The sequence below is a fragment of the Lithobates pipiens genome, unplaced genomic scaffold, assembly GCF_037356315.1.
Source record: "Lithobates pipiens isolate NorthernLeopardFrog02 unplaced genomic scaffold, aLitPip1_a1.2 Scaffold_16, whole genome shotgun sequence".
Lineage (NCBI taxonomy): Eukaryota > Metazoa > Chordata > Amphibia > Anura > Ranidae > Lithobates > Lithobates pipiens.
Window position 1 is genome coordinate 596,702,453 of NW_027507748.1, and position 72,089 is coordinate 596,774,541.

The window sequence follows — 72,089 nt, forward strand, 5'->3', positions numbered from 1 at the left end:
AGAGGGCGAACTGAAATCTTTGCTACACCACTATAAAAAAGTATGGGAGTTAGCCTTCACTAGACTCAATATACCAACATTTCAGGAATTCACCCCTCTGTGGCACAACAATACTTTGCCTGAATTTAATTCAATTCCAGACTGCAACACCTGGAGTTCCAAAGGCATATTTTATCTTTCACATATAGTCACTGATGGAACACTCAAATCCTTTGACAAGTTGAAGGCAGATTTTGACCTACCGAGCCAAATGTACTTTAGATACTTGCAAGTGCATCATGCGTAGCGTTACCAGTTCCCAGCCAACAGCACACCCCTTGCCAACAATCCCTTAATGGAGGCAATCAAATGCCCTGACCCTAGAAAACTGATCTCACAGTTCTACAGCATGTTGACACTCACACAGACTACTTTATCAGCTTTTGCATTAAAAACAAGATGGGAGGGAGAGCTGAGACATATGGAGGATGAGGAATGGAGTGAGGCCCTTGATGCAAATTGGTTTCCCCTAGGCTTTCGGATCGTCTCACCCAGATCTTTATAATACATAAATCATATCTAACACCCCTCAGGATAGCCAGGTACAGGCCCGACCAGTCCTCCAGTTGTCCAATGTATAACCAAGCTATGTGCTCATTCTACCATCTCCTCTGGCAATGCCCCAAAAGGAATATTGGACACAGGTTGTACGATTCTTACATGACACCATGGGCTCTCCAATAACAGTACAGCCTAAGGCCTGCCTGCCTATTGGGAATTTTTTCCAGAACCAGAATTGAACAAATTTACTAGAACATTCCTACATGAGAATCTTTTCTCAGCTATGAAGGTTATAGCTAGGACATGGATGAGACCTAACCCACCTGAGTTCTCCCACTGGATAGTGGAAGTGAACAACACGTTGCCATACAAGAAGATTGTCTATTCCCATAGGGGATGTCCCTCTAAATTTGACAAAATTTGGGAGAGGTGGTTGAAGGCCCCCGAAACGGTGGCAGGAAGCTAATATGTTGTAATATGAAGTTGTCCACATGTATAAATACACTACACCCACTGGGGAACATTCTGATTGTTTTGGTTGGTAACATGGATGCTTCTGTTTTGTCTATGTTTTGTGTAGGCATGTAACATACACGTGGTTGACACTGTAACTTTTGTCCTCTCGTCTACTTGTAGGATGTATTTTGTTCAATAAAACCTTTTTTTGAGGAGAAAAAAAAAAGCACAGCTAAAAATAGTGTGAAAGAGGCCTTAGGGATTCCCATCACCCAAGGTGAAACAGAAGAAGTAGCAGGTGCGAATAAGATTAGTTTCTTGCTGTTTGCAACAATAGGATGAATATAATGGTCATCAGAGTGCAGCTGTCAGACACCAAGAGGTAGATTTACTAAAACGTGCACACAGAATGGTGTAGCTGTGCATAGTTACCAATCCGCTTCTAATTTCAACTTGTTCAATTAAACTTTGACAATAAAACCTGTGTGCACCAGTTTTAGTAAATCTCTCCCCAAATGTGTTACTCGTAGAATGAATGGCTAGGCTTAACGTAGAGTTCCAGCCTAACATTAACTAGTCGTAACCAATTGACCTCCGTAAGATTTAACCCCTAAACGGAACTTGGTTATGTGACACTCTACCCAAATAAAATGTAAGTCCTTTTTTCTCCACAAATGGAGCTTTGTTTTGGTGGAATTTGATCATGAATGCGTTTTTTTTATTTTTTGCGCTATAAACAAAAAAAAGACCAACAATTAAATACATTTTTCTTACTTTCTGCTATAAAACATATGCAATAAAAAAAAAAAAAAAATGTAAAAAAAAAAAAATCAAAATTTCTTGATAAATTTGGGCCAATATGTATTCTGCTGCATTTGTTTGGGGAAAAAACACCCCAATAAGCGTATATTGATTGGTTTGCGCAAAAGTTATAGCGTCTACAAACTATGGGATATACAGTATACTGGGATTTGTATTTATTTTTTACTAGTAATGGCAGCGATCTGCAACTTATAGTGGGACTGCAATATTGCAGCGGACAACTGATCCGCAGGTGCAGAGCAGTTTACCTGCACTGAGCCATAGAATTCTATTATTAACTGCGAAATTGGTGAGCTTTCTGAAAGCGCACCAAGCCTGCAGAATATAATAGAAGTCTATTGCAAACTGCAGGAAAGCCAAAAGGTACACTGCATTGCACACGTGGTGTGGGTAAACCGCAGCGCATCAGTGTGAAAGCAGCTTTGGTCCCCTTTCACACGGTCAGTCCGACAGTCCGACCAATTGGACCCTTCATTCACCTCTAAGTAGTGGCAGACATAAACCGACTTGTGTTCTTACCTCCAATACGATCTGCTAAAAAGTATTGTGGGCTGCATCTGTGTCCACTCTGCAAATGCAGAGTGGACACGGACATGCCAACCACCCACTCCACTCATTGTGGCCCGCGACCAGTTACCAAGTCGCTTAAGTTGCCCTCGCTCTTCAAAAGGTTGGGCACCCCGACGTACTAGGTAGGTGATCTGGCGCAGCTGAGCCGCCTTGCATCTAGGTTATACGGTCAACAAGTGATTAAAAATGCTCCCTCCCCACACTTGCTACTTATCTTTCCCAACCTGTGTAAATAAAAAAAAAGGAGGTATGTATACTCCCTGTTAGTCAATGGCAGCTGCAGGGGAGAGGAGGGAGCACTGACAATGACTGGGTTTTGGGTGATAACACCACTTCCAGAATTCCTAGCCATTGTCGAGTGCTCCCTCTCATACAGCTTCCACTCCTTTACACAGGGGATCACATGACCAGACTGGAGTGGACTAATGCTGGGTACAACACAGGCCAAAAACTAGCTGAAAACAAATGGTTTGGGAGGAACTGGATGACTTTTGGCCTGTATGTACAGCTCCTCATCTGACAAAAGCTTCTGTTGAACGAGCATGCTGGAAACCAGCATACAATCAGCAATTGGCTGCTGATTGGAGGGGTGTTCGCGTGGGAGGCAGTCCCTCTGTCAATGGGGCAGATTGCAGCACCAACATCGCATGTGTTAGTATGATAATCTGATAATCTGTAATTTCGGGCTCAATGAAAAAAGTTATAGTGTGTACCAGGCTTAAGAATAGGTAACTATACACATCTTAGGCAGTATAAGTAGTTAAGTAACAGTAAGAGGGGTTTGGACATTTTTAACACTAGTTAGCCTTAGGCTGGAATTCAACTTTAAAGTAATTTAAAAACTGTTATTTAAACAAACAAAAAAAAAATAATACAAACATGTTATACTTACCTGCTCTGTGCAATTGTTTTGCACACAGCAGCCCAAATCCTCTTCTTCTGGGGTCCCCCGCTGGCACTCCTGGCTCCACCTCATCTGTAAGTGCCCCCATAGCAAACGGCTTGTACGGGAGTGATCCTGAGCCGTTTCCTGCATCTACAGACACATACAGCGTGGCTTGGCCTCGCCCCCCCCATGTCCTTGTCACAGGATTTAATTGACAGCAGCAGAAGCCAATGGCCCCCCGCTGCCATCAATCTGCTATTTGAGGATGGAGAGCTGCTGTTATCGGGCACAGCGCTTGATTGAGATTGGGCTCAGGTAAGTATAAGGGGGGGGGGGGGGCTACTCGGCACAGGTTTTTTTTTACCTTAATGCAGAGAATGATAATTAGAGACATAAAAATATTTATTATAAATTCATAAAAACAGTACATAGAGATCTGTACATTTGCAGCAGCAGCAGTTGACGGAGATACGGTCATATGAAATAGTACTGAATATTCTTCATATTTCTCAATATACACATTGTTATAGTTTTGGAAAACAGCAAAAACCGAGAGCATTGAGTGTTCATCATGAACAAATGTAACAGGTTTCCTTTATTTCCCAGGTTTCACTTCCTTGCCATTTAGTGCTGAGAGTTGAAGTGAATTTCTGGTACTTCTAGGTATGGAGGCAAATGAGACTCACTCCGTGCGAAGCCCTAGGCCAATCAGCACTGTGACAGCGGAGTTCATAGCCCTGTGTAACCTATGACTCTGGTGACTCTTCGCTTACCCAAAACTTTCAATTCACTCTCAGCAGCTAAACGGAGCAGAAGGGGAGACACAGGAAGGTAAGTATATATGGTAAGTAAGGTAAGTATATATGCATTTGTATAGGTCAGAATTAAAGTGTCACTCACGCAGGATGTAAAGAAACATTTGTTTAATCTAGGGCCAAACTGAAGACTAAAGCTGGCCAAAAACCGATCTAAGTTTGGACAATTCCTGCTGGATCCATTGAAATGTGTTCATTTGGGGCCCAGTCAACACCACCTGGCTCAACAAAAGTTGATCAGTCAGTCAATTGACTTTTGACAAAGGAGTCGGGTGAAAATACAGTAGACAGCACTGCAGGTTCATCTATCTGTGCTGTTTAGCATGGTTTGGGGAAGTCAAGCTATTTCTCTTGCTTAGCCTGTGGGGCAGAAGGATAGAAATCTTATGGTGTATGGCCAACTTTTGACACCGTCACAACGCATTGAGTGTGCATTCTTTTATTAGTACCCTTGGCGTTTCTTTTGCTGAATAAAAAAAGGAGTACAACAGTTGTGTTGTCAGTTAACCTCCAATTAAGACATTGATTCATAGGACGTACATGTGTCATTTTACATTACATTGCAATATAAATTATCTCTGTAGCTACCGCTTCTGGTACAAGAGCATTGTGAAAAGAAGCAAGAGCAAAACAGTAAAAACTTCATGGCAGATTTGAAAAAGTGATATCTATGAGGCGGGATGGGGTCAAGGTAGGTTATGAGCAGTACCCACTACCCTGTCTGCATTCCATTGATTAAAAGCAGGGGTCTCAAACTGGCAGCCCTCCAGCTGTTGCAAAACTACAAGTCCCATGAGGCGTTGCAAGACTGACGGTTACAAGCATGACTCCCACGGGCAGAGGCATGATGGGACTTGTAGTTTCGCAAACAGCTGGAGGGCTGCCAGTTTGAGACCCCCAATTTAAAGCATATTTAAACCCAAAAACAAAAACAGTAAAATATTGCAGCTTAGCCAGTCCTTAGGTGGCTACATTTGTTTTTCTAACCTTCTAGATCTTTGAGTAAAGGCCGTGTTTTTGTAAAATTACAAACATGTTATACTTACCTGGTCTCTATAACTGTCTTGCACCAAGCAGCCTTGATCCCCTTCTTTTTGGGTCCCCTGCCGGTGGCCTTGACTCCCTGCCCTGTCAAGTGCCCCCAATAGCAAGCCTCTTGCTATGGGGACACTCGAGCAGGCTCACTCCCACAATTGTACATCCATTCACAGAGGATGGCTCGGCCCCGCCCTCCTGCACACTCATTGGCTCACTGGCTGTAATTGACAACAATGCCTCCAGCTGCTGCTATAAAACACAGCGAGGTGTGGTTCTGTAGTCCTCGGAGAACAAGGTAACAGCACAGGCCACCAACACAGAAAGCAGCTCTCAAGATTTTTGGCACTATCAAGATATTTTTAACAGCTAAAACAAAACACTTTCAAATGGTATATTTAACAGACCAAAAACATTTTTGTTTTTGGGTTTTGTTATGCTTTAATGTTCCATTTTGTTACATACTGTATTATGGGAAACCTGGAAATTATTTCTAAGTGATAGATAAAGAAATGTTTGGAGTCCTGCGCTTAGCAATAGTACCTCTTTTGTAACAGCCCACTTTCATACATTCTTGTCAATGGCTGCCGACATGGAGTCCTGCAGATACTCCCTATATCAAGGAAACCTTCATATTTTTTTTGTAAGCACCCGCCGCTCTCCGTCATAAAGATAAGTAATAGCAGAAGTGGGTAAAAGACAAAATACAGTCATTTAAGAAAAATGATAACAATGGTGTACCGCAACGTGTATCAGCCAGCCACAGATCACCCATCAGATAAGGGCTGTGAGCTGGCTGGTTGCTATGGCTTTGATCATATCATTGCTCTTGGCTCAGTTTATATAATCATGGCTCAGTGTATGACATCCTGCTGGAATGAACACTGTTACATGGAATTTTTATTAAAAAATCATATTAGAAGAGTCCTTCTGTACTGCATGGGAGTTGTGTAAACCTCAAAGATTGTGTAATGCCCATCTCTGGCCACAGCAGTACCGCTTACAGTATACAAGCAGGCCATTCAAAGTGACACTTTGGAGACAACCAATGTTATTTTCTGGAACTCGGGATCCCATTGGTGTACTACAACTCATCCTTGCTTTTCTTCTTTATATGGCATTTACAGGTAGTAGTATCATCTGGCTGAGGAACAAGTTCCATTTTATCGCGGACTTCTGGATGGCTTGTTTGACGCTTTGCATACGTCTGAAAAACAAAGATATTAAATAATTTATCTAAATCAACATTTTCAGTGAAGTAGAATACTTTTATTAGTTTTGAATAGAGCAGGGAAAGGTTAGATCTTCTGTCTGGTCATTCCTGTTAGGGAGATGTTCCCTCATTTCCTGTCTTGATATACAGATTTTCTGGTTTCCTCATTCTGAAGTGTATTTTCTTACACACTAGTCTTTCCTCAACCAGTGTGCGGCGGCACACTAGGGTACCGCCAGAGGTCCTCAGGTGTGCGGGAGGATAAGGGGAGAGAAAGGCTGTCAGATGAGCCCGATCTCCCGATCCCCTGCCGAACTGTCCATCAGCACTTTGAGGGAGCTCCGTCAGTTTTAGCAAAGTGAGCATAAAGGGAAAGGGGGTGTGCTGTGCTCTCTGCTTCCCCCTACAGTGCAGTACATGGGTGTGTGATGGAAATGTACTGTGTTAGAACTTTTAAAAGGGCTTTAGATGTGTGTGTGTACACGTGTGTGTATGTACACATGTGTGTACATGTTTATGTACATATGTGTGCATGTTACATTTAATCCTGACCTCCCCATTCCTGTACTGTCAGAACTGCTGTTTCTAGGGCTCGTTTGTGATAGCAATAAGGGCAGCTGCTCCTCTGAAAAGCAACCCATGTGCAGATCACTTTCCAGAGGCATTTGGCAGGCAGTAAAGAGGCAAAATGTTGCCTCCTCACCACCTGTTTTAAACCCGTAAATGCAGCATCACCGCACTGTAACCATGTGCAAAGCACACAGTAGTGGGGTAGTTGCAGTGCAGCCCCATTCACCCTGGGTATACCTCCAGCTGCAGCCAGAGCATGTGTACACCCCCAGCTGCTGCCTCTGCAGCTAAAGGGGGAGCAGTTGGGGGTGGTAAAGACAGCTCAACCTTATAGTTTTAACGCCCCTCCAACCTGACATGTGAACGAGCCCTTGGCTCACACATGTGTGGATGCGTGCTGCGTGTAGGGCAATTTAATGGGCTTCCTTACTCGCAAAAATGCAGGGAAAGAAGTTTCCGACCCTTTTTTAAAATTGAACCGCACCAAAAGTTTGCCAAGGTGCGGAGTTTTACTAAGAATTAATGGCACCCCTAAAGAGTAGAACATTTGTCCGCATGTCAGAAACAAGCGCGATTTTGCACATGTTCCGCGATACACAGAAACATGAACCAAGTCTTGGACAGGGGTGTCTCAACACTAAAAATACTTTTCAAGGGCGCCTCGACTTGAAAAAGGTTGAGACACACTGTCTTATACAATACTTTAGAGAATTCACTAGGATCTGCAGACTCCAAAAAGGGACATATGAAAATGCACAACAGAGATGGAGTAGGAATGTTGCACTAGGCAGGGACACATGGGTTAATTTACTAAAACCGGAGAGTGTAAAATCTGGGGCAGGTCTGCATAAAAACCAATCAGCTTCCAGGTTTTTCGAATCAAAGCTTAATTAAATAACCTTAAGTTAGAAGCCGATTGGCTACCATGCACAGCTGCGCCAGAGTCTGGCGCGAGGTTGAAGACATATTTAGACAAAACTGAAAAGTGAATGACAATTTTTAGTGACTCCAAAAATAAATGATGACATAATTTATAATGATGATTCATGATTTCCCTTTGGAATTAATAAGGTATTCTGTATCTAAATGATGGTTTCAGATCAATCACCTGGAAGACTTTATAATAATAGCAGTAGAGGCGGTGAGGCTGCAGCAGCTCCCTAGCAAGAGTCTGGCCCTCTTTGGCAATCTTTTTGACTTCTTCATCATTGTCCTGGAAAAAAAAAGGAGACAAGAACATAACAGCGGACGTTTCAGTTAAATCACCAAATAGGAAGAAGATAAGTGTGCAAATTCTTACATGAAGATTCATAATCTAGATTATAAGGTATCCCTACAGTGTGGAATGTAATAAAAAAACAAAAACTGTTAATTATGCTATTAACAGGAGAATTTCAGTTTGTTTCCGATTTCTAAAATGAATGCACTGGATAAACGTGGATGCACTGTGATTTTCTCTTAGATAGGATTTGGAGAAACTTCTACAAGCATCAATAGACACAAACCACAGGTTTATGCAGACTGTCTATTAATAAATTAACAAAACTGACTGAATTGAGATGTAAATGTATTCTAACCTAGAAAGGATTACATCCTGGGCAGAACTACAGGCTGCCATTTACATCCCAGGAGTGCACAATTGGTAGGCAGACTCCCTCAGCTGTCAAAGCCTGGATCTGGGAGAAGGGGCTCAACACTTGGAAGTGTTCCACAACCTGTGATATAAGGCCCCTTTCACACTGGGGTGGTGCAAGCGCCAGTGGTAAACCGGCACTATTTTTAGTGCCGCTTTACGGTCATTTTAGCAGCGGTATTTGGCCGCTAGCGGAGCGGTTTTACCCCTCTGCTAGCAGCAGAGAAAGGGTTAAAACCACCACAAAGCGCTGCTGCAGCGGCGCTTTGCCAGAAGTATAGCCGTGCTGCCCTATTCACTTCAATGGGCAGGAGTGGTGGAGGAGCAGTATACACACCGCTCCAAAGATGCTGCTAGCAGGACCTTTTTACCATCCTGCCAGCGCAACGCTCCAGTGTGAAAGCCCTCAGGCTACAACACTGGAGTGTGAGGAGCGGCTCTTTAAAGGCACTATTTTTAGCACTGCAGCGCCTGCAAATCCCCCCAGTGTGAAAGGGGTCTAAGTGGGAGAATGCCATCTGTTTCCCTCTTGGCCTCCAGCTTCAACAACAAACTGGACAGGTTTGTCTCCAGGTACAGAGATCCTCTGGCAGAAGCAGAGAATGCTCTGGTGGATCAGTACAGTCTTATGTATGCCTTTGTCGTCTGCTCCACAGGATGGAAATGGAGGGCATTTCAGTATTATTTATAGCTCTGGATCTGCTCAAGCAGATGTGGCCTTATGACCTATTCAGACTCCTGGCAGATGCTCTGTGGGCTCTCCCAGCCTATCAAGACCTTCTGTTTCAAAGACGTCACAGTCCCTGGCTTTAATGGCAAGGCTGTTTAAGGCCAGGTTTTGAGGGACAAGGGCCTCTGAGTCGGCGGTTCCTACCTGGATAAAAGATAGGAAGTCTACCTCCTGCAAGATATACCATCACACGTGGAAGGCATATTTCACTTGAAGCAAGGAAAGAAGCTTTCATTCCTGGAAATACTCAGTTTGATGAAACCTGACCTTTTTTTGTAATCAGGCCTTCATCATCATTTTGCACTATCAAGAGTCATTTTGCACAGAGTACTATCAATAGTCAAATGTCAGCACTTGATATCTGGTTTCAAATACCACCAATTTCCTATTCTTTGGTTAGAACCTTTGTACCTGTGTCTTTGTGGGATCTCGATTTGGCTCGCTTGGTACTCCTAATGAACCATTTTGGGATATCCTCCTTTCCACTCTTACTCAGAAGGTGGCCTTCATAGTTGTCAATCACCTCTGTGAGGTATCTGTCTGACAGCTTTGCTCTGTAAAGCATCTTTCTACACAGGGACAAGGAGGTGTTGAGGCCCAGAGCCTCTGTTTTTCTCAAAGGTATTTTCGGCCTTTCACCTCAACCAGGGCATGGTTCTTTGTATTCCATGCTGTGCGGGTTTACCTCACAGCCACAGCTTCCATTAGAAATTCTGACTCTATGGGGTTGATTTACTAAAACTGAAGAATGCAAAATCTGGTGCAGCTCTGCATAGAAACCAATCAGCTTCAAGGGTTTATTGTCAAAACTTAATTGAACAAGCTGAAGTTAGAAGCCGTTTGGCTACCATGCACAGCTGCACCAGATTTTGCACGCTCAAGTTTTTCTAAATAAACCCTAATTTTTCATTCCTGATGGTCTCTGCAGGTGAAGGTCTTCATGACTTAGTCAAATTACTATTCAATTTTACAGTCTTATGTATGGCGTTTCTTCCTCTTCTTTCAAGCCACACTCTACAAGGCCTGTCATTGCCTCTTGAGCTTTTTGACTTTAGGCAACTTTTTCCTAATTTTGTGAAAAATGTGACTTTCCGCACCAGTGGTGAACTAAACGAAAGCTGCAGACATGAAAGTGAAACATCAGTTTGTGTATATTTTTGAGCACTTACCGTATCCCTTTCATGACTAAGCCTATTTTTGGAATTTCGTGTTTACAAGTTAAAATCCATATTTTTTGCTAGAAAATTACTTGGAACCCCCAAACATTATATATATTTTTTTAGCAGAGGCTCTAGAGAATAAAACGGCGATTGTTGCAATATTTTATGTCACACGGTATTTGCGCAGTGGTGTTTTAAACGCAACTTTTTGGGAAAAGGGACATTTTCATAAATAATAAAAAAACAAAACAGTAAAATTAGCCCAATTTTTTTGCGTAATGTGAAAGATAATGTTACGCCGAGTAAATAGATACCAAACATGTCACACTTTATAATTGCGCGCACTTGTAGATTGACGACAAAGTACGGTACCTAAAAATCTCAATAGGCGACGCTTTAAATTTTTTTTACGGTTACCAGGTTAGCGTTACAGAGGAGGTCTACTGCTAGAATTATTGCTCTCGCTCTGACGATCGCGGCGATACCTCACATGTGTGATTTGAACACCGTTTACATACGCGGGCGCCACTTCCGTATGCGTTTTCTTTGCTTTGCGAGCTCGCGGGGACGGCGGGTGCTTTGAATTTTTTTTTTTTTTTTTTATTTATTTTAAAATGACTAAATTGTTTTAAAAAAAAAAAAAAAATTTGATCACTTTTATTGCTGTCACAAGGAATGTAAACATCCCTTGTGACAGTAATAGGTGGTGACAGGTACTCTTTATGGAGGGATCGGGGGTCTAAAAGACCCCCCCACCCCTCCTTTACACTTCAATGTATTCAGATCGCCGAAAACGGCGATTCTGAATACCGGATATTTTTTTAAAACCGGCGCCATTGGCAGCCGAGTAAACGGGAAGTGACGTCATGACGTCGCTTCCATGTTTACGATGAGGAGACTGGAACGAAGCCGATTACGGCTTCGTTCCAGTTCCTCCCCAGCAGCCAGAGCCGACGGATCGCTAATCGGTGCTCCCGATCGAGCGGGAGCACCGGTAACAGCGGCGAGAGGTGGCGGGAGGGGGGGACGTCCCCTCCCGCTCCTCCGGCATAACAGCCGAGCGGCTTTTAGCCGCATCGGTTGTTATGGCTGGAAAGCCAATCGCCCGCTGTAAAAAACGGTACCGGGATGATGCCTGCAGGTGCGGGCATTATCCCGGAATACCCCCCGGAAGCCGAGTACGCAGATCTGCGTACGCTCGGCGGGAAGGGGTTATACATGATTTATCACCTGAGTGGAGATCATTGCTGGATTTACAGAGTGAGAGTTCTGGGGTGGATTTCCTTAGCCCTGAGAGAGTTGCTTAGCTTTGTTTCCACATCCTTCTCACAAAAACATATGAACTGGGGTGCAGAAAAGTGGCAGCAGGTGCTCTGGAGAGTCAAAATTTGAAATAGCTAAATGTAGCAGGACAACTGATTTTGGATGTCCCGGTGGTCTCTGAATCCTGTGTCCCTCAAGAAAATTGGATGTTTGTACACATCATAAAATCTATTTCTAATGCCCTGTACACACGATCGGAAATTCTGCCAGAAAAAGTCCGATGTGAGCTTTTGGTCGGAAATTTGACACATGCTCTGAAGCATTGAACTTCATTTTCTCGGCTTGTCGTAGTGTTGTACGTCACCGCATTCTTGACGGTTGAAAGTTCAGAGAACTTTTGTGTGACCGTGTGTATGCAAGCCAAGCTTGAGCGGAATTCCGTTGGAAAAACCATCCAAGTTTTTTCCGACAGAAAATTCGCTCATGTGTTCGGTGTAAATGCTCATTTAAACTTGCTTCAACTTCAACACACATTAAAGCGCCTTCCACTTCAACATGCTTTTTTGATGTGTTTTTGATTCTTCAGTAGTGCTTTGTGATGCTTTTTTGAAGCATTAATGAAGCTTGGCAGATGCCCTGTGTGTATGTGTCTGTTGATATCTCATATCTGCAATACATCCAAAACAAAAGGAAGCTAAAGCTGGACAAAAGCCTCTCAAAAGCTGCAGGTGCTTCAAAGCGAGCTTAGTCATAGACTTCTATGGAGGCTTTGGAGATGCTTTGAAGCATCAAAGTGACATGGGGTATATTTTTTTGAAGCAATGGAAACACAAGGACTGTAAGCTAACCGTTTAGTGACAGGAGCTTTGACTGGCATTCAGAGAGCTTTAAAAGAGTGTGTCCAATGCCATGTTTTGAATCAAGTGTAAACGAGCCCTAAGGCTGGATTCACACCTATGCATTTTTAGTGCTTTTTGCATTTTGCAGGATTTGCACTACAGTCCATTTAACATGGTTTCCTATGGAACAAGTTCTGTAGAGCAAAATACAAAAAGCACTAAAAATGCATAGGTGTGAATCCAGCCTTAGGCCTGTTTCACGCTAGCTTGAGCCTGTATAAGAGCAGTGTGAACAGCAAGCTTTGACAAAGCATTTTCAGAGCTTTCAGCAAGATTTGTTGAAGCTTTTATAGCCGGTTCACACTAGATGCAATGCAAATTCACAGTGAATTTGCTGCAAATGCGCACCGCATCTAAAGCGTGATTTTCAGAATCAGATTAGATGGTTGTGACCACCCATGCAATCCAATTTCAGTGTGGACAAAAAAATGTCTTGCATGAGTTTGGTACGAATGCAATGTAGATTTAGCCATACAGTTTGTGTGGCTGAATTTGTATTGCACAGATATGAACGTGCCCCTGCGAGACAGCCAGCTGTCTCCCAGGGGAACCTGGCTGTCTCCCAGGGGCACGTTCATTTTGTCCAACTTCCATGTAGTGCATGCTAATTTGGGCTATATCATAGGCCACTAGCTTTACCTGCAAGGTTTGCATTTTCTTCTTTAAATCCTGGTTATTCTAGCATTGTTTTGGTGGTCACTTTTACCATTGAACAGAAGCTGCACTTCTGCCCCTGTTGCACAGGAGGCCTAGTCCCTTGAAGATAGTGAGATTTTCTTGTATATGTTACGTTTTTGAACCTTGCTCGTGTCTTGAATAAGCCTCACGGTGAAACGCGTAGATGCACAGGGGCTCACTGTACAAAATCATTTTCGCATGATTTTAACTTTGTTAAAAATTGTGTTATTATGTTTTTTTTTTTTCAATAAATATGTAAAATATTTCTTTCTTTTGGGAGCTTCTCCATTGTTTCCATGCCTTAAAAGTCCCATTTTGGTTACTTAATTAGTACTCTTTCCTATTTGCCTGATTTTGTGGATGTGGCATCAGGAGTGCTTCCCCTTCATATTCTAGGCTTAGGGAGCGTCTACTCGGTGCAGTGTGATCACAATCCGATATATCTCAGCAATGCATGGAGGTTTCTGATCAGCTGTCTGGGAGGTTGACTACAGTGGCTCGTGAGTCAATACAGGGCATGTTTATCCAAGCAGAAAGATGGCGGTGCAGGGAAATCACGAACATTAGCTGGGGCGCATGGTAGAGCGTGGGGCTGGTCTGGCGTTACCTATTTCAATGCTTTTCGCACACGCGCCCGTGGGCTTCTTCAGGACCTTCTTTTATAATAGGGTATGTTGGGGAATAATTCCACATCAATGTCACTGTTTTACATTTAGTGTTTTTCTAACCTACTATTAATACGTTAATAAAGCTAATTTCATTTTCTATATACTGTATACCATGGCTGATCCTCCTGATTGCTTTCTTGGGGCATCTCTTTGCCCCACTCCCCAAATTTTCCTTAGTGACCATTAAGCTTTGGAGGTATCTGGTCCAATTGGACGAACCGGTAACCCTCCTTATAGAGTGGCTGAGTTGACTCATCACTAAGTAAACTGGATTCATGTTTGATATATATATATATATATATTTTGATGACAGTATAACCCAACTGTCTCTGAATCCTGTGTTTATTGATGAACTACAAGAAATGGACTTTAGGGCAAGTAAAAACTCAAATTTTAAGCTTTATTTACTGAATAGCAGGACAATTGTGTGGAGTAGGATTTTCACACCTGCCTGTAGTACTTTGTGGGGGGGAATCTCCTTCAAATTAAAGGCATAATGTGCTAGTATGCATTGCATACTAGCACATTATGAAAGATATACCTTGAAACAAAGCCCTCCAGCGGCACACTGTCACTGCTGCAGCGGCTTCCATCTTCATCCAGTCTTCCTTCTGGGTTCGCAGGCTGCAGCCGCTTGAATGGCCAAGCTGCGATGATGTTATGGCTGCGGTACATAGCTCAGAGCGGGATGTCTCTGGCTGCTGCTTACTAGAATATCTCCTAAATGATGCATGTTTAGGAGATTTTCATTTTACCTACGGGAAAGCTTTATTATAAGCTTACCTGTAGGTAAAAATAAAAAAAAGTTTACTACCGCTTTAAGTTATAAAATGATGGTCTCACCTTTGCCCATCGTATCTTTTCTATGAGATCCCCCAGGCTGCGTTTGATGGGAATGTAGTGCTTCCCTGACTTTAGCGCACTGTAGAAGTGTTCATAGTAGGGAGAAGATTGTTTAAGCACCAGGCTGTCACCCAGCAAGAGATAGGGGAATCGATATGCTGCCACTGTCCCATCCACATTCACCTGGTACTTGTACTGTGGAAACACAAGAATCAGATATGATCAACAAAACAATATTTATGTCTCTGCCTTAAACCTAAAATTGGTCAATACCTTACCCTACTCTGGCTTCTGGCCTTGAGAATGATGTCACCACCCTACTGGCAAGATACTGGGGAAATGTCAAGTACCCAAAATCTCAAGAGAAGACACCTTTGCGCTGTGCTTGGCTTGTGATATTTCATGTACTTGGCTTTCCATGGGACTTCACTGGACGGATAATGACATCACCCCTTCAGTAGAGAAGCCAGTGGTAAGGCAATTATATGTAGGTTTTTTTCCTTACATGTGTTATTTTTTTTTACATTAATGCTATTTACAGTGGGGGAAGGTCCATTAAAGTGGTTGTAAACCCTTACCTATACCAAGTGAAGTAACTGGCCTCGGGTGATACACAAAAATGAAACAAATCATTGTACATATGTTGTACCAGTTTATCTACAACCATTTGTCCTTTATATCCTTGTAAGGCCCCTTTCACACGGACGATCGGTTCAGGTCTGCCTGTCAGTTTTTCAGGCGGACCTGAACGGATGCTCCATAGAGCTCTATGGAGCGTCGGATGTCAGCAGTGACATGTCCACTGACATCCGATCCCAAAAAGTGTGACGGAGGAAAAAGCTATTTTTCCATCCGTCATCGGATCGGATGATGACGGACACTGCGGTCCATCCTCACCCGATCTCCCATAGGGGAGAGTGGCGCTGTGACAGGTCCATTCCTGAGCAGTGTGCAGAAACAGACCTGTCATCTTCCTGCTCAACGGAGATCGCTCCAGCGATCCCCGCTGAGTAAGCGGATATCCACGGGGTGGATCAGCACTGATCCGCCCCGTGTAAAAGGACCCTAAAGCTCAGGAATGAAAAGGATTTTTCACAGACTCAAAGCAGGGGGTGCAGAGCTGCAGTTGCACACTGTACAAGAGCTCTGAGAGCTGATTGGAGGGAAGCGACACACACCTCCCTTAACAAAGCACACAGGAACAGAGCCGAGGCTGTCAATCAGCTGGAGCCCCTCCTCTGTCACATTTTTTCTCTTGGTGTCAGGAAAACTTGTCAGAAGGGACTCATGCTGATAGCAGAGGAATTAGACAGCGCAGACAAATGACACTTGGTGCTTTGGAGAGAGGCAAGTAAACACTGTAGAAATATGTGATTTGCTCAGATTTCATGTCTGAGGTTTACAACCACTTTAATATTAAGCAGACCTTGCTTTTTACTTCAGGTTTAGTTTGAAGTATAAGATAGTATCACTAAGATTGGATAAAATGGGGCACTAAAATGCTCTGTCTTTTTACATTATAGTTTTGTACCAGAAATTGAAGCCTGCACAAGTCTCACTAGTGGCAACTGGTAACATCTGAAACAAGGAAGGAACATGCTATTACCCACAGCAGCCAATAAAATATGAAAATCAAACAGATGGTGTTGCGCTACCTGAACTAGATATAAATATAAATATAAAGAGCCTAGTACTGGAAAAATTGAAATCTAACTATAAATCAACTAGCCTATCTAAAATAAAAATTAAGGTGTCTTGTGCTAGTGTATTCTAAAACTTGAATTCCAGAAATCATGTGTTTATATATCAACATAAGTAACTAAGCAAAAGGAAAAAATATTCCATAAAGTGCAAATGTTAAAACGTGCAATTCATAATGCATGAAAAAATGATAAAATACAGTCTATAGTGAAATTAAATAAAGTGCCAGTGATGGTTAGTTCCGTAATCTTCTTAAACATAAAAAGGTTATTAAATATATATATAAGACAGTCTATATAAAAGCTGAAATAGGTGCTCAGTGACTTGTTCAGTGCTTCTCAAAAAGAAAAACAGGTGCCAGCAATCGTGTTGTAATTTCTGTGTCTCCAGTATACACGGCACACTAGGTGAAATGGCCCCTTACCTTACTGCTGTAAGGTAAACAGCAAATCAAGCAGCAAAAACAAGGGTCCAGGGATTCTATCCCAATTCCTAGCAGGTGGATATTGGTCCCCTCAGGTAGGTATTTTTCCTCTCAGATAGTTTCCATATAGATCTTTGGCTTCAGTATAGCTCCCAGAGGTCTCATAGGAAAGATAGAGGTACACTCGGATGGTGAAGTACGTTCGTAAAATTTATTGTAACGATATATAAAAAGAGGTACTCACAAACATACGATAAAATACAGCATTAAAAACGGACGAGCAATCCGCTCGTGTATGCGAACGTCACTTCCGGTATCCTCGTTCCGACGCGTATCGTCACTAGTCACGTGACTTCATCAGGGAAATGATGAAGTCACGTGACTAGTGACGATACGCGTCGGAACGAGGATACCGGAAGTGACGTTCGCATACACGAGCGGATTGCTCGTCCGTTTTTAATGCTGTATTTTATCGTATGTTTGTGAGTACCTCTTTTTATATATCGTTACAATAAATTTTACGAACGTACTTCACCATCCGAGTGTACCTCTATCTTTCCTATGAGACCTCTGGGAGCTATACTGAAGCCAAAGATCTATATGGAAACTATCTGAGAGGAAAAATACCTACCTGAGGGGACCAATATCCACCTGCTAGGAATTGGGATAGAATCCCTGGACCCTTGTTTTTGCTGCTTGATTTGCTGTTTACCTTACAGCAGTAAGGTAAGGGGCCATTTCACCTAGTGTGCCGTGTATACTGGAGACACAGAAATTACAACACGATTGCTGGCACCTGTTTTTCTTTTTGAGAAGCACTGAACAAGTCACTGAGCACCTATTTCAGCTTTTATATAGACTGTCTTATATATATATTTAATAACCTTTTTATGTTTAAGAAGATTACGGAACTAACCATCACTGGCACTTTATTTAATTTCACTATAGACTGTATTTTATCATTTTTTCATGCATTATGAATTGCACGTTTTAACATTTGCACTTTATGGAATATTTTTTCCTTTTGCTTAGTTACTTATGTTGATATATAAACACATGATTTCTGGAATTCAAGTTTTAGAATACACTAGCACAAGACACCTTAATTTTTATTTTAGATAGGCTAGTTGATTTATAGTTAGATTTCAATTTTTCCAGTACTAGGCTCTTTATATTTATATTTATATCTAGTTCAGGTAGCGCAACACCATCTGTTTGATTTTCACTTTTATTATCTGGGGGTTAGGGTTCATACCCCTGTCGGTAGTTTGCTGCAACCTATCCTTTTAAATAGTTTAGGCCCTTGACGACAGCGCGGGGATACCCTAAACCAAGCCAATAAAATATATCATCACATTCCTGCTCTAGAAAACGAACATCTGGCATTTATATAGCAGAATGGAGGTGCAGACAAAACACACAAAAAATATCTGCTCAATTAACATATTAAAACATGGCTGTAACCCATGTTGTTCCTCCGCTGTAATCCGTGATCTCCATCTTGTCTGATTAGTTATATAATAACTGATCCAACTACCTTGCCAGGAAAGAGAGTTCAGACTTGGACCTTGAGACAGTCTGCCATAAGACTCACTTTAAAGAAATCAAAGAATCCAACTAGTGGAGCTTTCCCCAGCTGCTTCTCCATCTCACGGAAGAAGAAATATCCAGTGATACCAGCATCCAGAATATCGGGGTATTTTTTAGACATTCGGACAAGTTGGAGACGTTCCTCACGGCTGTCCCGTCCTCTGAAGAAGGCCTGCTCGGTTTTGTTATCCCAGGATGGACCTTTAGCATCAAGAGGGAAAATTAAGTATTTATGATTAGAAGTACAGAGAAATTCCAACTTTAGCAGTCAACAGTGCTTTATCAGTGTCTGTGCCAAAAAGCAGGTGAAAAAAAAAAAAAAACAATGTATCCTGGAGTAAATGATTCATTTGTAGCCTACATCCACATTCCTGATCCTTAATACAAAGATGCTAGTTTAGGTTCTCAAAATAACTACCTGCACTTTTGCAAGCATTTCTAATGCATAAAATGTAAAATAAAAAAAGTTTTTTAAAAAAAAGTCTGTATTATTTAACTCTAATTAACGCCTTGTTATTAGTCATTTCTAATAATTAATTCCTTCCTTTTTGCTCCTCACTAGTTATGTTTTCCCTAATTATGAAAAAATGTGAGACTTTTTGTGTTATTGTTCAATTCCCCTATTCGTTTTTTGTAGCATAAGCATTAAAGAAGTACATAAAATTATTACAGTACTTGTACCTTAGGCATGCTAGGTATACCCTAAAAAATTTCACCAAAGAACACAGAGCATAGGGAGCAAGCCCTGTATCACCCCCCACCCACTGCGGCTTGCCCCTGACAATTTTCCCTGCAGTTCCCGGCTGTCAGAATGACAGCCAAAATTTAGGATGGGTGCACAACACTCTGGCATTCCCTGTGTGTCGCATTTGCACAGGCACGGCGGCCCATTCATTTAAATACTATAATTATATATATATATATATATATATATATATATATATATATATATGTATATGTATATATATATATATATATATATAATATATATATATATATATATATATATATATATAATATGGCCAAAATCTCACCACCAATATATCAGTCTCACACTTGGGTTTAGGGTTCCTGTTGACTTCAGGGTATAGGGAAAACTAGAGGAGAGCAGCAAAACAGAGTTGTTCAGCTGTGAACCCCTCAAAACACTAACTCATAGCCCTTGTACACACGGTCGGAGATTCCGACGGAATGTGTCCGATCGGACCGTTTTGTAGGATATTCCGACTGTGTGTGGTCTATATCGGACTGTTTCCGTCGGAGTATCTGACGGACCAAGTTTTCCAACTTGTTGGTAAAATTTTCCAACAAAGTGCTCCGATCGGACATACTCCGATCATGTGTAGAGAATTCCGATCGGACAAAGTGCCACGCATGCTCAGATCAAATTCCTACACCAAAGCTATTGGCTACTAGCGTGAACGTAGTCCCGTCGTAACGAAATAACGTAATCACATCTGATTTTCTGACAACTTTGTCCGACCGTGTGTATGCAACAGTTTCGGACAAAATCCGTCGGACAAAATCCGACGGATTTGTTTGTCGGAATCTCCGACCGTGTGTACAAGGGCTTAGACAACTGTTTGCTGATTTTCAAGCCTCCCTTGCCAGTGGGTTAACCCCTAAGTCCCTGTAATCAGGGTTTGGAGACTCTTTTCTGCCCAAAGTATTTTTGACTCTCAAACGAGGACTTACTAATCCTGAGAGAACCTGCCAGCCAGTTCTCTCCTTTTCATCCAGACTACCCCAGAACCTGCATGTGTGTTTCTTTTAGTCTGCCAACTGGTTTTCTCACTAGGGCCCCTTGTGGTTACAAGCTGTGTCCGCGCCAACAAGTCCCTTTGTCATGACATCATCTGCTCTTCAGTCTCTTGGATCTTGAGAGGCCACTTGACATTCGATAAGAAGTGTTCACATCACAGACCCAGCAATGTGAACACTTTAAGAAGAGGGACCCGACCACTTGGCAGAAAAGAAAAAGAAGATTTGGGACCTGGAGTGTCATATGACCGCAGTCAGTTACATTTTTTGGACTGCAGCGATTAGTTACATGGGGTATGGTTTAGGGAGATTGAGAGTATATACACAATAGATTTTTAGGCATTATTTTGTTTTTCTATAAATATAAAAACATGCCCATGGAATTCCAAAGACATCCCCTTAAAGTGATTGTAAAGGCTTGTTTAGAAAAAAAATAAAAAATCATGTTATACTTACCTCCCCTGTGCAGTTGGTTTTGCACAAAGAAGCCTGGATCCTCCTCTTCTCGGGTCCCTCTTTTCTGCTCCTAGCTCCTCCCTCCTTTGAGTGCCCCTCAGCCAGCAGCTTGCTACAGTGGACACTGAAGCCGAGTCAGAGCTCCACTTATCCATTCAGACGCGGAGCCCCAACCTGGCCCCACCGCCTCTCTCATCCGATTGGCTGACTGACTTTGACTGACAGCGCGGGAGCCAATGGCACCACTGCTCTGTCTCAGCCAATCAGTAGGAGTGTCCTGGATGGCTGAGGGGAATCGTGGACATCGCTGGAGAGAGAAGGGGCTCAGGTAGGTAATTAGGGGGGTGCTACACACAGAAGGTTTTTTATCGGAATGCATATAATGCATTAAAATGAAAAAAAAAAAAAAAAAAAACTTCTGCCTTTACAACTACTTTAATAAAAAAAGCATTGATTTATGACATATATACAATATGGGATTGTATGGTCAACAAAAGATGATAATCTTACCAGTGTGACCCTGGATAGAGAGGAGGTCATTGGTGACACCACGGAGGGTTTCTAAAGTAGAGTGAGTGATGTCATATGTTGGAAGTATGATGTCTCTGGAGTCAGTAGATCCGCACCAAGAAATCATCGGCAGTGGCCCAGGAGTCTCATTGACCTTTCTGTGTTCCACTGGCCAGTCCCCAACATTGATATAGAATTCTACATCAGGCAGTAGTACCTAAAACAAGTGATTTTTTTTGTTATTCATTTCTCAGAGCTTCAGACACCGCTGCAAGTGGGTGAATCATACACACAAGCATCTGCCCCCTAGGCAACAATCACATTTCTATTAAATGTAAACTGTCAAGATCTAAAAATAACTGGCCAAGCCTTGTTCTCAGCTTGGGGAAAAGAACAAATCATTTGATATTGGAAGGAATCTTGGTATACTGGTACCTTTCTTGCCAATGACTGCAATATCTCATCTGAGAACATTTTGAAGTCTGTGTACTTGCCCAGGGAGCGCCGATAGATTTGATTATCAAGAATTGTGTAATGTACAATGGCTCCTCGATTTTCCGCAAATCTCCGAGGAACTTCTTCCAGCATTCTGTTCAGGTCTATACTGGGGAAAGGTGCAAAGTCTTCGGAGATCTGTGACTCTTCGGTGGGGCATGACAAAGTTTGTAACCAAACTTCGGGGTCTTCTTCAGGACAGGCACAGTATTCATGATAAACAGGCCCTAAAGGAAAGAATAAAATACATAAAACTTTTATATAGCAAGTATGTTTATGTTAATCTAGCATCAGATGTACTTTTTTTACATAAAAGTAATGAGCAAGGGTAATACTTAAAGATATTAATCACCTTAAACAGAGATCACAGAATTCAGCCTACAGAAAATACAAAAAAAAATAAAAAATTTAATCTTGGGAATCTCACCAGTTCAGCACATGGCGGTGCTATCCCCACTATGAATGGGTGGGTGTTGGCAAAAAACAATTGTACCAAAGAAAAAAAAGAAGAAGAGGGCATAGACACTAGAGCTGCATGATTAATCGTCAAGAATTGTTATCGCGTTTTTTTTCCCCTTGTGATCTTGACAACAGGTTTCCAATCTTTGGTATGCAGAGAATTTTCTCTCTGCTCTCAGATGTCAAAAGTCAAAGTCTGGGCAGTCTGCCAAGTTTTAAAACATTATATCAGTGGAATGTTAAAGTGGTGTTGCCACCAAAAAATAAAAAGTTGCTTAAATTTGTTAAAAAAAAAAAAAATTGGCAAAAAAATTTTTTTTTACTCACCTCTAAATACCTGTTGCTAGGGGTCCCTCGTAGTCTGCCTTCTTCCTTGCCCGGGCTGGTGGCATCACTTCCCCTCGCGCCGCACATTCACCTGGGATCTGTCATGTGTCCCAGGTGACTGTACGGCGTATCACGGCACCCTGCGCCTCTCGCACATGCGCAGTGGGTGCCCACAGTACGCATGACGGCGCCGCGAGCAGAGCGGGGAACGAGGGGGGGGGCTTCGTTCCCCCGCATCGCTGGACCCTGGGACAGGTAAGTGTCCGATTATTAAAAGTCAGCAGCTGCAGTATTTGTAGCTGCTGACTTTTAATTTTTTTTTTTTAGGGGGTACCCCACTTTAAGTCTAAACAAACATTGTATCAATTTGTCTTTTACATCAAAGGAATAGACTTCTGTATGTAAATTAGGAACGTTAAACTACTTAAACACTAAACCCTTTTCTGACAGTTGTTGTTTTCAAGTTAAAATCATTTGTTTTGCAAGAAATTGCTAGACATTACTTAGAACCCCCAAACATTATATATAATTTTTTTTTAGTAGAGACCCTAGGGAATAAAATGGTGGTTGTTGCAATATTTTATGTCACACTGTATTTGTGCAGCGGTCTTTCAAATGCAATTTTTTTGGAAAAGATTACTTTAATGAATTAAAAAAAAAAAAAACAAACACAGTAAAGTTAGCCCAATTTTCTTTTTGTATAATGTGAAAGATTTGAAATCAGTATACCTGGTTTTCAATTAGGCTTAATGTACACGGGACGTTTTACAACATCTCCTGAACAATTTAAGTTGACGGATAGTAACCGACATTTAACATTTGCCACGTTTGCATTTAGAAGCGTTTTTTTTTTTTCAAACAGTCAAAAATTTAAAACGCCTGTAAACTAAACGCGAATTACTGAGTTTACAAGCTGCTACAGGTTTTTCAAATGCCTCTGCACATCCGTCCTAAACGTATTTATTTGCTTTCTAAAAAATGCTTCTAAACTCAATTGCCTAGAAACTACCAGGTGTACATGTACTGAGAAGATAACAGAGGAGAGTTTAGGGGCAGCTGAAAAAACGCCCAACTGCTCCTAAACATCCAGTTACCAGCAGCCGTGTACATGAAGTCTTACCTGGTTTCCTCCTTTATTAATCAAGTTCATCCTCTCCAAATACTGGAACAAGCCAAGACAAAGGCCAAAAGATATTAAGTAGCAGGAAATATTACTGTCTTACCACACCTTTAAATAATATTGTTGAGAGACAATGCTGAAATATTAGGTTTCAAAGCAGCCTTTAAATAATTATCTTGATGGTTTCTGTGTGGTTTCGGATTATTATAAATCATTATGCAACACACAAATCCACTTTAATGATTTGAAAGGACAGCATAGCAGATAGTCGGTTAGCACTACTGCCTTGCACTTCTGGGGTCCTGCAGTATTCAAAAGCACGCTGGTGGGTTGGCAACTGAACACTAGTGAGTGTGTGTCAACATGTTTGAACAAAGTCTGCAAGCTTCTTCGGCAGCAAGGTCTGATGCGATTAATATATATATATAGGCAAACATTTTTCCTTTTAGTTTTTGACAGCATAGGGAAGAGGTTTTTGGGTTTTTTTTTTGGTACCATTGGACAAATTATCCTTCACTTCCTGTCAAAGAAATGCAACAAGAAGTGAAAGAGAATCTATACAAGGTGAGGAAAATTCCCCACTTAGGCTAGGCTCACACATGTCCGGTGCGAATTTCCCCTTCGTTTTCACTGCAAATTTCCAAAGCAGCTTTTCAACTACGATTTCCAGATACACTTCAGATGTAAAATGTTGGAGCTGGTGGCCACTGGCGTCTTTAACAATAGCTGGTTAAAAGGCGGGCTCTGCTCTGCCCCCCCAAAGCACCCCGTCTCCATGGTGATGGGGACAAGGGCCTCTTCCCCACAACCCTGGCCAGTTGTGGGGGTCTGCTGGCAGGGGGCTTATCACTTCTTTTTTTTTACCATTGTAGAAATTATCCTTCACTTCCTGTCCAAGAAATGCAACAAGAAGTGAGAGAGAATCTATACAAAGTGAGGGGAATTCCCCTCTTAGGCTAGGTTCACACATGTCCAGTGCCAATTTCCCCCTCCATTTTTGTATAGAGATTTGTGAGCCTATTCTGCAGGAATTACACAAAACTTATATTGTCTGGAATGTCTTCTGAAAAATAGCAGAGAACTTCCTGGTATGCGAGGAAGGAATAGGCACTCATGTGACTGCAGCTTCATAACTCTATATTTACAATGCGAGATCCAAGGTACTGTGCCTCTGACTGCTATTGTCATTACATTTGGAGCAAGATCTGGTGATGTCACTACTGTCATGCTCCCTGTTCTCCTTGCTGGAGAGAAATCTATGCCTGACAACCTGCATGCATCCCCCTGCTGCTGCTTTGTTTGTTCTGTAAATCTGCGCTTCCTACACCTTTCTTGCTGCCTCTTGAATATTCTTCCACCAATCATCATATTACCGATCATCAGGAGGGACAACTCTGATATAAGGAGCCAAAGCACTGCTCCTTTACAAGAGGGCTGCCTCCTCAGACACAGTACAGAACAAGACATGGTAAGACAGTAACGGGGGAAATGATCAGCAGCAGATCGAGCACAGACAATACTGGTGACTATTCTTTTGCACTCTGCCTTCTTTTTCAGTCACATCTTCCACAGATTCAGCATCTTTAAAAGGTGAGTCAACCCAAAACAGATATATTTGTTTTTGGTAGATGCTGCAGTATTAAACCATCTAAAAGTTTCAAAAAATTTTTGGTGCCTATTGATAAATTCAAAGTCTGCACACCTGCTGTGGCCATTATGAGAGTTTACCCCTCTGCTGATTTTTTTCTTATTAATTTTATTGTAGCACTAACCCCCGAAGGAGCCGCTGGTTAGATTTGGGCTTATCGTTACCTTCTTTCCTCCTCACTTCACGTCTAGGGGTGTCCCGTGGTAGATGGCCCAGTAACTCGAGAGACTGACAAAAGATCCACTCAAAGGGATTTTATTTGCAGAACGTAGACAATGAACAGTCTCTTAAAATGGGATCAGAGGGTTGGAAAGGAAGTTCAGGTACGCTTAGTGTCAAAGTCATGTATTAAGGAACTTGCTTACTTTGACTGCATCCAGAGAATAGCCAATCGCAACTGGACGATCACTCAAGTTGGACAGTCCTTCTCTCACAAGGCCTAGCAACCAACAAGGTGCTTACTCAGGAACAAGTCTCTGCCACAGACATTGTTGTAGAACACGTAGGAAAACTAAACTTGAAGAACACTCGTACGATAACTGGATCTTTCAGCCAGCTTGGCGATATCCACGAGACCAGATTCTCTTGGGTACTCCAGCTCCTCCAGGCTCTTACTAAGAAACCAACCCGTACGTGGCCTTCTTCTGAAGAGTCCTCCCCTGGATAGCGTGAAGTCACTGGGTCTCTCCCAAACCAAAGACGCCACCCAAACACCTCAGAATGTTTCCTTCGTTTCCTTGACTCGGGCTAGCCAGCCCCAAGACATCAAGATTGGGTGGATCCGCACCCCAGGCCATAGCCTTCCTGGGGGCTGGTCAGGAGGACCAGGACCATGAAGTCAGTACAACATTCTGGACCGGAACCCCGAACCACGTGACGTCCGCATCCTAAATACCCTCTCTCAGAAAGCACAGCAAGAGCGCCACTCCCACTGGGCGGGCTCCAAGAGAGAGTAACTTAAGCACCTAACCAGACCATAGTTCCATACCTGCCAGAAGAGACAGTGCCCCCTGTGGCCAGGCTGAACATCTCACAGTCCAGTCAGACTGATGCTGAAGTCCAAATTTAGACAATTGTATCCAAACCAAACTGCAGTTCAGGCATAACTTTAAAAAAAAAAAAAAACGCATAGCGTGTGCTCTTCAGGAGCCGCCGCTACATTACGTTATGAAAAAAGGCACAGGAGGTCCATATATATTTGGACACAATATTAGTTTTTTTTTTCCAGGTATTTGTATTTACTAAAAAACATATTCAAGCTATAGTTATATAATGGATATGGGCTAAAAGTGCACACTCTCAAGTTTAATTTGTGTATACATCCAAATCGGAGGAAGGTTTAGGAACTACAGCCCTTAAGAATAGCCACCCCCCCTTTTTCAAGGGACCAAAACTAATTGGACAATTGAATCAAAAGCTGTTTCATGGCCAGGTGTGGGCTACTCCTTTGTTATTTCTTCATCAATTAGACCACTTTCACACCTGGCCATGAAACAGCTTTTGATTCAATTGTCCAATTACTTTTGGTCCCTTGAAAAAGGGGGGGTGGCTATTCTTAAGGGCTGTAGTTCCTAAACCTTCCTCCGATTCGGATGTACACACAAATTAAACTTGAGAGTTCATCAATTAAGCAGGTAAAAGGTCTAGAGTTGATTCTAAGTGTGGTATTTGCATTTGGTACTTTTGCTGTGAACCTACATCATGCGTTCAAAGGAGCTGTCCATGTAAGTGAAACAGGCCATTGTAAGGCTTCAAAAATGAAAACTCCATCAGAGAGATAGCAGCAACATTAGGAGCGAGCAGATCAACAGTATGGTACATTCTCAGGAATGCACTGGTGAGCTCAGCAACATAAAAAGAACTGGACGTTCACCGAAGACAACAGTGGTGAATGATCGCAGGAAAACCCATTCACAGCATCCAGACAAGTGAAGGACACTCTCCAGGAAGTAGGTGTATCATTGTCATAGACTACAATCAAGAGAGGACTTCAAGAGAGCAAATGAATGGTTTTATGGATTTCACCATCAAATGAATGGTTTACCACAAGGTGCAAACCATTCATAAGCCTGAAGAATAGAATAGCCAGGTAAGACTTTGCCAAAAAAAAACATCTAAAAAAGCCAGACCAGAGACCAGTTCTGGAAAAGCATTCTTTGGACGGATGAAACCAAGATTAATCTGTACCAGAATGACGGGAAGAAAAAAGTGGGGAGAAGGCTTGGAACAGCTCATGATCCAAAGCACACAACGTAATCTGTGAAACATGGCAGAGGCAGTGTGATGGCATGGGCATGCATGGCTTCCAGTGGCACTGGGTCATTGGTGTTTATTGATGATGTGACAGAAGACAGAAGCAGCTGAATGAATTCTGCAGTGTTTAGAGATATACTGTCAGCCAAAATTCAGAAAACTGGATTTGATGGCACTTCACAGCAAAGATGGACAATGATCCAAAACACACTGCAAAAGAAACCCAGGAGCTTTTGAAGGAAAAGAAATAGATTCTCAACAGAACAATACAAATGAACATTTTATTTATGATTATATCCAGATAAATTAGAAAGGGCAGACTTTCAGCTTTAGTTCAAGGGGTTGAACATAAATATCAAGTACAAATTTTAGGAACAGCAACCATTTTTTTTTTTACCCACAAATCGGGAGGACCATGTATATAAATGGTTGCAGTTCCTAAAATTTTTACTTGATTTTTATGTTCAACCCCTTGAATTAAAGCTGAAAGTCTGCCCTTCAAATTTATTTGGATTGTTTCATTTTAATTTTATTCTGGTGGCAAAATATATATGGACCTAACTGTATACACACAGCCACAATACAATAAGATCCTTTTTCAATACCTTTAAGTATATAAGGAGATTGAGCGACATGCTTGTCCTTGTGAAGGACTTCAATCAGCAATCCCTCCATGGCACTGCCATACATTCGGTACCTCATCAGGAAAGAGCCGTCATTCCTATCCAGGGGGTCAGGAACATGAATTCGGATGTATTCCTTGTTGGAGAGGGCTTTGATTGTTACTTTAAACGATTTACTCCCTGAAAAAAATAAAAAAAATAAAATCAAAAGAGGAATTTTATATGGATGAGAAGTAATCAATGATTTACTAACGGCTAACCAACTGTCCCTAGTCTGCACTATTTTTCTTGAACCTCTCTACTGCTTTTGACAGTTGACCACCCCCTCCTCCTCAAAAACCTTCCCTTTCTTGGTCTCCACGACCCTACTCTTCTTTGGTTCTCATCTTACCTATCTCATTGCACCTTCCATGTCACAACTCTGCCTCCTCCACCTCTTCCCTTCCTTTTTCTCCCAGGGTCCCTCCCCCCCCCCCAAGGCTCCGTCCTTGAACCCTTTCCTATTCTCGTCCTCCTCTCTAGGTCAGCTGATAGCCTGCCATGGCTTCCAATACAATTTTTATGTTGATGACACCCAAATCTATCTCTCTACCCCTCAGCTTACCCCATCAGTCTCCTCAGGCATCACAAATGATTTAACAGACCCATCAGTCTGGGTGTCACAACACTTAGTCAAACTCAATCTATCCAAAACCAGGCTCATTATATTTTCTCTCCAATCTGCCCCTTTCACTGACTTCTCAATAAAAAAAAAAATACCAGTCTGTCCCCTCATGCCAGGGTGCTAGGTAATAACTAGAGGTCGACCGATATGGGTTTTTCTCTGGCCGATGCCGATATTTAGAAATCATGGCGGCCGATGGCCGATATATGATGCCGATTTTTTTTGGGCAGATATGTTAGGCAGATTTTTTTTATTTATTTTTTCCTTTTTTTTATCCCCCTTAACCTCATAAAATCTAACAGACACCTTTCACACTGACACCTTTCACACTGTTAAGTGCCTGCAAAATGGCTCCCCTGCAGTCTGTGTGGAAGCCTGAGTGCTTTCACACTGAGGAGATGCACTGGCAAGATGTTAAAAAAAGTCCTGCAAGCAGCACGTTTAAAGTGGTGTATGCCGCTCCTCCACCATTCCTACCCATTGATATTAATGGGCACCACTGCCGAAGCACATGCAATGCGATTTGGCAAAAAACAAAAAAAAAAAACTATATATTAACCACTTGCCGCCCACCCTATAGGCAATTGACGGCTGCAAAGTGGTTGCATAATCCTGACCGGACGTCATATGACGTGATCAGGATTATGAGCCGCTGCGCACCCCCGGGGGCGCGCATCGCGGCGATCGTTGTTGCGGGGTGTCAGTTTGACACCCGGCAACTACGATCTTGGTAAAGAGTCTCCGACGGAGACTCTTTACCACGTGATCAGCCGTGTCCAATCACGGCTGATCACAGTGTAAATGGGAAGAGCCGGTGATCGGCTTTCCCTCACTCGCGTCTGTCAGACGTGAGTAGAGGAGAGCCGATCGGCTGCTCCTCTGACAGGGGGGTCTGTGCTGATCGATTATCAGCACAGCCCCCCCGAGGATGCCCACACTGGACCACCAGGGACGCCACCAGACCACCAGGGAAAAGGTAATCCTCCCTAGACCACCAGGGATGCCAGTCAGCACAATGGGTGCCAATCAGTGCCCATAATGGATGGCAATCAGTGCCCACAATGGGCATCACTGATTGGCATGCATTATTGTTTGGCACTGATTGGCATCCATTACTATAGTATAACACCAATGCCGCCTATGAGTGCCCACCTGTGCCGCCTATGAGTGCCCACCTGTGCCGCCTATGAGTGCCCACCTGTGCCGCCTATCAGTGCCCACCTGTGCCGCCTATCAGTGCCCACCTGTGCCGCCTATCCGTGCCCATCTGTGCCGCCTATCCGTGCCCATCTGTGCCGCCTATCCATGCCCATCTGTGCCGCCCATCCGTGCCAGCTATCAGTGCCAATTTGTGCCACCTATCAGTGTCCACCCGTGTTGCCCATCCGTCTCGCCCATCCGTGTTGCCCATCCGTGCCGCCCATCAGTGCCGCCTATCAGTGCCACTTCATTGGTGCCGCCTTATCAGTGCCCATCAGTGTAGCCCCATCAGTGAAGGAGAAAACGTACTTATTTACAAAGTTTTGAAACTGAAACAAAAAAAAACTTTTTTTTTCAAAATTTTCGGTATTTTTTTATTTGTAGCGCAAAAAATAAAAACCGCAGAGGTGATCAAATACCACCAAAAGAAAGCTCTATTTGTGGGAAAAAAATTATAAAAATGTCATTTGGGTACAGTGTAGCATGACCGCGCAATTGTCATTCAAAGTGCGACAGCGCTGAAAGCTCAAAATTGGTCTGGGCAGGAAGGTGTTTAAGTGCCCTGTATTGAAGTGGTTAATTAAAAATATGTAGTCAAAACTTTTGGACGAAAAAAAAAAAAAAACGGGCTAACTTTACTGTTTTTTTTTTAAAATCATTAGTGTATTTTTTTTCCTAAAAAAAATTGCATTTAAAAGACCTCTGCGCAAATGGCGTGTGACATAAAATATTGCAACAACCACTATTTTATTCCCTAGGATCTCTGCTAAAAAATATATATATAATTTTTGGGGGGGGTCTAAGCAATTTTCTGGCAGAAAATAGAGGATTTTTACTTGTAAGCAACAAGTGTCAGAAAAGATTGTCTTTAAATGGTTAAACTGAGAACTTCTACACACAGAGTTGAGTTCATTCATTCAGAAGTGTAAACATTGTATCTCTTTGCTCTTTTCTGGGCAGCCTGCCCAGAGAGAAGGAAAGTCGCTTCTATGAAGACTTGGGCAACTTGCACTGACTTCTATTACAGAAGTCATTTGCAAGTCACGCTGTAGTTCCAAATCTGCCTTTTTATCGGCACAATCGGCCGATGGCGATTAATTAAAAAACGTCAAATATCGGCCGATATATCGGTCGACCTCTAATAATAACCCTAAACTCCAACATCTCCAAAACATGTCCCTTTCTAACCAATGACACCACAAAGCTTCTAGTTCACTCCCTGGTTACCTCTCGCCTTGATTACTGCAACTCCCTCCTCATTGGCTTACCGTTGCATAGGCTATCCCAAATTCAGTTCATCATGAATGCCGCTGTCAGGCTCATCCACCTTACCAACCATTCAGCATCTGCTACACCTATTTATCAATCCCTCCACTGGCTCCCAACAAAATAAATTAAAAATTCTAACAACAACTTTCAAAGCTGTCCACAACTTGGCCCCCAACTACATCACCAATCTACTCTCAAAATACCAACCAAATCGTACTCTTCATTCCTCCCAAGGCACCCTGCTCTTTAGCTATCTCTCCACCTCCTCCCATTTTCACCTCCAGGACTTCTCCAGAGCTTCTCCCCTCCTCTGGAAATCCTTACCTCAACTGGTTCCACTATCTCCTGCTTTAAACAATCCCGGGAAAACTGACAAACCCTTCTTTTTAGAGAAGCCTATCTGGCCCCCACCTAACAAATCTATTTTTTTTCTCCATCAGCTTATTCCCCATAGTTATTATCATTTGAATCATTTAACCCTCCGTTTTAGATTGTAAGTTCTAACGAGCAGGGCCCTCTGATTCCTCCTGTATTGAATTGTATTGCAACTGTACTGTCTGCCCTCACCTTTTAAAGTGCTGTGCAAATTGTTGGCATTATATAAATCCTGTATTATAATAATCTGCCATAACTAGAATTTTACTGTACTAGATCAGGGGTCGCCAAACCTAAAGAAATGGCCAGTATACTGTCCAGCAGAATTTACGGGAGGCGGACGAAAATGTGCCAGCATTAGTGGGAGTAAACAATGCCTCATCTTTGGTGTCAGTGAAAGGAATTATGCCCCATTGTTGGTGTCATTTAGAGGAAATTAGCCCCTTTGTTGGTGTTAGAGGATGAAATATAATCCCAAAGGCCGGATAAAAGCAAGTAAAGGGCCACAACCGGCCTTTGGGCAGCAGTTTGGAGACCATTGCACTAGATCAATGCCAGTCCCTGCAAGAGCACAAAGAAGGCAATTGTTTTCTATGTGCCCCATTCACACTGTTGTGATGTGCAATGTGGAAAAATGCAGACATCTTCCATTTTTCTGCAGCACACTGCATAGCACTACAGGTCACCACACCACAGTGCAATACACAGGGCGCAGAGACCTGTTAATGACGTGTACAATTTGTACACTTCCAATAAAGTTAGCAAAATATATATTTTTTTAAAGGTATACAGAGCATTGTGTTATAAAACACAAGGCATTGCTTGTCACCGATGCTACACAGCAGACACCAGCTGCACACCAAAATGTACCATACAATATACTGTACATGTGCATTTAATATATAGTATGATAAGAAAAATCTTGCTTATGTAGACATCCACAAAGATAATAAAAATTTACAAGGATGGGAATCCAGAGGGAATAATTCACTTTTGACAAATCTAAATTCCCTCCATCACAATTAGGTAAGGCAACATGCAAACAGTGAAAAAAGGAAAATTATGACAAGCATATTTTGGCACCAACACATACATTATATTGTCAAAAGTATTGGGACACCTGCCTTTACACGCAAATGAAATTTAATGGCATCCCAGTCTTAGCCCGTAGGGTTCAATATTGAGTTGGCCTACCCTTTGCAGCTATAACAGCTTCAACTCTTCTGGGGAAGGCTGTCCACAAGGTTTAGGAGTGTGTCTACGGGAATGTTTGACCATTCTTCCAGAAGTGCATTTGTGAGGTCAGACACTGATGTTGGATGAGAAGGCCTGGCTCACAATCTCCGCTCCAATTTATCCCAAAGGCATTCTATCAGGTTGAGGTCAGGACTCTGTGCAGGCCAGTCAAGTTCCTCCACCCCAAACTCGATCATCAATGTCTTTATGGACCTTGATGATAAAAAAATCATTTTTAACCTGCATACATGACAACCTTGCTGAAGCACTTTCTGTTATAGGGTGACAACATGTTATATCTGTCTCCCAATTGTGCTTCTGTGTTGTCACCCGATCACACGGGTAACCAACTGAAAATAAAAGTGACAGTTTCAACACAGTTATGGCTCACAGTTGTCACCATCGGTAAACTCACCCTGAGAAATGTATGCATGTAGACACAAACGGGTTGATTTACTAAAACTGGAGTGCAAAATCTGGTGCAGCTGTGCATAGAAACCAATCAGCTTCCAGGTTTTAGGCTAGGTTCACATCTATGTGGTCGCAGTTAATGCAGTTTTCAGGTGCGTTTTGCATTTTTTAAACCTGCATTTTTGCATGCAGTTTGTGTTCTTTTTTTACTCTTTAACCACTTCCCGCCCACCATATGCAGAATGACGGCTGGGAAGTGGTTCTGTTATCCTGACTGGGCATCATATGATGTCCAGCAGGATAACATGCCAGCATGCACCATTGCGGTGTGTCGGTCTGACACCCCGCATCTCCAATCCTGATAAGGAGCCTCTGTCAGAGGCTTCTTACCACATGATCAGCTTTGACCAATCACAGTCACTGTCAAGGGGGGGGGGTCTGTGCTTATAATCAGCACATTGATTATCAGCACAGCCCCCTCAGATGTGCGAATAAGCTAACAATCACTGCCCAGCATTCCCCCAATAAAAAAGCCTTCAAGTGCCCATCACTGTGCCAATCAGTGTCTACCACAGTGCCAATCAGTGCCCAGCAGTAACACCTGTCAGTAACACATCAGTACCTCAACATCAGTGCTGCCCATCAATGTCACCTGTCAGTGCCAATTGGTACCACCTATAAGTGCTGCCTGTCAGTGTCCATCACAGCCACCTGTCAGCACCTATCAGTGCCCATCAGTGATGCAGATCAGTGCTGCCTATTGGTGCCTATCAGTGCTACATATCAGTGCAGCCTCATTACTGCCTATCTGTGAAGGGGAAAACAAAATTTTATGACAAAAACTAAGAAAAACTTTTTTTTCAAAAATGTTGGTCTGTTATTTTTTTTTTACCTGACAGCTAAATGTAAAAAATAAAAAAAAAATAAAAAAAAAGAATGGTCGTCAAAAAAAAAAAAAAAAAACGTAGTGGGGTCCCTCTTTTTGGGTATGGTATGGATATGGTGGGGAACCCTACACTAAAATTTTAAAAAGAATGGCCACTGACAGCTGACTTATTGGTTGTTAAAGAGGAAGTAAACCCCGATGGGTTACTTCCTCTTTGATTCCATGCAAAGGTAAAGCATAATGGACTACTATGCATCGCATAGTAGTCCCTTATGTGTCACTTACCTGACACAGGAGCCAGCGAAGTCACCGCTGTCCCCTGTAGTCTGGCGCATCCATCTTCTTGGTGGGTCTCGCTGCTCCGGCGCTGTCATTAGTTGGAGCCGCGATGACGTCACTCCCGTGCATGCGCACGGGAGCCGCCACTCGTGGCATATCGCCGTTAACTGCAGCGTGCTCAGTACACCTGCACGCCACTGTCTACGGCACAGCGGTGCCTGTCTTTCGGCAAATATCTCCTAAACCGTGTAGGTTTAAGAGATATTTCTTGGACCTACAGGTAAGCCTTAATCTAGACTTATTTGTAGGTCAAAGTGGTTTGTAAGGGTTTACAACCACTTTAAAGGGATTGATAAGATAATTCATTCTTTGCATTAAAGCGGGAGTCCGCCGGGAGTCCGCGTTTTTTTTTTTTTTTTTTTAAAGCCAGCAGCTACAAATACTGCAGCTGCTAACTTTTAAAATAGTGACACTTACCTGTCCAGCGTGCCCGCGATGTCGGCACCCGAAGCCGATCTCTCGATCGTCTCTCGGGTGCTGCCGCCGCCATCTTGGGTATGGGAATCAGGAAGTGGAGCCTTTCGGCTTCATTTCCCGGTTCCCTACTGCGCATGCGCGAGTCGCGCTGCGCAATAAGGATGGACCCGCTGCCTCTGGGATCTGTGTGTTTCCCAGCAGGCAGCGGGGGACTTTCGGAAAGGGGCGTAATCTACGCCCCTTTCCGCAGAGAGCTATCCCGGAAGTGGGTGCAGATGCCTGTACTGTACAGGTACCTGCACCCCCCTCCCCCCTGAAAGGTGCCAATTGTGGCGCCGGAAGGGGGGAGGAATCCAATGAGCAGAAGGTCCACTTTAGGGTGGACCTCCGCTTTAAGGTGAAAAACCTTGTGTGATGCAGATGCCCCCCAGAGCCCCCCTTTTACTTACCCGAACCCCTTTTTTCCAGTGACAGAGACAAGCACACCAGCTCCGTCCGGTGGATCGGATTGGATAGATTGATAGAAGCGCAATCATTGGCTGTCAATCAAATCCAATGACGCGGAAGTCGAGTCCTGCTGTCTGTGTCAATAGATGCAGCAGCAAGACACGGGAGCGTGACTGCATGGGTGCCCCGAGGGAGAGCGGCTCTCCAACAGGACACTTGAGAAGAGGAGCCAGGAGCACCGCTGAGGGACCCCAGGATCGGGGCCACTCTCTAAAAAATGTTTTTTCCTTTTTAAAACGAACCTTTATATATCCTTTAATGATGCAACACTTGCATTTTTGGTGCAGCTCCATGGAGAGGAGAAGACGGAGAAGTCATGCATATTACATGCAAAACGCAATCTGCTGCAGGACAAAAAAAAAGTCCCTGACCCTTTCCAGATTTTTGCACTCTCCAGTTTTAGTAAATCAACCCCAAAGTGGTTACAAACAGGCTGCAGGAGATCAGCTGTATTGACAAAGATGAAAAAAGAAGATACAAGTATTTTCTTTAAAAAAAAAAAAAAAAAAGACATATGATACACCGGGGACACAAAATAGAAAGGAAAACGCAAAAGCAGAGACAGATGCAGGCTTTTCGTTCTTTGGCCAGTGTTGAGTTTGTGGGAAGGCGAGCGTTCTGCCAATATTATTATGTAAGGGTTTGTTCTATCAGAGAGGGTCAGCCAAGGAAATGTGGGAGCCGTCTGTAGAGGAAAGAAGCAGAGAACGTGTTCAGGAAAGACGATCGGCGATGATCTCCGGACCTTCTGTGTTCACTGACAATTCCCACATAAAGCCTATATGGTACAAATTGTATAGACATATGTCTTCTCTCCGTCCAGGAATCCTGTACTAGAGAGCCATCCTCTCCTCGTGAAAATGCTCCCTGCCTGGCTGTCCTGCTGAATGTCCTCTGCGTTCCAGTAACAGATATGTGGAGCAGGAATGTCACCTTTCCTCATTCGCACGCTTGTCCCGAGTCACAACAGGCGTTGGAATACTTCCTCTTTCCGAGCCTCAGGCCTCCTTCACACTGACACCGCTGTATTTAACTTTTCTACAAACCAGGAGAAGTGATCAGAAACAACTCTTATGTCTTCCAGATCACGTTCTCCTGCGTTTAGATCTTCCTGTGGGTTTAATCGCTTAGAGGCCGGGTTCACCCCAAGTGGAGAGCGGCTCACAGCAGAGGTCCGGTGCGTCCCCGGTCTCCATTTCAGGGACCAATTTGGCTCTGATTTCAGGGAAAAATTCTGACCTAAGACGTACAGGACCCCTCTGCTGTGCGTTCCACCGCCGCCCCAGGCATGTGTGAACCCGCTCCATTGCGAGCCCATCACACTCTCCTGTCATGCAAATTGGATGTGGGGAAACCAGCATCCAATTCGCAGATGTGTGAACCAGGGTGGATTTGATTTAAATCACTAGTAAAATGGCTTGATTTAAATCAACTTGATCTTAAATCATCATTTTTAACCACCTGACATCTGCGCTATGGCCGAATGATGGCCACAGCACGGATGTGAATTCCTGGGAGGCCGTCATATGTAGAGGTTGACCTCTATGTATAAGTAGAGGTGGACCGATATATCGGCCGATATTTGGCGTTTTTTAATTAATCGGCATCAGCCGATTGTGCTGTTAAAAAAGGCAGATGATATATTCAGCTTGACTTGCAAATGACTTCAGTAATAGAAGTCAATGCAAGTTGCCTGAAGACAGCAGTGAAGTGATTTTCCTCCTCTCTGGAGAGTCTGCCAAGAAAAGATCAAAGAGATACAATGTTTACACTTCTGAATGAAGTCAACTCAGTGTGTAGAGATCTCAGTTTAACCATTTAGTTTTATTAAATTTTTTTTTTTAATCTAAATTATACATACAAGTGAACTGATTGGATGTTTGTTTTGTTTAATAAATGTTTAAATGTAAGAAATTTTCTGTAACACTTAAGGCTGCTTTCACACTGGAACGGGCAGGCGTTGATGGTAAAACACTGCCAGTTTTAGCGGCGATTTACCGTCATTTTAGCGGCGCTAGTCGGCTGCTAGCGGGGCACTTATAATCCAGCTAGCGGCTGAGGAAGGGGTTAAACGTGCCCGTGAAGCGCCGCTGCCAAATCGCATTGCAGGTGCTTCGGGAGCGGTGCCCATTCATTTCAATGGGCAGGAGTGGTGGAGGAGCGATATACACCACTCCAAAGATGCTGCTTGCAGGACTTTTTTTTAACGTCCTGCCAGCACATCGCCTCAGTGTGACAGCACTCAGGGCTTCCACACAGACTGCAGGGGAGCCGTTTTTCAGGCACTTTACAGGTGCTATTTGTAGCCCAAAAGCACCTGAAAAACGCCCCAGTGTGAAAGGTGTCTAACTGTTAGATTTTATGAGATGAAGGGGGAAAGAAAAAAAAAAAAAAAAAAAAAAAAAATCGACATCATATATTGACCATCGGCCGTGGCGATTTCTAAATATCGGTATCGGCCAGAGAAAAACCCATATCGGTCGACCTCTACCCACAAGTGCCATCTATCAATGGCCACCAGTGGTGCCAATCAGTGCCACCTAGAAGTGCTGAGTATCAGTGTAATCGATCAGTGCCCATCACTGCCACCCATCAGTGGCGCCTCATCAGCGTACATCAATGACAGATAAAAATTACCCGTTATAAAATTTAAAAAATAAATAAAAAATGTGGTCTTTTTTTTTTTTTTTTTTTTTTTATTAAATCGCACATGTGATCAAATACCACCAAAAGAAAGCTTGATTGGGGGGGGGGGGGGAAATGATAAAAATTTCATTTGGGTACAGTGTTGTATGACCGCACAATTGTCATTCAAAGTGTGACAACGCTGAAAGCTGAAAATTGGTCTGGATAGGAGGGGGGTTTAAGTGGCCAGTAAGCAAGTGGTTAAAGAGCAACTGTCATCTCTGCCCCACAGCGGCTCCTTCTCTGACACGCTGTTGACTCACAACAGTCCCATTCACTTTAATGGGATGACTGGTGATGCGGCAGTGACACAACAAGGTGAGGGAAGTGGCGGCAGCAGGTGAGTGGATGCCCGCTAACAGGCGCTCCCATGATGGATCTGAAATGACAGGTGCTCTTTAAATGTAAGGAATTATCCTTGCTGGTAGTTGGAAACTTTAATATTTGCAAAGAAAATGAAGGTTTCCTATTTAGAATAATAAGCTGTCAGGTTAGTAAAACAGCAATATCAGAACCAATTCAATCATACAGTTTGTAGTGTACGTAGATTTGCAACACAATGGGATAAATTAATATGCCTGAACTTTGTTTTATCTCATGGTTACGGTGACATTGTGTGAATGCATCAATGCAGTGCATGTTATCTCAGCTTGCAGAGCTTGGATTAATTGAATGAGTTTACCAAAAATGTAAATATTGCAGAATATACAGCCTCATGCTATATAACTAAGCTCCATTTCATGCCGAATAAACTAAATTATTAATGTATCTTAAATAGAAAACGCTCTTTTCAATTTTTTACTCCAAAAGCATAGTATTAATATAAATTTGATAAAAAATAAAATAAAAAAATTTGGATTACAATATTCACAAATCCCAATTGAGAGATATAAGAACTCAGTGGTATGCTACTTGGTGGATGCAGCAGAAGGCTGGAAGGAACCAAGAGCACCCCAGATTTCCATGTGGCTTAATAACGTTAGGAGAATTGGGGTAATGGAAAATGTAATACCCATGTCTCTGGATAGAATGGAATGTACTTCTCAAATATGGGCTCCCTGGGACACGTTCTTACAAACAGAGGAGGGGAAGAGGCTGATTGGATAGAAGCAAGGAGAGTAGGATAGGAAGGAATTTTAAATGGGGAGATACAATTAAGTGATCCTTAATTCCTCTGGACGAGGAGGCCATGGGGGGGTAGGAGTTTTTTTTGGGGGGGGGGGGGGGCTCGCCTTAGAGGCCCTTTCGGGCTCTGGGTCACAGAGCAGGAGGAGGGGTAAAGGGGAACTGTTTTTGTTTTACATGTATAAAAATATAAAAATGACAGGAATGCAGACCTTAGATTTGGATACTATGCCTTGGTTTGAAAAGTGTTTGTAAAATGGAGAATTAAGGAAGCGGTATTCCATTTTAAATGTATTTCTGTATTCCTGTAACGAAATAAAGGATTGAAAAAATAAATAAAAATCTGATTTAAATTTTAAAAAAATCGTTTTTTATTTATTTTTTATTTTAAAATCAATGATTTATAACCCTCCTGGTGTGAACCCAGCCTGAGAGTTCCTAATCAGATCCTGAATGCACAGAATTCTATTTTCTCTAAGGGCCGGTTTACACCATGGTTTCCGCATGCACCTTTTTGACGCGTTTTTTAAATGTGTACTGGTGCGTATTTATGCTTAAATGTGTTCTGGTGTGTTTTTTCACATCGTATTTTTTTCTTCATCCCAATTCTCAATTTTGATGTGTTCTAGATCTGTTCCATACAGAAAAAAAATGCAGCATGTTCTACTTTTGTTGACTGCACTGGAGCACGCTGCACTGGTGTGAACTAAGGCCATTGGAATCCATGTTAAATACTGTCCATGCATTTAATACAGAATAAAAAACAGTTAATACAGTCAATACAGCTAAACTGTCCGCACCTAAACACAGGTAAATGCTCAGTGAAGGTCTTGTGTACACCTGTTGTCTCTGCACAGCCGCACGGTGTGTTTAGTGGCAGTGCGGTGACATCCTGCGCACTATGGAAACATGCAGCATGTCTGCACTGTACATCACAATAGTACTCCGGTGTAAAGGAGGCACATAGACAGAAAGAGTTTTCTATGTACCCCTGACCAGTGTAAGGGCTCGTTCACAGTAGACATGCATTCTGTGCTGGTTTTCTGCCCCACATTGCAATTGCACAGCCCTGTGTCAGTGCAAAGTTAATGACACCCCAAACACAGTGCATTGCCTGCACCGGATTGGATGGTAGAGGAGTACCATGTGATCCAGTTGCAGCGTGTTTCCAAAACTAGTGCATGCACTACTTTTGCTGCGGTGCTATTGCAGCCCATTTAAAATGAATTAGCTGAAATTTCTTCACAGAATTGCATGCGAATCACACAGGAACCGCACGGCATTCCTGCGCAATTCACAAGCAATTTCTGGTGTGAATGGGCCCTAAAGCTGGTCATAGGTGCACTGAAATATGTCCGGATTAGCGAGGACAGTACAAATTTGGATCAATGTGTGGCTGCTTCCGCTTGACAGAAGCCGATCTAATGATTGAATGGGAATGTTAAAAATGTTTTCCTGATCAGCAGCTGCAGCCAGTTGGATTTTGATAGTGGAGGAGTCCCCGTTATCAGAATACAATGTCTCAGTTAGAGGTGCACTGAATGGAAATTTTGGTGGCGAATAGGAAAATGCAGGATGCACCGGAAATGATGTTTTTTTGGTGGCATTATCGTCACCTTTTCTTCTTTTGGCCGCATGCTGAAAATAAATTTTTCGGCCGATATGTTTTGGCTGGCTGAAATTTTGGTGCACCTCTACAGTAGGAGGGATTCCTCCAGCTACCTTGCTTGTGAGGATGGGGTAATCTGTTCCTTTAATTTGGCCCACTGGCTGACCAGAAAATTAAAAGGAAAAAAAAAAAGATCCATCTATAGCCAGCCTAAATCTAATGCAGGAAAATGCAATACAACACACTTGGCATGAATGGCATGCAGCACAAAGCGTCACTACACACTATCGCCCGTTAGCCACCTGGGCATGTATCCCCTGAGATTCCAATCTCAGCATTTTCATAAACCTGGGAAGGCGCAGCATCCAGCCCCTCTGCCTGCAACCTGTCAAAAGTCTATGGCCATCTGAAGTACACTGCAGCTGGAAGGCTGTATGCATCCCAGGACATACAGTATACCTAGAGCACAGGTAGTGTGCCCTCTGGTCATATGACCACATACAGACTTATAATGTACCATCCCACACTAAAATGGCAGGATTGGGCAGACAGACGCCTAGCGTGCATGTGGCCTTAAAGCGGAGTTCCAGTCCCCCAAAATCTATTTTTTTAAACTCTCTGCCGTACTTGTGCACACATATACAGTTACATTTAGATAATGTCATATGTGCGTTCCTTGTAGTTTCTGTGAAAATAGTGAATACTAACCAGATCTCAGAAGCAGCCAGGTTCCATGTCAGGTGTGGGCATCTAAGGCCCTCTACGCTTCATTTTTGGGATTCGGTGCAGCTGGCTACCCAGCATGCACTTCCTGATATCACGAGTGCCTGCATGAGACTGTCAATGGAATGATGCATGATTTAGATGGACAGTGCCCGCATCCAGCAAAGAGTGCCCGCATAAAACAAATGTTTTATTGTACATACAGGCTGGTCCTGATCAGAGATACTCCATTCCTCCCAGCAGATGCAGTTCTTAAAAAAATGGAGCACAACTCCTCCCGTTTGTGTCATTTGCGGTCTGGAAAGAACACAAGATTTCGTCACTAGGTGATTCGCATAGACTCCTGTGGTACATGATGTCGATATCCCCAAGAGTCCCTGCGAATCTCCTAGTACCGACATTTCCTGGGTGGCCGCAGTGCTGCTGAAAATAATAATTATATATATATATATATATATATATATAATTATTATTTTCAGCAGCACTGCGGCCACCCAGGAAATGTCGGTACTAGGAGATTCGCAGGGACTCTTGGTTATATATATATATATATATATATATATACCATTTGTAAGAGCATTCTTAAATCAGAGTTCCACCCAAAAGTGGAAACTCCGCTTATCTGTTCCCCCCCCCTACCTTTTGGGGGGAGAGGGGGAAGCGGGTACCTGATTTTTACGAAAGATCTTGCCGCGGTGAGATCACTCGGAAGTTTGCCCCCCCCCCCCCCCCCTCCTCCTTTCCCCACCACCGGTGTTCTGCCAAAACAGCCAACTCGCCAAAATCTCCAATCATGTCACTTCCGGTGACTCTGCAGAAGCAATTGGAGATTTCAACTAGTTACCCATTTTCACAGAACACCGGCAGCGTATACACTACAATACTGGATATGATGAGTGGACATTGTTCGTCCGCCCTCTAATAACCAACAACATGGATTCCTCCAAGACGGCAACAGCCATTATAAAGATTCCACATGTAGAAAATGGGTGGAATGTCACTTTAAGGAAAAAAAACGACAAAGAAATTTGGCATATGCTACAAAAAAAAAACAACAAAACAAAAAACACAACAAAAACACACAAAGCATTAAAAAACGCATGTCAACGCACATCTACTGCGCCAATCACACCATGCATGTTGTATGATGAGCCATATATATATATGAACTTGGAAAAGTCATGGCATTCCTGGCAGTCACTCTTATCCCCGGCATATGAGGATCAGTGTGACAGCCAGGCGGAGGAGATTAGACATGGAAGGGACACTGATCCTCCAATCACAGCCCGAGGAAGAATACACACAGAGTCTGGACCATGAGGAGGGTCGGGAAAGAGTTAAATGGCAGGAATGAGGCGGGTGACGTCAGAGGGGGCGGGCCGGGTGTCCCTGGCTGTGCTGGGAGGATCCATGGATCACCTGGGATGGGATCGGGACTTCACATTACCTGGGGAGGAGGTGAGCGGCCGCCCTGCGCTGTCCGCCGCTTGGATGTAGAAGTATCTGACCGGGAGGGTGATGGAGGCTTCCAGCCCCGGACCCCATACCAGGCTCCGCTCCGGGCTCAGCGGCTCTGCCCCGGCACACAAGCAGAGGGCCAGGAGGAGGAGCAGGGGCCCCGGAGGGACGGACAGCCCGGAGTACGCCATGTGTGCCCGCAACTCTGCCCCGCTCCGATCCTCCAGTCATTCAAACTTCTCAGGGGGGAGGGGGCCGGAGGATCTGGCCGCTTCTGATTGGTGCTCTGTGCGGCCAATCAACACATCGCCCTGCACTGTGGAGGGGACAGTCTGCAAAGATCCCACTGATTGAGGGGACACATAGGACCAGTATAATGGTCTGCCCAGTATGTCTTATTTCCAGTATAATGGTCTGTCCAGTATGTATTATTCCCAGTATAATGGTCTGTCCAGTATGTATTATTCCCAGTATAAAGATCTCCCCAGTGTGTATTATTCCCAGTATAATGGTCTCCCCAGTATGTATTATTCCCAGTATAATGGTCTCCCCAGTATGTATTATTCCCAGTATAATGGTCTCCCCAGTATGTATTATTCCCAGTATAATGGTCTCCCCAGTATGTATTATTCCCAGTATAATGGTCTCCCCAGTATGCATTATTCCCAGTATAATGGTCTCCCCAGTATGTATTATTCCCAGTATAATGGTCTCCCCAGTGTGTATTATTTCCAGTATAATGGTCTCCTCAGTATGTATTATTCCCAGTATAATGGTCTCCCCAGTATGTATTATTCCCAGTATAATGGTCTCCCCAGTATGCATTATTCCCAGTATAATGGTCTCCCCAGTATGTATTATTCCCAGTATAATGGTCTCCCCAGTATGTATTATTCCCAGTATAATGGTCTGCTCAGTATGTAGTATTCCCAGTATAATGGTCTCCCCAGTATGCCCAGTATAATGGTCTCCCCAGTATTTAGTATTCCCAGTATAATGGTCTCCCCAGTATGTAGTATTCCCAGTATAATAGTCTGTCCACTATGTAGTATTCCCTGTATAATGGTCTCCTCAGTATGTATTATTCCCAGTATAATGGTCTCCCCAGTATGTATTATTTCCAGTTTGTAGTATTCCCAGTATACTGGTCTCCCCAGTATGTAGTATTCCCAGTATAATGGCCTGTCCAGTATGTATTATTCCCAGTATGATGGCTATGACTAAGCACCGTGTTTGGTGTGAAACATGTCGGTGGCTCTGCAGTTAGTCTATACATTAGCCTGGGTGCTATGATTTTAATCATACTTTTGCAATAAAGTTGAATACTTTGGAGTGCGGCTATCCAGCTACATTTTTTCACTTTGATTCCTGTTGCAAACAGAGCCGGCACCCTGTGGGATTGTGGAGACAGCTGTTTTGGGAGAGGTCATTACTTTGGAGCGGTAATCTTTTTGTATAACGGTCACCCCAGTATATATTATTCCCAGTATAATGGTTTGCTCAGTGTTTCCAGTACATTGACCTGTCACAATTCTTCCCAATATAATGATCTACCCAGTATATTGATCTTCCAAGTATTATTCCAATCTAACAATCTGCCAAATATTCCCAGTATAATGATTTGCTCTGTATTATTCCCAGCAAATTTATTTTCCCAGAATAATGATCTGCCCCCTATTATTTCCAGTATAATGATCTTCCCGGCTTTATTCCTATTATAATGGTTTTCCGGGCTTTATTCCCAGTATAATAGTCTGCCCATCTAAATGCCTAGTATAATGGTCTGCCCACCTTTATTCCCAGTATAATGATCTGCCCAGCATTATTCCCAGTATTATTCCCAATATAATGATCTCCCCGTTATTACTCCCAATATACTGTAAGTGAGCTGCAAAGTAATATGCGACAGTATTGTCTAATATGACAGGCAGTCCTGCAGTGTAATATGTGACAATACAGACAATCCTGTGTAACGTGATGGGCAGGTACAAGGAGCCCCTTGTTGCGAAGATCTATTCCTGGGCAGAGGGAAATAGTCTTTCTTTAAAGGCAATACATTTGGGAGGAAATGAAAATGTCCAAGTCAATTTTCTCGGCCGGAGGGCAGGGCTGGACTGGGACAAAAATTTGGCATTGGACTTTATCCAGACTGGCCCACTTTAATTTTGCAAACACGCACAAAAACAGTATATAAACTATACGCAATTGCGCAAAAAAATAAGTAAAACATTCCAATGTAAGTATAAACGGCTTTTTTTTATTATTGAGAGAAAAAGATGCATTCCAACATTACAGACACCTTTAGAATGAAATGTTTAAGTTACACTCCGTTCAATGGCAGGTGTCATAAATAAGGAAAACAGTTATAAATAGCATCTTATGTTTGAATATAATATTAACAAGAAACAGTTCAAATAATAACTTATGGGAATCACAAACATAAACAGACAGGGAAATATCCACTGTAACATACAATGCGAATTACAAAGGCAGTATAAACGGCTAACCATACAAAAAGGTCCAAAATCACTGTTAGGGCTTATAGAAGAAGCTTAGAAAACAATTCACTTTTCTCTGCAACTTTGTCAATGATCACTTCAGAGTCAAGAGAGCAGAGGATGTCCTTTTCTGTTGACATCAACATAAAAGCTTCCAGATGCTCTTGTGACAGCTTGGTTCTGAGTCTGCTTTTGATGAACTTGAGTGTTGAAAATGTACGTTCACAAGCAACCTGAGTGATGGACAGGGTGAGTAGGAACTGGTATGCAAGACCTAGGAGGTGGTAGGCATTTGACATTAGATTGAACCTCCTGAGAATCTGGTAGCAACACAGCGGGCATTCTTTACATGAGGAACACTTCTTACATTGGATTTCAACTTGCTCGTCTTCACTCTCATTCTCCAATGTTTTTACCTTGTATTCATCTAGTGGAGACATTTTTAATCTTTCCCACTGAAGAGCAAAACTGCTTAATTCACTCTGAAGATTCTCAGCACTTGCTTCACTGTCAAACTTCAACAGACATTTGCTAAGTTCTTGGAACATAAGTGGTGAAAGAGACGAGGACTTTAACTGAACAAAGTTTCTTGGGTCCAGAAATGCAAGGTCAGCATAGAGTGTACCATGACTCAGGAATCTTCTGTGAAGTGTCTCTGTAGCTGTGTCCATTATCGGATTGTGCACTGTGACTTCATAAGCCTTTTCTGGACTTGTGATCGTTTCAGCATGAGCAATCTCTCCAGGCATGGTTTTCTTCTTCCTTTTTCTTTGTGATGGCAATGTAGACTGAACTTCCAGTTCTATCTCTTTGTCCTGCTCCTACAATTTTTTATTTGCCCACAGAACAAATTTCTCTGCAGCTGCGCTAACTGAGGCAAAATCTCTAGACATATTTTTAAGACTGTCATATGTTGCCATAACCATTCTATGAGCAGACAGTATATCCATCCCCTGCGTTTGAAGGTATTTGGACAATGGTGAAGTCTTCTCAAATATCCTAAGGAAGGTTTGTGCCGTCAGTATCATCTCATACTTCAGCAGAGCTTCTACAAATCCTCGTGCTTGAATGCGAGCAGTCGTTTTTAAGGTAATATTTTCTTGTATTGCTGTCAATGCAAGAATGACATCCACGTAGAGACAATTATCTGGATTTGCAAATGATCCAAACACTTTCCTGAGAGCGTTATCCTTGGCCCACCACTGTGTCTCTCCAATTAGTGAGAGTCGTCTCTGGTGCTTGTCTTGGCTCTCACTTTCCCACACATTCATCCTTTTATATGACTCACAAAAGAACACTGCAATGTCATTAAGCACTGAAAAAAGTGATCCACATTGAATTACTGTTTGGGTTGTGTCAGCCAGAACTAGGTTAAGAACATGGGCATAGCACCAAACATGCACTTGATTTGGTGAAAATTTGGACATCTGAGTTGAAAAGCCTTTGTATAGCGGCCTTGCATGTTAGAGGCACCATCTGTAGCATGTCCAATGCAGTTGCTCAAGTCTAAATTGATCTTCTCTGCAAGCTCTGAAACAATATCCACAAAATATTGTCCAGTAGATTCCTTACACTTGACAATGCTAATAAGCCTTTCATGAATGGTGTCTGTAACATATCGCAAAACAATAGAACACTGGTCTTGTGAGGTGATGTCTTGTGTGGTGTCAATCTGCACCGAGAACATTACGACATTCTTTATGTCTCTCACAATGGTCTCCTAAATAAGGTGCTGAATGGTTTCAATTACAGAATTAATGGTTCTTGCAGACAGTAACGTAACCAGGGAACCACTGCCTTTTGCCCCAGTCTGATGTAGCTTCTTAGATTTTTCAATGCATTCTTTTAAATGCTCTTTCAGACAGACATCATACTTGCTTAACAGGAGTATAATCTCTAAAAAGTTGCCATGATCGATATTGCTGTCATCAAGCATGTATGCAGCCTCATTCTCTGACCTATAGCTAAGTCCTCTTTTGCCGATCAATTTGACAACATCAATTACACGCTCCAGTATTTGTCGCCTCTTTCTGATTTGTTCTCTGTGTGAGGACAGCTGACTTCCACTAAGTAAATGTTTAACGGCAGATTTAGAGGCATTTAAGAAGTATGCTTCTGCACAGGTTTTGTGTGCCATGCTCTTTTCATGTTCCTCTATGCGCTGATGCACATGTTTCCAGTCTGTCATACCACTTATAAATGGAGATTTGTCAGCTAACTTGGCAAATGCTATGCAGACAGAGCAATGTAATGCATGCCGTTCTTGGCAGTAAGTAAACCACTGTCTATGAGTACCATCCTTGCACCAGAACACTTTCTGTACCAATGGATTACTTGATGTTTGTTGCGGATGATAATTAAAAAATATCTTCACGTTTTCCTAGTGGGGACGAATGTAATAATCAATGTTTTCCTCGGTGACTTCACTTTCCTCCGTGTATGCTGCCATTTCTACACTCTCTCCTTGGTTTACATCTCCTCTGTCATCTACTCCCTCATGCGTTATGTCTTCTGCTCTCTCTAATCCTCTATCTTTTTTCTCACCTTCTCTCTCTTATCTACACTCATGTTCCTGCTCATCTCCTCTATCCTCTTCACATTCAACGCCTGCCTCGTGTTCTCTCTCCTCTCCACTCTCCTCTATTGTGGACCCAGCCTGAGAATGGACATATAGTAAGTCACAACTGTAGGCATAATATGTTCCAAAAAGTCCACAAATCTTTATTTTGTTTAAAAAGGAATAAAAAATTAATGTCTGACTTACCACAGCAGTCAGGCCTGCGCTGCTCTCAGCTTTTGCTGATGTTCCAGCAAATAATACATCAAATTTTACACATTTAGTAGCATCTGCCTCAAGTGCTTGCTTTTTTTTTCTCTTAACTTCTCAGCTCCTCCTTTACGTTTATTCTTGTGTTTTAACATGTTTGTTGTTGCACGTCACACCTAATGGGTTTAGTTAAAGTGTAATACATTATTTAAACATTGCTCTAGAATTTCAAAACTGCTTATATACTTCTGGAGTAAACTTCTATTAATCTTATGTTATTATCTATGCTATTAAGGTTTGAACATGCAATACAGACACATATATACTTGTCATGAATTGGCAAAAGAATTGAAAAATCTAGGACAACTAATCTGGAATGGATTGTTGCATTGCAGATTTTTGCATCTGCATTTCCCCAAATACAGAAATGTACCATCTGCAAAGTTTTCCTGAGACCCATTTTTTGGTCTCAGTGCAGAGGCGACGGGGGATAGATGCTGCATCCACCTAGGTAAGTATAAAACAGGAAAAAAATAAAAAATAAAACATACTTCTCTTTTAATTAAAAACGTAGCTGATGGTTGTTGTCAGTTTATGTTACACAGAAAGTAGCCTTTTACTCCATGATGCAGGAAGCTCCAAAGAGTGGCAGCAACAGCAATGGTAGCAGTGGCAGCTCCTTTTCCAGCCATATCTCAACCAATATTAAAGAAGAGGACTGCAACCCAGAAGAGGAGAGTCCTCCAGAAGTGCCCTGTTCACCTATTTCCAGGGAGATATCAGCTCAGTGGTGGATGAGCACTTCAGCAGAGCTCTCAGCCAACCCAGCAGTTATTCCCCAAGCAGTGCTGCTGCCAAGACTGCCAGTACTGCCACGGGTCACTGATGAATGAATGTACTGCCACTGAACACTGAAGAATGAATGTACTGCCACTGGTCACTGATGCATTAATGACTGGTCAGCCATTAATGCATCAGTGATCAGTGGCAGTACATTCATTCATCATCAGTGATCATGACCAGCAGTGTTAGTACATTAATTCATCAGTGACCATGACTACAAGTGGCAGTACATTCATTCATTAGTGATCATGACTACAAGTGGCAGTACATTCATTCATTAGTGACCATGACTACAAGTGGCAGTACATTCATTCATTAGTGACCATGACTACAAGTGGCAGTACATTCATTCATCAGTGACCATGACTACAAGTGGCAGTACATTCATTCATCAATGACCATGACTACAAGTGGCAGTACATTCATTCATTAGTGACCATGACTACAAGTGGCAGTACATTCATTCATCAATGACCATGACTACAAGTGGCAGTACATTCATTCATTAGTGACCATGACTACAAGTGGCAGTACATTCATTCATCAGTGACCATGACTACAAGTGGTAGTACATTCATTCATCAATGACCATGACTACAAGTGGCAGTACATTCATTCATTAGTGACCATGACTACAAGTGGCAGTACATTCATTCATCAGTGACCATGACTACAAGTGGCAGTACATTCATTCATCAATGACCATGACTACAAGTGGCAGTACATTCATTCATTAGTGACCATGACTACAAGTGGCAGTACATTCATTCATCAATGACCATGACTACAAGTGGCAGTACATTCATTCATTAGTGACCATGACTACAAGTGGCAGTACATTCATTCATCAGTGACCATGACTACAAGTGGTAGTACATTCATTCATCAATGACCATGACTACAAGTGGCAGTACATTCATTCATCAATGACCATGACTACAAGTGGCAATACATTCATTCATCAGTAACCATGACCAGTGGTAGTAAATTATTCATCAATTACCGAGACCAGTGGCTGCAAATTCATTAATCAGTGACCGTGACCAGTGGCAGTAAATTATTCATCAATTACCGTGACCAGTGGCAGTAAATGAATTCACCAGTGTCAGTAAATTCATTCATCATTTGCTATGACCAATGACATTAAATTATTAATCAATTACCATGACCAGTGACAATAAATTATTAATCAGTTATCGTGACCATTGACATTAAATTATCAATTACCGTGGATAGTGACAATTATTAATCAATTACCGTGACAATAAATTATTAATCAATTACCGTGACAATAAATTATCAATTACCGTGGACAGTGACAATAAATTATTAATCCATTACCATCACCAGTGACAATAAATTATCAGTTACCGTCACCAGTGACAATAAATTATTAATCAATTACCGTGGACAGTGACAATAAATTATCAATTACCGTGGACAGTGACAATAAATTATTAATCAATTACTGTGGACAGTGACAATAAATAATTAATCAGTTACCGTGGGCAGTGACAATAAATAATTAACCACTTGCTTACTGGGCACTTAAACACCCTTCCTGCCCAGACCAATTTCCAGCTTTTGGTGCTCTCCCACTTTGAATGACAATTACTCAGTCATGCAACACTGCACTCAAATGAATTTTTTGTCCTTTTTTTCCCACAAATAGAGATTTCTTTTGCTGGTATTTGATAACCTCTGGGGTTTTTATTTTTTGCGCTATAAATGCAAAAATACCAAACATTTTGAAAAAAAAACACATATTTCTTTGTTTCTGTGACAAAATTATGCAAATTATTAATTTTTCTTCATAAATTTTGACCACAATTTATACTGCTACATATCTTTGGTAAAAATAACCCAAATTAGTGGATATTATTTGGTCTTTGTGAAAGTTAGAGAGTCTACAAGCTGTGGTGCGAATCGCACAAAATTGATCATATCTGATGTACTGGTGGCCTATCTCGCTTCTTGTGACCCGAAAAAGCCAGGAAAGTACAAATACCCCCCAAATGACCCCTTTTTGGAAAGTAGACATTCCAATGTATTTAGTAAGAGGCATGGTGAGCTTTTTGATGTTGTTATTTTTTTCCCACAATTCTTTGCAAAATTAAGATTTTAAATTTTTTTACACAAAATTGGCATTGTAATAGGTTATTTCTCTCATGTGGCATGTGTATACCACAAATGACACCCCCAAAAAAATGCTGCTACTCCTCCTGAGTATTACAATACCCCATGTGTGGGACTTTTTCACAGCCTGGCCACATAGAGAGGCCCAACATGCAGGGAGCGCCATCAGGTGTTCTAGGAGCATAAATACACATCTAACTTGTTGACTACCTATTAGGCCGCGTACACACGCGCGGACTGTTCGCCCAACTTTGTCCGTCCAACAGTTTCGGCAAACAGTCCGCTCAAACTTAGCATGGACGGACATGGCCACACACGACGGACGAACAGTTTGCTGAAACCGTGCGCGATGACGTGAACGGCACGTACGACGGGACGAAAAATACGACGTCCAATACACTGCAATGCAACCTTCCGACGTGGAAATCCTTTCTGAGCATGCGCAAGACTTAGTTGGCCGAACAAGCCTACACACGAGCGAACAGTCCGCTGAAACCTTGTTTCAGCGGACAGTTTTTCGGAATTTCCGTAAGACCTTGTTCGTCCAACTGTCCGCTGAAACTGTCCGCTGAAGCCCCACACACGAGCGGACTGTCCGCCCAAACACTGTTCAGCGGACAAGGTTGGGCGAACAGTCCGCCCGTGTGTACGCGGCCTTACACTTTTGAAGGCCCTGGAGCACCAGGACAATGACACGTAACACTGATGACAGATGGCACTGATACGTGGCAATGATGACACTTATACCTGGCACTGATGACAGATGGCACTAATATGTGGCACTGATGACAGATGGCACTTATACGTGGCAGTGATGACACGTGGCACTTATATGTGGCACTGACAGGTGGCACTAATACGTGGCACTGATGACAGATGGCACTAATACGTGGCACTAATACGTGGCACCGATGACAGATGGCACTAATACGTGGCACCGATGACGCGTGACACTGATGACAGATGGCACTGATAAGTGGCATTGATGACACGTGACACTGACAACAGATGGCACGTGACACTGACAGGTGGCACTGATGACAAATGGCACTGATACGTGGCACTAATGACAGATGGCACTAATATGTGGCACTGATGACAGATGGCACTATGTAGCACTGATGACACGTGGCACTGATGACAGATGGCACTATGTGGCACTGATGACATGTGGCACTGATGACAGATGGCACTTATATGTGGCACTGATGACAGATGGCACCGGGGACAAATGGCACTGACAACAGGTGGCACTGGGGACAAATGGCACTAACAGGTGTCACTGGGGACAGATGGCACTAACAGGTGGCACTGGGGGCAGGTAGCACTAACAGGTGGCACTGGGGGCAGGTAGCACTGGGGTGGATGGCACTGGGGTGGATGGCACTGGGGCGGATGGCACTGGGGGAGCATGGCACTTTTTTTAATTAATTTTTTTATTTTCCCACTTACGGCCGCTGCAGCCGTTCATCTCTCCCTCCTCACACGCTGTCTGTGTGAGGAGGGAGAGCGGCGCTGAGAGATGATCTCATATGTTTACATATGAGATCATCTCACATTGGACACGCCGATCGCGCTGTAAACGGCCGCTGTGATTGGCCGTTTACAGCGATCTGTGTCTCTGGGGGACACGGCAAACACAGAACTTCCCCGATGCGCGCCAGCGGCGGCGCACATTGCGGAAGTAAATACCAGGACGTCCAGGGACGGCCTCCCGGACAAAAGCGCCTGCTCTATAGCCGTCATTCGGCTATAGGGCGGGCGGGAAGAGGTTAATCAGTTACAGTGGACAGTGGCAGTACATTTACTCCTACCCCCCTCCCCCCCCCGCCATGCTGCATATTACAGATATCACATAATTATTTAGCTGGTTTTCTCTGTTAGTAGAGCAATGCTAAAATGTACAGTAATCTTTGAAATCCATCATATAGGCTACATTCAGACACACAGATGGTTCAGGTTTGGTCAAGTATTGTAAATGGAAGTGCGGAGAGACGAGCACATGCCTGTTAAAACACGCTGACCAAAATATTAACAGCCTGCAGTTGATTTTACTATTTAGTGCTTGCTTACTTGATGATAATGTGATTGCTTTGTCCCTGGACAGTGGACACTGACACAGTCTGTGCTGCTGTCTACTCTGGAGACAATCCTGCAGGCTGCAGCTGTGGAGTGTGGAGCAATGGTATGGTTCCTCGCTCCTCGTTCCTCCTCGGCGGCGCTTTCCCTTCACTCCCAGGCCAGGCAGCTAGGCTTGAACTCCTCCCATATCCCCGGGCCGCCTCCGCCCTCCGGCCGTGACGTCACGGCGCTGGGACAAGGGGAGTGAGTGGCAGCGTCAACCGGGGGTTGTACTTGTGCGCCGGGCCGGCCCAGGTGCTGTGACGGAGCCGCGTTCGCGGCCGCCGCCACCGCTGCCGGCGGTGGAAAAAAAAAATTATTAAGCTAAAACTGATAACAACCGGCCCAGCGGCCCACTGAGCCAATCGGCCCACCGGGAATCTCCCGGTAGTCCCGATGGCCAGTACAGGCCTGCCGGAGGGACTTCAAACAGAATTGTGTCTGAACTGTGGGGTGTTCCAGTAGCTTATAGATCACTAGAGGGACTCCTCAGATCAATGGTTTTCTTACAAGAGAAAATGCCTTTCTATAAAGGTCCTTAAACAAGAGGGAACGCCAGACCGGTTGGATGCCCATGGCCAGAGGTAGTACTATGCTCTCACTTATGTGTTTTCCTCTCTACCCATTCTTCCAAGAGTCTTAAAGAAGATATAGGACTACAGCCCAGGAGAGCATGGTTTACACTTTTCTAGTGGTTATCAGTGGCAGAACTGATCCCTATCCTTTGCGGGCCTGGTATTCTCTTCCAGGGACCAAATCTGCATCCAGCAATGGAGGAACTCAGATTGAATGCCGGCCTTTGAGCACATGCGCAGTAGGAAACGGGCAGTGAAGCCGCAAGGCTCCACTGCCTGTTTCCCTTAGCCAAAATGGTGGCGCTGAGACCGAGGGACGGGTCAGCCTCGGGCGGCCGACATCGCGGGCGCCCTGGACAGGTAAGTGTGCTTATTAAAAGTCAGCAGCTACAGTGTTTGCAGCTGCTGACTTTTAATTTTTTTTTTTTTTTTTTTTTTTAAACCGGCCCTCCTCTTTAAAGTCTTTGAAAAGATAAAATATCTTAGTTTAATTCCAGGGTAAGGATAAAATGTTATCACCGGCACCAACTGCATCACCCAGGTCATCTGTTATAATTACATAACTATCAATAGGCCTCCTCCTGTAACGCTAAAGGCACATTCAGGTAGGTTAATTGGCTTCTGTCCAAAATTGGCCCTAGTATATGAATGGGGACCTTGGATTGTGGGCTCATTGAGTGTAGGGACCGATGTGAGTGTGCAATGTATGGGGATAGGGACAATTGTAGACACTCACTCACTCAGGTTGAACTGGATGGACTGGTGTCTTTATTCAACTTACTAACTATGAAACTATGAAACATTCTACCAGACCAATCTCCAGCTCTTGGGCCGAGGCTGCTGCAATTCCTATGGATCAGATCTGAAGAGCCCCTGCCTGGTTGAGTATTCACACTTTTGCCCTGAGCCACAGTATTAATGTGGACCTAGATAAGGAGGCAGTCTTTGGACGGAAAGTATTATCTTAAAGCAGATGTAAACCCTCACATACTGTATACCTATTGAAGTGAATAGCCTCAGATGATACATAGAGATGAAACAAAACTCCCTACATAAGTTTTACATGTACAGTATCTCACAAAAGTGAGTACATCCCTCACATTTGTAAATATTTTATTATATGACTTTTATTGTGTATTATATAACACTGAAAAATGACACTTTTTACTACAATGTAAAGTAGTGAGTGTACAGCTTGTATAACAGTGTAAATTTGCTGTCCCCGCAAAATAACAACACACAGCCATTAATGTCTAAACCACTGGCAACAAAAGTGAGTACACCCCTAAGTGAAAATGTACAAATTGGACCCAATAAGCCATTTTACCTCTCTTTTTTTGTCATGTGACTCGTGTTGTGTTACAAGATCTCAGGTGTGAATGGGGAGCAGGTGTGTTACATTTGGTGTTATCGCTCTCACTCTCTCTTACTGGTCACTGGAAGTTCAACATGGCACCTCATGGCAAAGAACTCTCTGAGTATCTTAAAAAAGTAAATGTTGCTCTACATGAAGATGGCCTAGGCTATAAGAAGATTGCCAAACCCTGAAGCAGAGCTTCAGCACATTGGCCAAGACCATACAGCGATTTAACTGGACAGGTTCCACTCAGAACAGGCCTCGCCATGGTCGACCAAAGAAGTAGAGTGCTGTGCTCAGCGTCATATCCAGAGGTTGTCTTTGGGAAATTGATGTAAATGCTTTCAGCATTGCTGCAGAGGTTAAAGGGTGGGGGGTCAGCATGTCAGTGCTCAGACCATATGCAGCATCAAATTGGTCTGCATGGCTGCCATCCCAGAAGGAAGCCTCTTCTAAAGATGATGCACAAGAAAGCACACAGTTTGCTGAAGACAAGCAGACTAAGGACGTGGATTACTGGAACCATGTCCTGTGGTCTGAGGAGACCAAGATAAACTTATTTGGTTCATATGGTGTCAAGCATGTGTAACAGCAACCAGGTGAGGAGTAAAAAGAGAAGTGTGTCTTGCCTACAGTCAAGCATGGTGGTGGGAGTGCCATGGTCTGGGGCTGCATGAGTGCTACTGGCGTTGCGGAGCTACAGTTCATTGAGGGAACCATGAATGCCAACATGTACTAGAGGTCGACCGATATGGGTTTTTCTCTGGCCGATGCCGATATTTAGAAATCATGGCGGCCGATAGCCGATATATGATGCCGATTTTTTTTGGGCCGATATGTTAGGCCGATTTTATTTTATTTATTTATTTTTAATCCCCCTTGATCTAACACACCTTTCCCACTGGGGCGTTTTTTAAGGAGCTTTTGGGCTAAAAATAGCGCCTGTAAAGTGCCTGCAAAATGGCTCCCCTGCAGTCTGTGTGAAAGACAGAGTGTTTTCACACTGAGGCGATGCGCTGGCAGGATCTTAAAAAAAAAAAGTCCTGCAAGCAGCACGTTTGGAGTGGTGTATACCACTCCTCCACCACTCCTGCCCATTGATATGAATGGGCACCACTGCCGAAGCGCATGCCATGCGATTTGGCAGCGGTGCTTCATGGGGGCATTTAACCTCTTCCTTGGCCGCTAGCTGGGTTATATGTGCCCCACTAGCAGCCAAATAGCACCGCTAAAATGATGGTAAAGAGCCGCTAAAACTTGCGTTTTACCATCAACGCCTGCCCGCTCCAGTGTGAAAGCAGTCTTCATAAGTGATACAGAAAATTTCTTACATTTAAACATTTATTAAACAAAACAAACCTCCAATCAGTTTACTTGTATGTATGATTTAGATTAAAAAAAAAAAAAAAAAAAAACCTATATATTAAATAAAAACGGGTAGTCGAAACTTTTGGACAAAAAAAAAAAAAAAATGGGCTAACTTTACTGTTTCTATTTTATTTTTATTTTTTAAATGGTGTATTTTTTTCCCTAAAAAATGCATTTGAAAGACCTCTGTGCAAATGCCGTGTGACATAAAATATTGCAACAACCGCCATTTTATTCCCTAGGATCTCTGCTAAAAAAATATATATAATTTTTGGGGGGTCTAAGTGATTTTCTGGCAGAAAATACAGGATTTTTACTTGTAAGCAACAAGTGTCAGAAAAGATTTAGTCTTTAAATGGTTAAACTGAGAACTTCTACACACAGAGATGACTTCATTCATTCAAGTGTAAACATTGTATCATTTAGTTCTTTTCTTGGCAGTCTGCCCAGAGAGGAGGAAAGTGTTGCTATGACGACTCAGGCAACTCACACTGACTTCTTACAGAAGTCATTTCAAAGTCCCGCTGTAGAATCGGCTTTTTATCAGCAGAATCGTCCGATGCCGATTATTTAAAAAACGGCAAATATCGGCCGATATATCGGCCGACCTCTAACATGTACTGTGACATACTGAACAAGCGCATGATCCCCTCCCTTGGGAGACTGGGCCGCAAGGCAGTATTCCAACATAATGACCACGAACACACCTCTGAGACGACCCCTGCCTTGCTAAAGAAGCTGAGGGTAAAGATGATGGACTGGCGAAGCATGTCTCCAGACCTAAACCCTATTGAAAATCTTAATCTGTCGGGCATCCTCAAACAGAAGGTGGAGGACCGCAAGGTCTCTAACATTCACCAGCTCTGTGATGTCATCATGGAGGAGTGGAAGAGGACTCCAGTGGTAACCTGTGAAGCTCTGGTGAACTCCATGCCCAAGAGAGTTAAGGCAGGGCTGGAAAATAATGCTGGCCACACAAAATATTGACACTTTGGTCCCAGTTTCGACATTTTCACTTAGGGGTGTACTCACTTTTGTTGCCAGCAGTTTAGACACGAATGGCTGTGTGTTGAGTTATTTTGAAGGGACAGTAATTTTACACTGTTATACAAGCTGTACACACACTACTTTACATTGTAGCAAAGTGTCATTTCTTCAGTGTTGTCACATGAAAAGATAACAAAAATGTGAAGGGTTTACTCACTTTTGTGAGATACTGTATATCTGCTGTCTTCACCTTTTTATATTCTTTAGAAAGTGCACATCATGTTAGAGATTTTCTCTTCCTAATCAGCACTGGAAGTAGATTCTTGGCATACAGCCAAGACAGCTGATTGGAGAAAAGGCACCCCCCCCCCCCCCCCCACATAGGCAGAGACTTGTAGAGCTGTGCTGTGACAAAACAAGCTCTCTGCTAATCTATTTATAGCAACCTCCCACCACACAAATTTCAGGCTGGTTTTATTTTCGTTGAGAACTTGTCAGGAATTATCATGCTGATAACAGAGCGACGGAACAGCAGAAACACACGGAACTTAGTGCTTTGGAGAGAGATAAGAAAACACTACAGATACAGTATCTTGCAGAAGTGAGTACACCTCTCACATTTTTGTAAATATTTATTATATCTTTTCATGTGACAACACTGAAGAAATTACACTTTGCTACAATGTAAAGTAGCTTGTATAACTGTAAATTTGCTGTCCCCTCAAAATAACTCAACACACAGCCATTAATGTCTAAACTGCTGGCAACAAAAGCGAGTACACCCCTTTTGGGCCCAAATAGCCATTTTCCCTCCCGGTGTCATGTGACTCATTAGTGTTACAATGTCTCAGGTGTAAATGGGGAGCAGGTGTGTTAAATTTGGTTTTATTGCTTTCACTCTCTCATATTGGTCACTGGAAATTCAACATGGCACCCCATGGCAAAGAACTCTCTGAGGATCTGAAAAAAATTGTTGCTCTACATAAAGATGGCCTAGGCTATAAGAAGATTACCAAGACTCTGAAACTGAGCTGCAGCATGGTGGCCAAGACCATGCAGTGGTTTAACAGGACAGGTTCCACTCAGAACAGGCCTCGCCATGGTCGACCAAAGAAGTTGAGTGCACATGCTCAGTGTGATATCCAGACATTGTCTTTGGGAAATCGACGTATTAGTGCTGCCAGCATTGCTGCAGAGGTTGGGGGGGGGGGGAGGGTATCCTGTCGTTGTTTAGACCATACGCTGCACGCACACTGCATTAAACTGGTCTGCATGGCTGTCATCCCAGAAGGAAGCCTCTTCTAAAGATGATGCACGAGAAAGCCTGCAAACAGTTTTCTGAAGACTAGCAGACTAAGGCCATGGATTACTGGAGCCATGTCCTGTGGTCTTATGAGACCAAGATAAACTTATTGGATTCAGATGGTGTCAAGAGTTTGAGGAGTGCAAAGACAAGTCGGTCTTGCCTACAGTCAAGCATGGTGGTGGGAGTGTCATGGTCTGGGGCGGCATGAGTACTGCCAGTACTGGGGAGCTACAGTTCATTGAGGGAACCATGAATGCCAATGTGTACTGTGACATTCACGGGGCATATTCCAACATGATAACAGCCCCAAACACACCTCCAAGATGATCACTGCCTTGCTAAAGAAGCTGAGAGTAAAGCCAGATGGACTGGCCAAGCATGGCTCCAGACCTAAACCCTATTGAGCATCTGTGGGGCATCCTCAAACGGAAGGTGGAGGAGCGCAAGGTCTTTAACCTCTACCAGCTCCGTGATGCCATCATGGAGGAGTGGAAGAGGACTCCAGTGGCAACGTGTGAAGCTCTGGTGAACTCAATGCCCAAGAGGTTTAAGTTAGTGCTGGAAAATATTGACACTTTCAGCCCAATTTGGACATTTTCCAATAGGGGTGTACTCACTTTTGTTGCCAGCGTCTTAGACATTAATGGATGTGTGTTGAGTTATTTTGAAGGGACAGCAATCGTACACTGTTATACAAGGTGTAAACTCACTACTTTACATTGTAGCAAAGTGTCATTCCTTCAGTGTTGGCACATGAAAAGATATAATAAAATATTTAAAAAAAACGTGAGGGATGTACCCACTTTTGTGAGATACTGTATATGTGCTTAGGTCAAATTTCATGAATCGGTTTACATCCACTTTAAGCTTCCTACCCATTAGATATTTATCTGTTCTAGCTTTGTGATGGGATATAATGTAAAACACAAATTACTCTTACTGGCGATTTCCTTTCCTTTTCCATGATTCACGTTACACCCATCTTTAGGATAAAATATGGTCACATTCCCCAGAACCCCCCTTAACTGGATCACAAGTATCTTTGAATTTAGTTCAAATAAATGTCAATACCATCAGATGGGAGAGGTAATCATTCCATCAGAGACCAAGGTCTCTAACTCTAGTAGGATTGGGTTTTTCTTGTAGGTAGGCCATTTTTATGCCAAGTGTATTGTTGCTTTGTAAACTGTTTGACATTGAATTTGTTTACCTAACCTTTTCCTTTTTGGGGATTTTTTTGTGTTATTAAAGCCTATTGAAACATTCTTAGGTGTGTCAGTGAACACCCAGGCCCAGGTAGAGGGGATATCATCAATGGTGCAGGGTTGAAGGTTACAAACAATCCAGTGGCTCCTCCAAGGGGCGGTGCAACAAGTAGGTGTGGCCCTCAGTAAAAAAATAAACGTGGTCTTCTTGAAGGTTTAGGCCCTTCTCGCATGACAAGCCTGCTCTGATCCACCTGTCCGTTTTTCAGGCGTTTCTGAGCAGGCCATCCATTGACTCCTATGGGCAAGCGGATGTCAGTGGAGATGTGTCCGCTGACACGCGCCTGCCATCTGATCCGCTAAAATCAGAGGTAGGGCGATACATTCAGCCATCTGTCTGGCGGATGGGATGAGATCTGATGAAAACGGATATGCTGTCCATTTTCGTCCGATCTCCCCATAGGAATCAGCGGTGCTCTGACAGGCTCTTCCGTGCTCAGTGAGCAGAGACGGACCTGTCATCCGCCGGCTCAATGGAGCAATCTCCTGCTGAGCTGGCGCACCCTGCTAAACGGATCTGGGGGAAGGGGCCTTAGTCCTCACAATTCAGCTCACTGTCTTATCTGACTCTGACCATTGTTTTGAAAATGATAAACAATATGATCAGTTGCACACATAAGCCTGAAGTAAACACAATGCTTGTCAGTGGCCCAAATATATAATGTCTACCTGCTAAAGGAGATCCTGCTTACCATGGCCAGCTTTTGGGCTAGTGTGGCTTCATCTAAGAGATGTCCGAGAGGTAGAGATATGTGCTGAATATAGTGAGGAGTAATAACCCGGTTTATTGGCTAAGCTCTACTGCTTGCAAGTTCATGCTTGGAACTGCTGCCCCCTGCACTCTGTGGGGTTTATTTACTAAAACTAGGAGTACAAAATCTGGTGCATTCTAGCCAATCAGCTTCTAGCCTCAGCTTGTTCAATTAAGTTTTGAGAAAAAAAAAAAAAAGGAAACTGATGGGTTTATATGCAGAGCTGCACCAGATTTTGTACTCTCCAGTTTTGGTAAATCAACCCCTGTGTGTCTTCCCCTAGAGCAGTGCTTCTCAACGCCTGTCCTCAGGACCCACTAACAGGCCAGATTTTAAGTATTACCTTGAGGAGATGCAGACTAGAATACTGCACTGACAAGCAAATTATTTCACCTGTGATGTATTTCAGATATCTTGCAAACCTGACCTGTTTGTGGGTCCTGAGGACAGGAGTTGAGAACCATTGCCTTAGAGTCTAGCTGGTTCTCTAGAGGGTTGCCGGGTGCAGCAAGATCAACAGGGCCTGTCAGGGGTGGAACTGCAGCTACTACAGTTTTTCACACACCCCTGCCAGCATTGACTAATCCTTTATTATTGTAAATGCAGTCTGTACGCATAATAGTGAAGGATCAGCCAATGCTGTCAGGACTAGCAAGAGCTAAAACGGCAACATAGTGACCATGCTTGATACAGATATATTTACATATACATGAATGCAATAACTGACTTCACAATAATATTTGAATCTCACTCAAAAAATCTCTATATGAAGCCTTCAAAAAGTCCACAAAGCACTGAATATATTACATTTTAGACCGATAGTGTCGGACACTAACTATCACCCAGCCCCTTTGCTACCTTCATTAACCACACATTACAAGCATTGGTTATAAATCTATCATCATATGCAGAAACTGACCAACGATGGGATACTGGTACTTGGTTGGAATCTAGTAATCATGGTCACTTCTGCCCTGTATACCAGCTGTAGGGACTTAGAGCTGTTTCACATCTCCTGTGGAAAGCGTACACGTCCACCCTCCCAACTTACTTTGGAAGATGTAGATTTTATTTTAACCAACAATTACCTTTGGTTTGATAAACAATATTTTCTACAGATCCAAGAAACCATCATGGGCGGTTCTGTGGACCCTCCTATGCCAACATCTTTGAGGGTTATCTGGAGGAAATGCATATCCTTACTTCTATGTATTACAGTAATGTGCAGTTATGGGCCAGATATATAAATGGCATCTTTGTCACCTGGATAGATCCCAGAGAGGAAATACAAGACATTGTCATGTTTTTAAACTCTATTGTTGATGGCATCAGATTCCTACCTGAAATATCTTGTACCGACATACCTTTCTCTGATGTTAGGGTGTTGGCTAGGAACAATAAAATTCACACCACTTCATACACCAACTGACAGAAATGCATTTCTTACATACCATACCAGTCAACCACAACATCTCATGAACAACTTGCCAACTATCAGTCAGTTTCTATGGGTCTTACAAATTTGCTCTGATTCTGATGATTGCGAAAAACAATTGCAACACATGTACAACAAATTGATGGATCTCAACAGTACTTTACAAGCTACCAGGGAAAGGGCACCAACATCTAACCTTCTACGCAACTATTCTGAAATCCTCCTACTCATTACAAGACACAATCCACCATCATGAGCCATTAAAATACCACCTATAAATGTAAAGATATTCTTGAAGCTGATAAAGGACTAATACTGGCAATTATCTGGTAGAGGTTGAACCGAACGCAAAATGACACTCCCAGTTCAGTTTTTCATACAAAAAGGGATGTGCTAAATGTTTAATGCTCTGATCACTGGCAATGGTTTCTACCATCCACACATAGACAAGAGATCTCTGTTAAAAGATTATTTTAATTGTACAAATGATCATTGCATATACAGTGCCTTAGTATTCACCTCCTTGGCATTTTTTCGTGTTTTGTTGCCTCACAACCTGGAATTAACATGGAATGTTTGAAGATTTCCATCATTTAATTTACCAGAACATGCCCACAACTTTCAAGATTTTTTTTTTTTTTATTGTGAAGCAAATAACAAATAGGATAAAATAACAGAAAAAGGTAAATGTGCATAACTATTCCCCCACCTAAAGTCAATACTTTATAAAGCCACCTTTTGGGGCTATCACAGTTCCAAGTTGCTTTGGATAAGTCTCTATGATCTTGCCACATCTTACCACTGGGATTTTTACACCCATTCCTCCTTGCAAAACTGCTCCAGCTCCTTCAAGTTAGATGGTTTGCTCTTATGAACAGCAATCTTTAAGTCTGACCACAGATTTTCTATTGGATTGAGGTCTGAGCTTTGACTAGGCCATTCCAACACATTTACATGTTTCCCCTTAAACCACTCAAGTGTTGCTTTTTTGCAGGGTGTTTGGGGTCATTGTCCTGCTGGAAGGTGAACCTCCATCCTAGCCTCAAATCACACAGAGTGGTACAGGTTTTGCTCAAGAATATCACTGTATTTAGCATCATCCATCTTTCCCTCAACTTTGACCAGTTTGTCCCGATGGCTGAAAAATATCCCCACAATAAGTCCATCAAGTCCAGCCTGTGTGTGTGATTATATGTCAGTATTACATTGTATATCTCTGTATGTTGCGGTCGTTCAGTGCTTGCAACCTTTCCTCATAACTAATATCCTCCAGACCCTTTATTAGCTTTGTTGCCCTTCTTTGTACTCGCTCCATTTTCAGTAGATCCTTCCTAAGGACTGGTGCCCAGAACTGGACAGCATACTCTTTGTGCAGCCAGACCAGAGTCTTGTAGAGCGGGAGAATTATCGTTTTATCTCTTGAGTTGATCCCCTTTTTAATGCATGCCAATATTATGTTTTCTTTGTTAGCAGTAGCTTTTTATTGCATGCCATTGCTGAGCCTATTATCTACTAGGACCCCCAGGTCCTTTTCCATCCTAAATTCCCCCAGAGTTTCTCCCTCCAGTGTATAGATTGCATTCATATTTTTGCCACCCAAATGCATTATTTAAAATTTTTCTACATTGAACCTCATTTGCCATGTAGTTTCCCACCCCATTAATTTGTTCAGATCTTTTTGCAAGGTTTCCCTTTACTGCAGAGAAGTTATTGCCCTGCTTAGCTTAGTATTGTCCGCAAATACAGAGATTGAACAGTTCACCCCATCCTCCAAGTCGTTTATGAACAAATTAAATAGGATTGGTCCCAGCACAGAACCCTGGGGGCCACACTACCCAACCCTGACCATTCCGAGTACTCCTCCATTTATCACCACCCTCTGAACTCGCCCTTGTAGCCAGTTTTCAATCCATGTACTCCCCCTATGGTCCATGCCAACGCACCTTATTTTGTACAGTAAACATTTATGGAGAACTGTGTCAAATGCTTTTGCAAAATCCAGATACACCACGTCTACGGGCCTTCTTTTATTTAACTGGCAACTTACCTCCTCATAGAAGGTTGGTAGATTGGTTTGGTAAGAAAGATTCTTCATGAATCCATACTGATTACTTCTAATGATACCTTTTTCATTACTAAAATTTTGTATATAGTCCCTTATCATCCCCTCCAAGAGTTTACATACTATTGATGTTAGGCTAACTGCTCTGTAATTCCAGGGATGTATTTTGGGCCCATTTTAAATATGAGCGCTACATTGGCTTTTCTCCTATCAGCTGGTAACATTCCAGTCAGTAGACTATCAGTAAAAATTAGGAACAATGGTCTGGCAATTACTTGACTGAGTTCCCCAAGTACCCTCGGGTGACAGCCATCTGGTCTTGGTGATTTATTCATATTAAGTTTCTCAAGTATAATTTTAATTCTGTCCTCTGTTAACCATGGATGTGCTTCCTGTGATGTGTCATTAGGATAAACACTGCATTTTTGTTTACTAAAAACCCCCATATCCTTGTGAAGACTGAGGAGAAGAATAAGTTCAAGACCTTCTCCATCTCCCCATCCTTTGTAACCAGATGTCCTTCTTCATTCTTTATGGGACCAATATTGTCTGTCCTCCTTTTACTGTTTACATAATTAAAGAATTTCTTGGTATATTTTTTACTCTCCTCTGCTATGTGTCTTTCATGTTCTATCTTAGCCATCCTTATTGCACCCTTACATTTCTCATTGCATTCTTTAGAAAGTCTGAATGCTGATGATGATCATTCAACCTTGTATTTTTTGAAAGGCCTTCTCCTTTGCTTTTATATGCATTTTTACATTGGAGTTAAGCCATCTAGGAGTTTTGTTCGCTCTTTTTAATTTATTACCCAATAGGATGCATTGGCTAATGACTTTATTTAATATGCTCTTAAAGCAAAGCCATCTCTCCTCCGTGTTCTTTGTTCCTAAGATTTTATCCCAATTTATGCCATCTAGCAAGGTTCGTAGTTTAGGGAAGTTGGCTCTTTTGAAATTCAGTGTCTTTGTATTCCCCTTATGTTTCCTATTTGTGTGATTTATACTGAAGCCAATTGACCTGTTCCCTAAATTGCCCCATATTTCCATATCCGTGATCAGGTCTGTATTGTTGGTAATCAGTAGCTCCAGTAACACTTTATTTCTAGTTGGTGCGCCTTCCATCTGACCCATAAAATTGTCCTGTAATGCCACGTACACACGAGCGGACTTTTCAACATCCAAAGTCTGACGGACTGATTCCGTCAGACTATTCGATCGTGTGTGGGCTGCAACGGACTTTTGATTCGCAAAAGTCTGACGGACTTTAGAAATGGAACATGCTTCAAATTTTTCTGACGGAACTCCGCCGGACCCAGTTCCTACCGAAAAATTTGCTCGTGTGTATGCTATTCCGACAGACTAAAACCGACGCTAGGGCAGCTATTGGCTACTGGCTATGAACTTCCTTATTCGAGTCCAGTCGTACGTCATCACGTTCGAATCCGTCGGAGTTTAGTGTGATTGTGTGTGGCCAAGTCCGCTCAGTCGAAAAGTCTGTCAGAACTCTGTCGGAACTCCGGCAGAACTCCTTCGGAAGTCTGTCGGACATAAGTCCTCTCGTGTGTACAGGGCTTTAGACATTTAGGAACTGGCGAGCCTTAGATGAATGTGCGGTTCCCTCCGCCCAGTCTATGTCTGGATAATTAAAATCCCCCACTATGATAACACTTCCCATCCTTGCTGCTAATCCAAATTGTGATATGAGATCTGTTTCCCCTTCCTCCCTCAGGTTAGAGGGCCTATAGCATACTCCCAGTATTATTTTCCCCTTAGCTTCTTCCCTTTGGAGCTCTACCCATAAGGATTCCACCTCCTCCCTAGTTCCTTTAGTGATGTCATCTCTCACATTCACTTGTACATTATTCTTGATATATAGGCATACCCCTCCCCCTGTTTTACCCTCTATCCTTGCGATAAAGGGTATGCCCTTGAATATTTGCCAGCCAATCAAGAGAGCTGTTGAACTGGGTTACTGAAATCCCCACAAAATCTAAATGCTCCTTGATCAACAGTATCTCTAGTTCACCCATCTTGTCCACCAGGCTCCTGGCATTGGTGAACATGCCACGTAGTTTAGACCGGTTGCATATTATCTTCTTATTGGGTGTTCCAAGATTGCAACTAGGACTTGCTACTATACTTACTTTGGGCTTATGCACTTTGGTCAACCTACCACTAATGCCCCTAATACTACCCTCTGGAATATTTTCCGTGCTGACTATCTCTACCTCTGGACCCTCCAACCATCACCTAGTTTAAAAACCCCTCTTCATTCCCAGCTGATCTGTACCATCAACATTTAGGTGTTTTTCTCCCTTCTATAGTACTGGTTACCGACTGAAGTCGGCCCAGTCCTCCAGGAACCCAAACCCCTCCTTACTACTCCAGCTTTTCAGCCACTTGTTTACTTCCCTAATCTCCCTCTGCCTTTCTGGTGTGGCTCGATGTACCGGTAGTATTCCTGAGAATACTACCTTGGAGGTCCTTTTCCTCAATTTAGCTAAAGTCCCTAAAATCGTTCCTTAGGACACTCCATCTCACTTTGCCATTGGTGCCAACGTGCATCATGACAGCTGGGTCTTCCCCTGCCCCTCCCAGTAATCTGTCCACCAGATCCATGATGTGCCGAATCCGAGCGCCCGGTAGACAACATACTGTTCGGCGCTTCAGGTCTTTGTTACAGATTGGCCTCTTTGTCTTTCTAAGAATTGAGTCCCCTACCACCAGAATCTGTCTTTCCTTTCCCTTCTCTTCCCCCCCACGCTCACTGGAGGAGTTCTTCCCCCGGCAGCTAGGAGAGTCCCTCAGCTCCAGCAGTGCTGGTTCCTGACTGGTTTAACCAATGTCACTCAATGGAGCGTACTTATTGGGATGCTCCAGCCCTGGATCGGCCTCCCTGGCACTTCCCCCTCTACCCTTCCTGTCACCCAACTACTCTTTGCTAGTGCCTGCACCCCTTTGTCTCCACTTGCCATGTATGTTCCTGGCTCTCCTTTAGTATGGAGGGACTTCTCAGTGCTGATGGTTGCTTCCCCAGATTCAGAACCTGGGCTTCCACTGAAACAATGCGCTTACATTTTGCACAGCAGTATTCACCCTCGATTGGATGATCAAGGAACGCATACATGCCGCAAGATGTACAAGTTGCCTCTCCACACCCACCGGGCATCGTACCTATTAAATTTAATGAGGATTGGGGATTATACCCTGTCCCAATTACTTAACAACTAGCTTCCTGACACTAATACTCAAGACAATGCACAGGTACTTGCAGGCCACTCGCAGACCTACGTGCACTCGCAGACCACTTGCAGAACTACGTGCACTCATTGTACACAATACACAAGTACTAACAATCCACACACTACTCAGACAACACACAGGTACTCACACTACATAGGTACTATGACCCCTGTTATAACCGCATGCTTTAAACTCTGGTTTTAACTCACCACTTAGTCCAGTTCCTCTAACTCTGGTTTTTAACCTTCCTAGCGGTAATCCCGAGTCTGGCTCGGGTTGGGATTTTACTAACACGAGCGGTAACCCCGAGCCAGACTCGGGATCGCACCGCTGGATGCAGGGAGGACACAGGGAGAGTTACTTACCTTGTCCCCTGGATCCAGCGATGTCCTCCGCGCTGTGTGATCGAGCTGTCCTCCGCTCGATTCACAGTGCCGAATGCCGCCGAGCTCTGTTCTCTGCGACGTTACGGCGCACGGGAGCGGAGATCGATGGCAAATTCAAATAGCAGTAAAAAGACACAAAAAACACACACAGCACTGTCATCTTACAGATTACAGTACTGTATTAAAAAATTACACACTCCCTTTGTCCCTAATGGTCTGTCCAGTGCCCTGCATGCACTTTTATATTATAAATATTGTTTTTTCTGCCTGAAATTTGGAGATTGTCCATAGCAACCAAAAAAGTGTCCCCTTTTCAGTATTTTAGGATTTGATTACATTATTGAATAATTTGTATTATTCTTTATTATATTATAAAATTTATCATACCCGGGATGTCCAATAGACTCTGGTTTGAACAGATTTAAGAGAGTTATTCCTAAGAATTACAGGACTACAATATAAAACGCCAAATTTCCATGTAAAATAATTGTACCGCTTTCAGCACCTAAAACCAGAATGGATCATACCGCCAGGGAGGTTAACTCACTACTTAGTCCAGTTCCACTATCTCTGGTTTTAACTAACCACTTAGACCAGTTCTACTTGGACAGAGTTCCAGCAAGCTCAAAGATGAGCAGGTTCACAATGAGTTCTACACAAGGTTATATAGGCCTCAAGCACCTGTGACCAATTAACCACTCCCCTTAATTAGTAGGCTGGAGGAAACTAAGAAAATAAAGCTGCAAGGAAAAGCCCCAAAAAGAACCTAAAAATGCAACCCAGCAATCACCAGCAGTCAAAAAGGAAGACTTGTTCACTCTCCACTCAAGGTCCCCACTGTTTAGCTTCCAACCAGCAGTCTGGCTGCCACCACCATGTTTCAGTATGAGGATGGTGTTCTTTGGGTGATGTGTTGGATTTGCGCCAGACATAGTGTTTTCTTTGATGGCCAAAAAGTTACATTTTCTCCCACATGCCTTTTTGCAAACTCAAAACATGCCATTTAGTTTTTTGCTGAAAGTAATGGCTTTCTTCTGGCCACTCTACTATAAAGCCCAACTCTATGGAGCATACAACTTATTGTCATCCTATGTACAGATACTCCAGTCTCTACTGTGGAACCCTGCAGCTCCTCCAGGGTTACCTTAGGTCTCTGTGCTGCCTCTCTGATTATGCCCTCCTTGCCCAGTCCGTGAGTTTTGTGTGTGGCTGTCTCTTGGCAGGTTTGCGGTTGTGCCATGTTCTTTCCATTTGTTATTTTTTTTTTTTGTAATTCCTTTATTTACTTTTCCAAATGAAACAGTTTCACATTTCAAAGAAAAATGACAATGTTCAAGATAAAATAAAAAACAGAGACAGGAAATGAATACAGTTCGATGAGATAACAGCATCGTCAAATATTACATAACATGTGACCAATCCCCTGGACGTGCACTCAGTGAAATACGCATGGGAATGAAACTAGGCATCATGGCCAACTGTGCACTACTCTGAGGGGAGCCATCTGACCGTAGTCCCAGCGACCCACTGTTACCAGTTGGGCCACCAGGATAGTGCTGTGAGGGACTTACTTAAACCTGCCAAGGAGGATCGTCCCATAACCAGCTAGGCCCAGCCGACTGGCATAACTGGTAGATTAAAGAAAGCAGGATATTCAAAGAATCTGGATGGGCCGGCCTAGGGCTGGGGGCGTCTCAGGGAAAGAAAAAAGGACAACGAAAGCGGAAAGGCAGGATGGGAAAGATGGGGGAGAGAACAAAGAGGGAGAGAGAGTGGTGGCGCCTCCCGGCCAGAGGGTAATTCACGCCATAAGGATTAATCAGGCAAAGCAACCTCGCGGAGGTAAGCTTCCGTGTAGATGTAGTATTGCCATGGTCGCCATGTCTCCCGAAAGGCCTCCTCCCGCCCACGCAGAGTGGCAGTAAGATCTTCCATGTTTCTGATGTCGTTCACCTTGGCAAACCATAGAGATTTAGTTGGTGGGGTCTCCGATCTCCAGCACAAGGGAATGCATGCCCTGGCAGCGTTCAAAAGATGGATGGTAAGAGAGGCTTTGTATTTCTTAATGGATAGCTTAGAGAGGTGCAGTAGACAGGCCGCGGGGTCCCCCCCCAAGGAAACACCAGTCAGGTGTTCAATCGTGCTCGTCACCTCCGCCCAATAAGGCTTAATTTTGAGACAGCCCCAGAAGATGTGCAGCATCGTTCCCTCCTCCACACCACAGCGCCAACAGATACTGGGGACCTGTGGGAAAAAACAATGCAGAGAAACGGGCACTCTATACCATCGAGTCAACAGTTTATAGCAGGATTCCTGGATCCTAGTGGCAATGGAGGACCTCTGGGCGAAATAAAGTATCTTCTCTCGCTGAGAGTCACTAAAGTGGACGCCTAGGTCCGCCTCCCACCTAGTAAGAAAGGGGGGGACGAACCCGTCCACTGGAGAAATCAGGGAGGAGTAGAGATAGACAGTGACGGATCGGTTCCCTGCGGTGACAAATGCGTTCCAGCTCCGTGAGTGGGCGCGATATGCCGGGCGACCTCGCACATCTGCGCAAAAAATTACGCAGTTGGAGACCGCTCCAGAAGTCCATTGGGGGGTCCAGCATGGACACTCCCGCTTCTATTGCGAGTTGGCCGTCTGAGCCAAGAAAGTCATAAAAATGAAACCGCCCTGCTGTTGCCAACCGTCCAAAAATGGGGTTCTGCCTGCCAGGCGGAAAGTCTGGATTACCCAAAATTGGCACCATGGGGGAGGGCATCGGGGAGACCGAGGAACGTCGGATTGTATCCCTGACCACCCGCAAGGTACTGCCAACCGTAGGATGTTCATTGAGGCCTCGCGGCAGCGGGGTAGCGACCCATGGCCAGCTCCTGGCCATACCCTCTGAGTCCTCCAGTTCCATCGTCACCCACTGCTTGGCCTCTGCATGGCAATACCAGTCGACCAGTCTAGTAAGGTGAGCTGCCCTGTAGTACGTTCTAATGTCCGGGAGACCAACTCCTCCCCTCTGCTTAGTCATATAGAGGATTTGCAGTCTGATACGCGGTTTTTGATGTGACCAAATAAAGCCGCGGAACAGCGAGTCAACTCGCTTGAAAAAAGACGGAGGCAGACGAATGGGGAGGGCTTGCAGTAGGTATAGTATTCTAGGCAATGCGGTCATCTTAATGGCATTACAGCGGCCAAACCATGTTAAAGTAAGTGAATACCATTGAAGGAGGTCGGATTTAAGACGGAGGAGAAGTGGGGCAAAGTTGGCCTGGTATAGGTTAGCGAGATCTGCACTAATGTTGACACCCAAATAAGGGATAGTATGGGCCGCCCAGCGCAGCTGGCAAGTTGACCGCAAACGTCTAACAACGGCCTCGTCTACGGTAATGTTCAGGAGGGACGATTTGGTCAGATTGATCGAGAACCCAGAGAGAGCTCCATATTGCTTCAAGGACTGAAGGAGATTGGGGAGAGAGTGTAGAGGGTCTGTCAGGAAAAAGATCAAGTCATCTGCAAAGGCGGCCACCTTGTGGGGCCCCGAGGATTTATGAAAACCTGTAATACCCGGGTCACCCCGAATCCTGCACAGGAGGGGTTCCAACGAGAGTATAAAAATCAGTGGAGACAGAGGGCAGCCCTGTCGAGTGCCGTTACGGATGTCGAAAAAACCGGACCTCGTTTCATTCACCTTAACCGCAGCCGTGGGATGGGAGTAGAGGGAAAGGATCCAACTGAGCATCGAGGGACGGAGACCTATGTGTTCCAGGGACGCCTGTATGAACGTCCAATCCACGCGGTCAAAAGCCTTCTCCGCGTCGGTGGACAGCAGGAGAAGGGGTCTCTCAGAGGACCTGGCCGCGTGGATTAGGTTCAAAACCCGAATGGTGTTATCCCGGGGCTCCCGCTGCGGGACAAAACCCGCCTGGTCTCTATGAATCAG

At 43.3% G+C, this 72,089-nt stretch overlaps 1 protein-coding gene across 1 annotated transcript; it reads right to left on the minus strand.

The window, feature by feature from the left end:
* Window positions 1–3,658: 3,658 nt before the first annotated feature.
* Window positions 3,659–43,312, minus strand: POGLUT3 (protein O-glucosyltransferase 3). Its single transcript, XM_077483962.1, has 8 exons — window positions 43,042–43,312; window positions 28,131–28,328; window positions 21,659–21,945; window positions 21,224–21,440; window positions 18,501–18,697; window positions 14,782–14,976; window positions 8,016–8,120; window positions 3,659–6,331 (listed from the first exon to the last, which is right to left on the minus strand). The coding sequence occupies exons 1-8, from the start codon at window positions 43,241–43,243 to the stop codon at window positions 6,209–6,211; spliced, it is 1,524 nt and encodes a 507-aa protein (XP_077340088.1). The 5' UTR covers window positions 43,244–43,312; the 3' UTR covers window positions 3,659–6,208.
* Window positions 43,313–72,089: the final 28,777 nt, after the last annotated feature.

What these genes read in the sequence shown, in the direction of transcription:
- POGLUT3 (XM_077483962.1), bottom strand. Translation starts at nt 43,243, where the DNA reads ATGGCGTACTCCGGGCTGTCCGTCCCTCCGGGGCCCCTGCTCCTCCTC. An exon ending in TGCAGTCATTGGCAAGAAAG is followed by an intron (nt 21,441 to 21,658) that starts GTACCAGTATAC and finishes CACTTGTTTTAG; the next exon opens with GTACTACTGCCTGATGTAGA. An exon ending in CTCTATCCAGGGTCACACTG is followed by an intron (nt 18,698 to 21,223) that starts GTAAGATTATCA and finishes TTGATGCTAAAG; the next exon opens with GTCCATCCTGGGATAACAAA.